We start from the raw sequence: 72,089 nt of genomic DNA on the forward strand, positions 1-72,089 counted from the left end.
TGTTAAGAGTTTTGTCAAGCTCAATGTTCATGATCATACAAGATGTCAATGTCGTTGTTTGTTGTTCCATTTTTTATGTTTCAACAAAAAAGAAAACATGAAAGTCTCCTTGCATGGAGGAGTTTGCACAATCTTCCCCAATTTTTATAATACGAGGGAACGTGCCATTCCCACGGTAGCGTGCAATTTTCAATGCGTTCGTTAACTGCGTTGTCAGTGTCAAATATCAAAAAATGATAATGCTTACTCACCACGCGATTGAATGTCTATCGCCAGTGGACTTCCTTGCATCAACAATATTGGGCATCTCCTGCACTTAACCCGCTACAAGAGATGACACCACAGAGAGGATACCCTTCAAGAAGTTTTTTTGCTATGTGAGGACACCACATTTTGTATACATATCAATCAAACCACCACCAAGCATGAAATTGTACTCCCAACAAACGTTGACTAGCGATCATATCGTGAATTCTAATATCTATGGTTGCGTATGTGATTGCATCTGCTGACCCGCATGCCTTCTAGATTCATGTGTAGGCATAGTTGATTGCATCTGGATAGAGACCCTTTCTGCGATCTTGTGGTGGCGTTCCGCATAGGAAGGTCCTCGGGCGCTTTTCGTGCGTTCTGAAGATCACCATATGTGACGTACACATAGTCCCAAGCAAAGCCAAGCACAACTTCTTTCATGTAACGCTCATTGGCCTTGCTCTTGTTGCGCACATCCCATAGTGAGTGCATTAAAGGATTCCACACTGCAGATAGAAAGATGAAAATAGCCTAGAGCTTTCTGGGCTTGCTCCTGCAATGCATATCCCGCTACCAATGCATTGAAAGAGACGCCATTCTCATCATTTAATGCATTTGACAAGCAACATTTTGGGCAAAATGGTCATGAAGAACATGCCCATGTCATATTGCATCTTTGAAATTAATTTCAGAGCTTCCTCACCTGCCCTTGCTTGACATAACTGGATATAAAAGCACTCCAAGAGACTTCGGTTGGTGAGAAACCGACACTTTTCTGAAGCGCAACACACGTGTCATAATTATCGACCAAGATTGTGCCAAGCACGACATCTTTTTCCAACAACCTCTGAACAACAATAAAAAGCTCATTTTTTGTCTCATATTAGCCTCTTGCATAGAGACACATGCCTGCAATGTGGACACGTTGGTGATATCATATGGAGAGAGGCCCACATCGGCATCTTGTGTACAAACTTATGCCTTCAAGATGCACGCATATGTGATTGCATCTGGAAAGAGTCCCTCACTTCAGATCCGCTGGAAAACATCAACCACGTCATTACCAAGCACGGTAATTTTTTATGACAGCTACTATTAAAGAGAATTTTCAAGCCCATATTGACATCTTGCTACAGCCACAAGCCTTCAAGATGCATATGTGTGTGATTCCATCCGGAGAGAGGCCCCCACTTTGCATCCGCTGAAAACAACCGAGAACTTTCTAGCCCTGCTCCTGTTGCGTGTATCCCGCAATCAATGCACTCCAAGAGACGGCATTTGGGAGAGAGATCCCACAACCAGTGCATTCCCATACTTTGCATCCCTTGAAAATAGCCTAGAGCTTTTTGGAGCTGCTTCTCTTGTGCACATCCCGCAATCAGTGCATTCCAAGAGACAATATTTTGGTTAGGAAGCTCCTCAAGCACTTTTTGTGCTTTCTCAAGCTCATCACATTTGGCATACATCTCGACCAACACAGTCCCAAGAATGACATCTTTTCTCAACAGCCTCTAGAGCCACTCTTCTTATGCACATCCCGCAATCAATGTTGGCAGACAGGAAGCTCATCAAGCACTTTTTGTGCTTTCTCAAGCGCACCACATTTGGCATACGTATTGACCAAGATAGTGCCAAACACGACATCTTTTTTCAATAGCCTCTTATTAACAATATAATTGTGAATTTTTGTGGCAATATCAGCATCTTTCGTAGAGCCACATGCCTTCAAGATGCATGCGTAGATGATTGCATTTGGAGGGAGGGCCTCGCTTCGCATACATATCGACCAAGGCAGTGCCAAGCACGACACCTCTTTTCAAGAGCCTTTGACTAACAATATAGTTGTGAATTCGTGTGCCCATATTAGTATCTTGCATAGAGCCACATCCTTCAAGATGCATGCATAGGTGATTCCATTTGCAGAGAAGCCCTTGAGCCCTCGCTTCACATATATATGGACCAAGACAGTACTGCTCTTGTCGCGCACCTTCCTCAATCAGTGCATTCCAAGAGGCCACATCTGCTGAAAACAGACAAGAGCTTTCTAGCCATGACACTGGGGAAAATCTTACAATCAGTGCATTCCAAGAGTCCATACTCCGCACAAGAAGCTCCTCGAGAACTTGTGAGAGCCACATACCCAAAACATAAGCATGGCCTTCAAGACGAAAGTATAGGTGATTGAGTTTATGGAGATACACTTGCTTTGCATCCGCTAAAAACAGTCTCGAGCTTTCTGGCCCTGCTCTTATTGCGCACGTCCCGCAATCAGTGCACTTCAAGAGGCGACATTTAGCATTCATATTGACCAAGACAATGCCAAGGACGACATCTTTCTTTAACAGACTCTAACTAACAATATAATTGTGAATAATTTGCCCATATCAGCATCTTGCATAGAGCCACATGCCTTCAAGATGAATACGTAGGTGATTGCATGTGGCGAAAACAAACTAGAGCTTTCTCCTATGGGCAAAATCCCACAATCAGTACATTCCAAGAGTCCACACTCCGGATAGGAAGCTGAAAATAACCTAGAGCTTTCAGGCACTGCTCATGTTGTGTGTATCCTATGACCGATGCATTCCAATGCTTTGCATCCGTTGAAAACAGCCTAGAGCTTTCTCTCTTGCACTCACACACACAAAGAAAGAACACAAAAGAGAATGTGAAAACAATACGAAGATGAAAACATCAAGGATATGGTCATATCGTATCATGGGTAATATGAAAGGGTTAATAGATGAGTTAATGGCATTCAATCTTGGATGACCAAATAGGCTACGAATTGTTCTTTGGAATTGTAGTTTTGTGCTTACCATAATATATATATTTTTTCTAGTGATTGGGCTTAATTGTGTGTACAAATCCTCTTGGTTCATAGCAAGATAACTACGCTTACATCAAAAGAAATCATGCCACCTAGTGTCCCACTAGGATTTGATTCCCTCCTAGTAGCTATTTAAAAAGAAATATAAGAAAAGTATAAAAAATACATAGAATATATATATATTGGAGTTTACCCTAGATATAGGATCTAGCTAGGGTGTGAGATGATAATGAGATAGTAGAAATAAAGAATCAATGATTTTTGCCCCAAGTTAAAGAGGCGGAGCTATTGAGCTTTTCTCATAGTATTTTCTGATGGTAAAGTAAGGATAGGTTACCCTTGAGAAAAATAATAGGATGAGATAGAAGGCTTATTATTATACTTAAATATGCATATGTACATTATAGGAAAGATAATTATGTATCTAAAAAGTTACAAGATAGATCTTGTAGCATGTGTTCCCACTATGTACGTGTCACAGCACGACATCCACCCCCTCTTAACCTGCACATCCTCCGGTATGTGCCACATTATTTCTTTGTAAGATCAGCCCTCTTGTACATCTTCCTTGCTTTCTTCTTCACTGGATGATTCCAAATCTTCATCTTCACTTTGATCTTTACCTGTGGTTTGCTCTTCTTCCTCATCAACATCTTCTGGATCATTGTCTCCTCTTCTCTTAAACATTTTGATCCTTTTTCCTGCAATGGAAATCTTTCCTTCTGTACCATCTAGTTCAGACAAGCTGTAAGTAGCATTTTCATGCACATGCTTTACAACATACGGTCCAAACCATCTTTTTGAAAACTTACGCATGACTGTGTGCTGGTTATCAAGGCTACTATCATACACCAAAACCCAGTCACCTTTGTCAATTGCTTTGCTCCTGAGTCGATGTCGCTTATCAAAGTATTCCTTTTTTTCAACCTTGCATTTTTGAGTCGTTCTTTTGCAGCTTCAATGTCTCCAGGTCTTCTCTCTAGCTGCCTTATACGCAGTGCAAGGAGATCTTCCCTGCTAAGCCCCTCTTGCCAAGGTAGTACATTCCATGTGGGAATTGTATCTTCAATCGGCATCACTAGCTTTTGACCATACATTAGCTCCGCAAGCATGTAGCCAGTTACTGAGCTATGTGTTGTACGATCAGACCATAAATCATATGGTAACAATTTTGGCCACTCACCAACTCTTCCTTCGCAAGCCTTGGCCAAAGCTTTAATGATAGGAGGATGCCCTCTTTCACTCTTTCCATTGCCTTCAGGGTTGTAAGCTGTAGTAAGAGAAAGCTTGATTCCTAATCTAGAAAAGAACTCCCTTGCTTCTTCGGCATCCAGTTCACCTCTATCTGCAGTGATTTTTCCCACACAACCATAACGGCAAATCACCTCATCAAGAAGGAATTTGCACGCAGCTTCTGTGGTTTTAGCTCTTAATGCTCTTCCTTCAACCTGGTTAGTTAGGTCCTCTCGTGCAAGAACCAAGTATCTCATCTGCCAAAGTCCTAGAGGCATTGTGACTAGATCCACAACCCATTTATAGTGCATGGCTAGTGGATATGTAGGGTGCAATCCATCACGATATCGAACATTTGAATACATTTGACAAGTTACACATGACTCTACAAACTGAGATACATCTTTATACATACCCTTCCACCAGTATTTTTCTTTCAACTTGGAGAAGGTTGCCCACACACCCCTGTGTCCAGCCCATAGACTCTCATGAAACTCTTGCATGAGCTTTACTTGAGTCTCTTTTTTGCATATAACCCGTTGTGGTGTAGCACCCTTTTGTTTACGATGCTTCCACAAGTAACCATCCCTCAAAAAGTACCCATATGCTTTCCTGCGTATCCTCTTGAATTCTTGTTCAGACCAATCATCCTGTTTTGTTAGAGTACTCAAGTAGCTTCCAATAAAAAGCCAATCACCTTCATAAAGCTCTTTCAAGAATGATTCAAGTAGATTAGTCATGCAGACATTGTTACCTTTGACATGAGAGATAGAATAGAACTTTGTGCCTACATCATCTCCCTCGTCAATCATTTGTGACTCATCTTCATACCTTGCCCTTGATAGCATATCTGCCACTGTATTGTCTTTACCTGCAATGTGCTTAAACTCAAGATTTAAGGACTTAATGTAGGCAATCCACCGCAACATAGCAATGTCTGGTGTTGAGCAGCTTGTAATCATCCCAAGAAGTGGTAGACAATCTGTTTCTACAACCACACATGCACCAATTAGGTACTCTTTCCCACTTTTCAAGGCTGTAACCATACCCCATAACTCTCTCTTTATCTGTGGATAGTTTCTTTGGCGAGCACTTAGCACCTTTGCTCCAAATCTTACCACATACCTATGTCCTTCTTTGTCATCTTGCCCTATTGCCCATCCAATCCCTGTAGGACTGGTGTCTACTGTCACAGTTACTGGCCTTTGACACTCATAGTCTACCTTTCTCAAAGTTGTTGCTGACTTGAGCAACTCCTTTAGCTTTTTCATGGATTTTACATGTGCTTCTGTGCATTTAAACTTCTGATTCTTTCTAAGCAGCTGATAAAGAGGATCAGCTACATGTGCATAATGTGGAATCCAAATAACATAGAAGACACATGCTCCCAGAAACCTTCTAACCTCAATGATGCTAGTGCACGTTTCTTTCATTCTTTGGATGGCATCTACCTTTGTTGGACAAGGTTTCCTACCATATGGCCTGCACATGTGCCCCACAATAAGCACTTCATTGACACCAAACATAGACTTTTTCCCTGACAATGTAAGATTCACTTCTTCCAACCTAGACAAAATTTTATCACAATCATTTATGTGATTTATCACAAACCTGCAACATCCCTTGAGATCCAAAGCTTCATCTTTGTCACTTCGTTCACATCCTTTGATAGGCAAATCATCAATGAAAGGCATTGTGATTTGAGGAATAAAGTCACCTAAGACCTTATTCATCCCATTCATCATATGTGCAACCGAGTTGGTTGCTCCCTGTGGCAAGGTACACATCCTTACCAAACCCAAAGGTGTCCTCATGGTTTTCAAGTCTCTGCTTTCGATTGCAAGCTCAAATTGATCATACCCTGAGTAGAGATCCCCCATTGAGTAGATTTCCCTCCCTGCAAATGCCTCTGCAAACTCATCCACAATTAGACCTGTACCTACATTTCTAATTGTCACCTTGTTCACTGGTTGCATATCTTGGATGAAGCGTAGAGAACCATTCTTCTTCGGAACCGTGAACCACCTGTTTGAGTATGGAGCACAAGAAGGCTCCAAGATTCCCATTTTGATTTTCTCATTCAGTAGCTCTACTAACTTTGGCAAATGAGCCTTTGGAACCGGAATAGGCCGCAGATTCCAAGGCACATGAGGTATTGTGAAAATTACCATAGGAGCTACAATAGAAGGATCAACACATCCTATCTCATGTGGCTCAAATGCAAAAGCCTTACCATGCTTTGAAAGCATTTCTTTGAAGCACTTTGTCTCCTCCTGTGTTAGAAACTCCTCGCGACCAATCTGCAAGTCTTGGAAAGACTCCGTTGTGAAGGTATGCCCAATCTTTTTAGGATTCCTCAAACTTGGTTGTAAAGAAGCCTGCTCAATCTTTTCCCTGTTGTTGGGTGGTAAGGGTGAAGCTACTGGTTTCACCTTCTTTGCTACACTCTTGTATTTAGTTTCAACATGGACTTCTGGGCCAACTGTTTGGCTTTCTTTAAAGGCTTCTATTACTTGATACATTTCCATACAAACTTCCACAACTTCATTTTCAAGATGCAAATTAGACCCCATTATAGCATCAAGCTCACCCATAGTATCTACAAAAGAAACTTGTTCACACAAACCCAAAACATTTTCAGTAGGCTCTAGCAACCCACTCTTTTTCATGCCTATTTGTACATTATGCACATATTGCCTCTCACATCTCTTCAAATTTTCAAGTTTTGTAAAACATACTGATCCATTCTTTGTTACCAAGGAGCTTGTTGAAAACGCTTCACCTATTTTTGGATCAGGCGAGACCCTTTTTCTTTCTGTACCACTGCAATCCCGCTTTACAATGGTACTTGGCCAAAACCCATCATTTCTCAATGATCATGAAACTCTTTGCTCACCTTTGGTAGAGGATGTTCTCTGAGGTTGTCACGATTTCTTTCATGGTTCACACAAACTGTGAGAAATTGGACAGCTCATTTACCATCTTTGCTACGTATCCTAGCATATGCTGAACCATCATCCATTACCTTTGTTTCCATTCGAACTCCCACAATGTAGGGCTGTCCAAGGATGAGATGATATGAAGATGTATCCTGTACAAAGAAGTTTTGGTTAATCTTTATATCACCTATTGTTACCTTCACACCTGGACATGCTGCATACAATTCACCGGATGAATTGTTTGCCACTTTTACCATCCAGCCATGATCTGTGTCCATCGGCCATTTGCACTTGTTGTAGAGACTCTTTGACATTATGTTTATTTCTGAACCATGGTCAATCAAGGCAACAAATGGCTCTTCAAGATCACCTACCTTGACCAAAGTTTCTGTAGTAGCCCTTGCCCAATGACTTCGTGAATAGTAACTCCTAGGAATATCTTCAACTTCTTCATCATCATTTGAGAAATACACTTGCTTCACTCTCCCACTAGATTGGTAGCATCCTACCACATCTCCATCATTCTCCTTATTTTGCAATTGCATCCCTTGTGTCTTTGAGGTTTCCCCTTCAACCTGTGGAGGAGAAACTTCAACAAGGGTTTGCCTCTTCCTCTTGATGATGTCAATGATCTCCTCATGGAATTCACGCTTTGCAATGCCAAGAACTTCTCCCAGAGTAAACTCAATCTTGCTATTTAAGATCCTTTCCTCCAAGACTTTCTTTAAATCTGTAGCAACCTCAATATCAGATTGTAGTTTATAAGTTGGGCCTTTTGTCTTACCTTTCGTTGGCTCTTTCTTCTTTCCTGTTGTAGACTCCTCCATGAGTACTTCAGGTGGAGATGCTCCTTGTGTTGAGGGTGTTTGAGAAGGCATTGAGTCGCTTCTTCCCCCACTTCTAGAAGCTCTTTTTGATGGTCCTTCATCATCATTCTCATGTCTGCACTTCTCTTCTACAATTGCCTCATTTTGTTGGCATTTTGTAATGTAGGCATGCACTAACAATGAGTCCACTGGATCATTCCATCCTGTTTCTAGATGTATGCAATCACCTGCTTCATGTAGAATCTCTTTTGTAAGCTTTCCCTTTTTAGCTGATTGCATGACATTTGGCCAAATTTGACCATGATGGTTACTCACCTCTTCATCACAAAAATGTTCAATTTTTACTCCAAAAGTAGCTGCCTCAACTGAAGAGGTGGCATGCTTAGTTTCCATATCTTCAACTAAGGTTTGCATTCCCCCCTTCCCAAACTTAGTTCTCAAGGGTAGACCTGTCTCTCTTAAGTGGATTTTACCATCCTTAAAAAAGACAACATCTTTTGACAAAGCATCACTAAAATCATCACAATCCCTTCTTACATGATCTGTACTATCACACCAAATACATCTATTAAAAAACCCTTCTTTGGGCTGTTGTCTTTGCCTAGGAAGTGGCCCTGATGGTTGGCCTTTTTCTTCAAGCTTTGCAAACTTCACCTTCAAGTCACGCATTCCCTTCACAAGCTCATCTAGCATGGACTCATCAAACTTAGGAGCGATAAAAGTAGCCTTTACCATTTTGTCAGAAGTTGAGGTGGAAGGACTTGTAGTGTTTACTACCATCTTGTCCCTTCTTCTTTGTCGTTTGGCAAGCAGTGAGACAACACCTTCAACCTCATTCCAGTCGGTCTTTAGTCCTTGCTCAACATCTTTATCTTCAAGAAGAAGCTCCAAATTTTCTTGAAAATCTTTACCTGCAGCTTGTAAGAAAAGATTTGTCTTCTCTGCATCTAGTGTGGCCCTTTCTGTCCTGGTGAGTTGTGCATAGCGCCGCTCAAATTCCCTAAGTAGCTCTGTTATTGATAGTCCTTGCTTTGGCTTGACTACCCATTCTAAGAATGTCCTTTTGGTCACTCTTTTAGAGTTCTCCATGAAATATTCCTCCTTTAAAGCTACTTTGAGTTCTTCCCAATTTCTCCCATGCCCATGTTTAATTACCCTAACATGCTCTCTAATTTCTCGAGCAACAACTAGCTCAAAGCGTTGAATCATCTCACCTTCTGACACGCTGTGCAGCTCCATCTCCTTCACATACTCGCGAAAGTACTTGGTTACATCTTTGCCATTGAACTGATCCATTCTGTTGACGGCTGCTTGTATGGCCTTCGTTGCTAAAATCTCCCTTCTTTCAGTAGCATGTTGTTGTTGCATGAACATTGCAAATCCTTGAAACATTTGCATTGTTGTTGGGTCAAAATGCATACCCTGTTGCTCAACATGATCACCCATGGTTACCCACAAACTCTCACCCTAGCAGATTCGCGTCGAGTTCACCAAAAATATATCGAGAAATTTGCGGTCTTGCTAGGAAAGCACCGGGCTTATGGCTGTGAGAGTTTGTGAGAGAACTCAACAAAAACTATATGAAGGAGTTAAACCATAGATGCCATGAAGACTAGGGTTTGGAAAGAAGTGCAATCAAACAAGACTCGCTCTTTCTCTCTTGCACTCACACACACAAAGAAAGAACACAAAAGAGAATGTGAAAACAATACGAAGATGAAAACATCAAGGCTATGGTCATATCATATCATGGGTAATATGAAAGGGTTAATAGATGAGTTAATGGCATTCAATCTTGGCTGACCAAATAGGCTACGAATTGTTCTTTGGGATTGTAGTTTTGTGCTTACCATAATATATATATTTTGTCTAGTGATTGGGATTAATTGTGTGTACAAATCCTCTTGGTTCATAGCAAGATAACTACGCTTACATCAAAAGAAAAATTATAGTCTATGAGAGGTAGTATGATGGGATCCTGTGATAGAAGTATTTCATTGAGCCTTTCAGGGCCGAAGAGAAACACTATATGTTGTTGAAAGTGTATTTTACGGCTAATCCATACGTTAATTCTAATAGATCGTACAGAGTGAAAGCGATAGAAATGATCATCATGTGGGTTATTCATCTAGGATAGTATGTGAGAAATGTAGATATGAGAGAAGTGAAGAGATGAGAAGTTTCCCTCCCAAGCCCTATTCTTGCCCGTAGGCAATAAAAATACTGCGGGGAGAGATGTACATGTAGCAAAGAGAACCTAGAATTTCCAGAGAGGATGAATTATTAAGAATGAGAGAGATAGGTTTGCTTAAGGAGATGAGATTAGATACATATATATATGTTGGATTAGAGATGAAAAAGAAAACAACAAGAAATCAAAAAAACATCAATGTAGAACACATCTTACTTGACAAACCCTTCGGCACCATTATTGATGGAGAGAGAAGAAGAGTGGATAATTACACTTTAATTGATACACCAAGTCCATGCCCTTCTTTGATTAGAGTTGATCTTCCAAGGATAGCATGCAAGGATGGCTAGTCTTCCTCTAGGAGAAAGTGTAGGCTTAGGCTTATGTTAATGGCTAAGTACAATTAGGCATTACTACTCACTCCCTCAAGAATTCCTCTCATCAATGGCTTGAATGCTTGAGTTCCTTTTCAAGGAAGAAGAGGTCCCCTTTTATAGGTGAAGGGAACCCCCAAGGGTTTACACAAGAAGAGAGGAGCCAGTGTGAATAGGAATTGGAAAAGTTGGAAATGAGTTGTCCCTGCATGATGTGTGCAGACTGGGGTCCATTATTTTGATCATATCTCCTCAACCGTGGCTCTAAATAAAAAAGTAAAAATATGGGCAGAAACTTCAGCTCATTAGCTACAATTTTCATTTTAAAATCATTTTCCAATTCGGATTGGAACCTTGTGTAAAAAATTCATCAAAATAGGGTCCATTTCTGGCAGCAAAAGTCTTCCCGTGGTCCCCTTAGCTTAGACTTTCATTTAATTCCAAAGGACACCTCATGCCATATGAAAGCATGACATTGCTCCTTGACAAAGTTTTGTAATCATGCTTGCAATAATGCATTAAAATAAGTGTATCTTTGAAATCATGCCACCTAGTGTCCCACTAGGATTTGATTCCCTCCTAGTAGCTATTTAAAAAGAAATATAAGAAAAGTATAAAAAATACATAGAATATATATATATTGGAGTTTACCCTAGATATAGGATCTAGCTACAGTGTGAGATGATAATGAGATAGTAGAAATAAAGAATCAATGCTTTTTGCCCCAAGTTAAAGAGGCGGAGCTATTGAGCTTTTCCCATAGTATTTTCTGATGGTAAAGTAAGGATAGGTTACCCTTGAGAAAAACAATAGGATGAGATAGAAGGCGTATTATTATACTTAAATATGCATATGTACATTATAGGAAAGATAATTATGTATCTAAAAAATTACAAGATAGATCTTGTAGCATGCGTTCCCACTATGTACGTGTCACAGCACGACAACGCCAAACCATGTAACTTCTCGTCGTTAATTCTCTCACCCATGTCAACAGCTTGCATAAGGCCACTGGCCTTATGCAAGCTTGCACCTTGAAGGCCACTGGCCTTCAAGGTGCAAGCATAGGTGAATGCATTTGTAGAGAAGCGTTTCGTTTGCATCTGCTTCCTGTTGTGTGTATCCTGCAACCAATGCATTCCAATGCTTTGCTTCTGCTAAAAACAGCCTAGATCTTTCTGGTCCTGCTCTTGTTGTGCACATCCCACAATCAGTGCATTCAAAGAGGCGACATTCCTTGCAAGAATCTCCTCAAGCATTTTTTATGCTTTCTCAAGCGCACCACATTTGGCATACATATCGACCAAGGCATTTTCCAAGCACGACATCTTTTTTCATCAACAGCCAGTGACTAACAATATCAATCTCAATTTTTGTGTCCATATGAGCATCTTGTTCAGAGCAATATGCCTTCAAGATGCACGCGTTTGCAATTGCATTTGGTGTAAATAGACTAAGTCTTCTCCTGTGGAAAATATTGCAATTAGTGAATCCCAAGATTCCACACTATGCGTAGGAAGTGGAAAACATTCTAGAGCTTTTTGGACCTGCTCCTATTGTGCATATCCCGCAACCAATGCTTTGCATCTGTTGAAAACTGCAGCCTAGAGATTTTTGGCACTGCTCTTCTTGCGCACATCCCACAATCAATGCATTCCAAGAGAGAATATTCAAGACAAGAAGCTGCTCAAGCACTTTTTGTGCTTTCTCAAGCACATCACATTTGGCATACATCTCGACCAAGACACTGCCAAGCACGACAGCCTCTGGAGCTGCTCTTGTTGCACACATCCCACAACCAGTGCCGGACAGAAAGCTCATCAAGCACTTTTTGTGCTTTCTCAAGCGCACCACATTTGACATACATATTGACCAAGATAGTGCCAAGCACGACATCTTTTTTCAACAGCCTCTAACTAACAATGTAGTTGTGAATTTTTGTGCCCATATCAGCATCTTGCGTAGAGCCACATGCCTTCAAGGTGCATGCATAGGTGATTGTAGCTAGAGAGAGGCCCTCGCTTTGCATACATATCAACCAAGACAGAGCCAAGCACGAAATCTCTTTTCAAGAGAATCTGACGAACAATATAATTGTGATTTTTTGTGCCCATATCAGCATCTTGCATAGAGCCACATGCCTTCAAGATGTATGCATAGGTGATTGAATCTGGAGAGAAGACCTCTCTTCGCATAGATATCAACCAAGACAGTGTCAAGCATGACACCTCTTATCAAGAGCCTCTGACTAACAACATAGTTGTGAATTCGTGTGCCCATATCAGCATCTTGCGTAGAGACACAATCTTCAAGATGCATGCATAGGTGATTCCATCTGAAGAGAGGCCCTCGCTTCACTTGGCACTCAAGCCTCCAAGACAGTGTCAAGCACAACAGCTTTTTTCAACAGCCTCTAGCGGCCGGGCTGCGACCTCTCTTCGCATACATATCAACCTAGACAGTGCCAAGCACGATACCTCTTATCAAGAACCTCTGACTAACAACATAGTTGTGAATTCGTGTGCCCATATCAGCATCTTGCGTAGAGCCACAATTTTCAAGATGCATGCATAGGTGATTCCATCTGAAGAGAGGCCCTCGCTTCACGTGGCACTCAAGCCTCCAAGACAATGCCAAGCACAACAGTTTTTTTCAACATCCTCTAGTGGCCGGGCTGCATTCCTGCCTTGGCTTTACAAAGCTATAGAGAGCCCTCTTTTCAAGAGCGTATGAGTAACAACATAGTTGTTAATTTTTTGTGCCCACATCAACATCTTGCATAGAGCCACAGTCTTCAAGATGCATGCATAAGTGATTCCATCTAAAGAGAGGCCACCCTCGTTGAGCCCTCGCTTCACTGGTTGTTTTCAAAACTTGGCCCTTCAAGACAGTGCGAAGCAGAACAACTTTTTTCAACAGCCTCTAACGCCGGCTGGGTTGCATTCCTGCCTTGGCTTTAGAAAGCTATAGAGACTCGAGAGCCCTGCATCTCCCTGCAAGCTTGTAAAAATAGCCAAGAGTCCATGCTCCGGTCCTTCTCCCTTTGCATATCGTTGTCCTAGGTGCATCTATAAAACGATGGAGCCCGTGTGAAAGTCTGCCACGTTGGCTCGCCCTTGATGGGCATATCCTCCTATAAGTGCAGTCCAAGAAACTACATTTGGGGAGAAACCCTCCCACCGCATTCGTTGAAAACACCCCTTAGCTTCCTGGCCCTGCCCCTATCGGGCATATCTTGTAATCAGTGCATTCCAAGAGCTTCATTCCGGACAGAAAGCTGGTCAAGAACTTGTGCTTTCAAAAGTACACCACACTTGGCATACATGTCAAGCAAAGCCTTGCCAAGCACGACATCTTTTTGTAACAGCTCCTGCCTAACAATCTCATCATGACTCTGCTTGCCCATGATAGCGTTTTGCATAATGCCACATGCCTTCAAAACACAAGCATAGGTGACCGCATCCGGAGAGAAGCCCTCACTTTGCATCCGATAAAAACAGCCAAGCACTTCCTAGCCCCGATCTTGTTGGGCATATCCTACAATCAATGCATTCGAAGAGACTGCATCCCGGACATAAAGCTCGTCAAGAACTTGTTGTGATTTGGAAAGTACACTACACTTGGCATACATGTCGACCAAAGCATTACCAAGCACGACAGTTTTTGGCAACAGCCCCCGACTAACAAGCTCATCACGAATTTGTTTTCCTGTGTCGACGTCTTTCAAAGTGCCACATGCCTTCAAAATGCAAGCATAGGTGACTGCATCTAGAAAGAAGCCCTCTCTTCGCATCCGCTAAAAACATCCCAATGCTTCTTGGCCCTGCCCCTGTTGGGCATAACCTCCAATCAATGCATTCCAAGAGACCGCATCTCGATCAGGAAGTTCGTCAAGAACTTGTTGAGCTTTCAAAAGTATGCCAAGGGCATACATGTCAACCAAAGCATTGCCAAGCATGACAGTTGTTTTCATCAGTCCCTGATTGACAATCTCATCGTAAATTTGTTTGCCCATATCAATGTCTCGCATAATGCCACATGCCTTCAAAATGCAAGCATAGGTGACTGCATCTAGAGAGAAACCCTCACTTCGCATACAATGGAAACAATTCAAAGCTTCCTGGCCCTAGCCTTGTTGGGCATATCCTGCAATTAATGGAGTCCAAGAGATATCTCGGTTGGGAAGCTCGTCCAGAACTTGTTATGCTTTCCGAAGTACACCACAATTAGCATACATGTATACTAGCGCATTGCCAAGCATGACATTCTTCTCCAACAACCTCTGACTGCATCCAGAGAGAGGCCCTCGCTTCGCAAGCGATAAAAACAGCCCAGAGCTTCGTGACCCTGCCCATGTCCTGCAATAACTGCAATCCATCCGACGACATCCCGGACTAGAAGCTCATCAACAACTTCTTGTTCCCTGACAAGTAAACCGCACTTAACATACATACTGGCCAACAAGCTCTGTAACTTGCGAACTGCATGTGGAGAAGATCGGGTAGCTTTTGACGACGTAGTTTTTTTTAGAGCTTGTCAACGCTGAGGTTTTTGGTTTTCTAAAAGAAACCCTTAGTGTTGTGTTGGGTTAGGGAGACTCCTTTCATTTCACATCCTGACATGTCTTTACTTCTCTTGAATTCTATTGTTTTCACTGCATGATGGAGACTTACCTTTCATTTCACATCGTGACATGTCTTTACTTGTCTTGAATTCTATTGTTTTAGAATGCTACAATGAAGCTTCACCTTGCATAGATTTTAGTAAATTTCACACACATGTTTTTTTTTGCATTCTATTGTTTTAGAATGCTAAAGTGAAGCTTCACTTTGCATAATTCTAATAAATTATCTTCACACATATATAGTAATTAGTTCTTTTTATTTCACCTTTTATTTCACAACTTCATATGGCTTTACATTTATTGAATTTTATAGCTTGATTCTAGTCAGTGTAAACGTTCAAGAAAGTCTTTTTTATTAAGCGACTCTTTTTTATTAAGCAACTGCTGATCGAGTTTCTTCCTCACAAAGAAGAAAATCAAAAATACTAGCAAAAATTTTGAGTGGACGACTTTCTCACATATTCCATCGGTTTTTCTTCCGTTACCATGGTTTGCAGTTAGCTAGTCTCGATTTTTAATCGGCTCAAGACTAAGCTGAGGCAATCCTTTCCCAAACACTGATACCAATTTAATTCAACTTAACAATTTTATCACTTTCATATTGTTTTTGAAAGCCGTCGTGACCCTTTCACTTGTTTTATAGAAAGAGGAGCCACGTGGGCTAACGACATGCCAAGAATTTGGAATTGCCCACTACGCTAACAAAGTAACCAAAACAATTAGTGGCGAGCGACGCTCAAAGTATTAAAATACGACAGGTGACTTACATCAACACGTAGAGCCTTCCCTTGGCAATGCAAATCCATTCTTGAAATAGAAATGCGACTTCATGCACAAGGGAGAACGAAGCAAACTAAGTTGCTGTAGACACAGCGATACACAATAGTCGTATGCTCAAATCATTCTCTCATTAAAACTTATGTTCGCAATTACAAAATTACCTATATACTTGGCCAATGGTTAAAAGATTTTATGCAAACATGGCTTAATAAACTGACAATCTAAGTGCAAAGAGAGGAAGTAAATACATTTCGAAGCTCATAGCCCCAAACTGATCATTAATGGCTTGAATATAAATTCATAAAAATAAAATTTACAAGGGTCGGCTTTACCTGAATCATCCTCAATATGCATAAGTACAATCTCCGACATGCATAGTTGTATGGAGGCCTTCATACTCATCGTCATTGATTGGGTTGACGAAGGCTTTGCTTTCAGCTTTTCCGATGATGCTGATCATTTCTAATAGAGAACTTTTCATTTCTTTAGTTGAGTATGCCACAAACCTGGCTCTCATGTCTGTAACTGTTGGCCCAAAATTCCGAATCCTGAGCTCAATTTACTCGGTGTAGAAAGCCTCCTTAAAAGTTTGCATGAAGCAGGAGGACTAACAAATGCTCATGGCATCAAACCCAAATAATACATCCATGGATGGTGGGATTTAGACTTCGGGGGTATGGTCACTACTTCCTCAAGTGATGCTTCCTACAAAAATTTGGAAGAGAAGTACAAGTAGCTCCAATTTGAGCTACGGACAGAGAAGCTTCAAAGAAAGGAGTTTGTCACTAGCTTCTTAAAACAGCAGGTTGCGATGTAGAATGAAGTAGACTCTCGAAAGTCTAAAATAGAGAGATTAAAAGCCAAGCTAGCAACCAGTAAAGTGGCAAAAGAACCAATGCATATGGTTGGCCAGAAGCTTCGATCATGAAAAATCCTAATTTCTTTGCAGTGGCACCTCAGATTTACCAGAATCGAGACAACTACAGATCCCATCAAAACAAAGGAAAAGCAATGGCACTGAAGAAACAGAAAAACCAAATTTCATGAAAACCGAAGAAGACTTTTTGAAGAAAGCAATTGAGCAAGAAGAAAAGGAGACTTGGGGAGAGACGATGGACTGGGAGAACAAGATCATCCAGTGTCAATGTGGCCAGGCTAAAGCATGCTAATATCCAAGAGGACCAGCACCAAAGGAGATTGCCCTACCCTCTGATCAAACACGAGGTACTTCACTTCAAGCAAAGGCAAGGATCTCTCCATCCTCATAGGATTAAAATACAAGTCGCCAATCTCACGAATAAACATTTATACATTGCATGCATGTGCTCTTCAAGAATCCGTAAGGGCCAATATTATGCATGCACATAACAAGGGCGTCCTGAGCTCCTGGAATAAAAAGTTATAAATTCTTTGGTGGTTCAAATAAGTAGCAAAAGACCCCAATGTTCAAGTCTGGGGAGTGTTCTCAGAGCACAAGCACAAAAAAAAATACTGACTGAAACCTTGCCATTCAATTATACGAAAGCCCTGCACAGATTGTCTAGTTCCCAAAAGAGCCACTTACACCTTCAAGGCGTGACGTGAGAAGGTGATGACACAAGGCAAGCAATTCGTTAGCCTGAATTTGAGTCAAAAGGGCTTCAGCAGACCATAGTTTTTCAACCTTTGCGTACACCTTGGAAGAAAAATCGGTACCCATTTTCAGGTCATGCATATCGATGGCAGTCTCGCAGCAAAACACAAAACACCTAAAAACCTACCCACCTTAACACAAAATGCCTAAAACCAACTACCCCATTGCTTTACTCAAGACATTGCTGTCGGGACATGAACGTCACAAGGTTCTTACAAGCACAAAGTTTCTGTCCAACCTCGGTAAAACCTTGAGGTCATCATGTCAAGGACAAAAAATAAGTCAGTTTGGCCATTTGATTGTCAATTTCTTCTAAATCTCAACATCCAACTTAAATACAGCTGTATGTAATTAGCCATGCAAGGTAAAATCCCTATTGGATTTCAGAAATCATCTCAAGATAGGTTGAAGCATAGCTTTATTCTTCGATTAGCTACAAAATCTTGAAATTCCAAGCATTTTACTCTACTTCCACATCACTGCATCTCCATCGAAGCTTTGCACGAAGACTTAGACAAAGAGATCCAGAGACTCAATCACGAGACCTTAAGTGAAATTGAAATCATGTGCCGTCGAAGTCATCTGGGCAGTAAAAAAACATATAAAATACTGCACTAGGTACCATCGTCATCATCTGAACAGAAATCAAAAGCCACATTGCCATCCATAAGAAAAAGTGATTGCTCTTGTTCGAAACATTTTGAAAAGACAAGACGCATGTGAGCAATGAAATGAGCACGTTTAGGACAAAAATAAAAGACGTTCAAATTCTTTGCTTTTCATTGCTTGGGCAAACATGCCATTCATCAAAATAGAAGATCCACCAAGAGTGACGTGCTTACACAATCAAAAGAAGGTTGAGTTGAATGAGAGCTCTCAACAGCACAACAATTTCCTGGTGTTCCGCTTTGAGGTAAAAAGGTTACATAAGACAAGGTCATGTAACAATCCATTTGTGCCAAAAAAGACCACTAAAACCGTCAGCTGCCCATTGCTAAGAGTGTGTAACCTCTTGGAGGGGACTGCCTGTGTTCCGGAAGGGTGAGTATAGCACAATATTGACCAAATACAAGGACATCCCCACTAACGTCGTACATACACGGACACAAGCATACATTGATACAAAGATCTGCATACCGAGTTTCTAGAGATGCAAGGCAGACTCAGCCATAATTAAGCCTAGCAGTTAAAGAATCCCCACCGTCCCCTCATCCAAGTAGGCTGCTCTCTCTGCTGTCTGACTAAAGCAATGCATCTAATCCTGACTGTATACTCAAAAAAAAAGACACTAAAGCTCGACCATGCTCTATAGAAAACCACTGCCGCTTCCTTGGATCCCAGTAAAACTAAGAGATCCGTCTCCCCTCCCATATCCATAACCGCCAATATGAAGCCTCCTCGAAATGGAAAATAGGGGTCTACACTCTCGTCCCTTTCCCTTGGCACCAATGACTTTGACCTGATGCCCAGTGGAAGCTGCTAATATGGGACCCAGGACCCTTGATCTGCTAATCAGATAGCATGCACACATGGCCAGATCAGTCAAGCCACTCTAAAAAGTAATTGGAGGCGCTTAGCTAGGATGTGAGTCCCCTCCTCAAAGAAAGCCCAACAACCCACATGCTCTCCCATAGTACCAGCACCTCTAAGTGTTGAAGTTTATGCATCTCAAGTGAATCCCCAATGTGATCCTATTTATTTCCTTTGTCATTTTAGGTATTTGTTTTACTTATTTGACGTGGGTCTGGGTCCGACAATTCAGAAGAGGGGTATTTTAAATCCCCTAATAGTAGTATATAAACACACTTGCCCCATTGTATAATCATCTAATTCATTGTCAAGATGGTTGGTTCAAGCAATCTCTCTCTCTCTCTCTCTCTCTCTTCCTTCTTCTTCTTCTTCTTCTCATGGGTCTCTCACTGTTTTTAGGGTTTCGTCACTTCTTCTTTGTTGTTTTTAGGGTTTTCGAAATTGCTTTTTGGCTGTTTTTAGGGTTTCGTCTCTGTTTTTTTTGTTGATTTTAGGGTTTTGAAACTGTTTTTAGGGTTTCGTCACCGTTTCTTACTGTTTTTTAGGGTTTCTTCACTGTTTTTTCTTGTTTTTTAGGGTTTCAAATCTGTGTTTTGCTGTTTTTTTAAGGTTTCACAAGCGTTTCTTGCTGTTTTTTAGGGTTTCTTGTATTTTTTTGTTGTTTTAGACTCTCTCTCTCTCTCTCTCTCTCTCTCTCTCTCTCTCAAGCATTGGAGAAGTGCCGACGACTTTCCCACCGTGTAAGAAGACGCATCCCTCGCCGACCGCCCACAAAGCCTCTTTCATGAGGACAAGAAAGAGGATGTCGGCAATAGAGAAGGAAATGAGAGAATGGAGAAACGAAGTGGAAGAGTGGAGGAAAGAGAGGAGCAATATTCTTCAAAGATGGACCAAAGAAAGAGATGAATGTGTAGCAAGATCGCTTCGCTCGAGGAGAAAGTGGTAATCCAAGATTCCATCATCCGAAATTTAAAAGCAAAAAGTGGCAGCTCCAAGAAGGCGAAATTCAGCCATCCACGATGGAAGAATTGAATACCATGAGAGAAGAAATACGGGTTATCAAGGAAGGTGAGGAGAAGAAGTCATGGACCGTGGTCATCTCCGCAACAAAAAAGAAAGTAGAGGAGGTCGAAAAATGGATTGAGGTTGCCAAGAAAGGAAAAGGTAAGGAAGCTCCTTGTACACCCACTCTTATTAAGATGACCATCGAAAAGGAACAAAGGAGGAGGATGTTGGCTCTACATGTGAGGGTAACCGGCCTCAAGGACATAAACAATGTGGAAAAAGAGGTCACAAGCCTCACATCCATGATGGGGGTGGACAAGCCTTCACACACAAAGGCATGAAGAGTGGGCAGGAAGAGTGATGGCCCGAGAGAATCTTCAAAAGGGAGAGCTCTCATACTACACTTCCCCTCCTTGGAAGAGAAGAAGGAATTCTTGAGAAAGAGGCCTACTCTCAAGAAGACAGGTATTTTCCTCAGTGATGATCTCACTTTCTCACAGCTTGCACATATGAGAGAGGTAATGCGAGAGATTACGGCAGCAAGGGAGAAGGGAAAGATTGCCTTTTACAGAGATGGTCGGGTAGTGATTGTAGAGCGGCGCTCTACATGACGGTGTGAGACCTATGGGACCACACTAAAGATGGCTACTTGGAATTGTAATGGATCAGAGACTGACTCGGTTTATACAGAGGAGATCTATAGCCGTCTATGCACAGCCGGTCCTGGCCTCTCAGTGGAGGAGTGCACCACTTTACTCATTGAGACACTGCATGGTGCAGCATCAGAGGCATGCCCACACACTCAGTCGGGTCGGTGCCCAAACCTGTCCATGGCTGTAATTGCAGGTTTTTGACCCAATTTCACTAGCATAACGGCGCAAATATCCCTGTAGGTCAAAAATAGTAAATACACATCAAGGCCACTTTCCCTCGTGGTATGGAAGCTTTCTAGTGAGCTGTAGATCAATTTCAGCATGCTGTAATTTTCTGTTTTGCCACTGTTAGGTGCCTACTGCCCTGTACACGCATCCCAAGGCCTTTCCGAGGCTCCCCTGGCGATTCCTTGCAGTTTAGGTGCGAAACCCTAAACCTGCAAAAAAACACAGCAGGCTGTAATTCTCTGTTTTGGACCGTTTCGAGCGGAGCCAGCACGCCTACGCGTGCCTCAGGTGCTCTTGCACGCAATGGGACAGTTCCCCTGTAAATCGGACGAGTTTTCAAGCGAGAAAACTCTCCGTTCTCGTATTCCTTCGCGGTGGAACTGTGGGGATTAGCAATTAGCTAATCCGGTTCCTGTACAAAAGGCTCTTGCCTTGGCCAACGTGCATAAAACCCCCAAAATTATACATGGTCATCTGAGAAGCCCAACTAGTGGGGAATTACCATATGTGCAAAGGGGAGAGAGATGCGCGAGTGCAAATCATCGCACTACATAGAGCAAGGGAGAAGGCAAGCTTTCCATTAAAGCTGTGAGCACCTGCACCCACTACTAACACACACACTAGCACTTCATGAACAAAATTAACCTCCTCTCTCAAATTGGGCGCCCCCTCTGCATGCAGATCTGGCAGAATGATCTGGAGCCGCCATGAGTCCCTTATGCCTCTTTTGAGTTAATTTCCTAGTACCCACCAACTTATAAGTGTCGCGAGGGGCCTAAATGACTTTGAACTGAGCTTAGACACCCTTTTACTGCTCGAATTCCAATGCCGATTAGTCCAACCAACTCGTGGTGACCTGCCCTTCCCAGCTGCGGGTGAAACTCTCAGTCGGCCGTTTCACACTGGCCACGCAATGTCCGGTCATTTGCAACTTTAAAAAGAGGATCTTAAAAATTAAACAAAAATCATCGAAAAGAAACCAACAACTCAAGTTAGCAATTGCCACGTCCTCGTGACACTTTTAATATCCTTCGGACCGATCGATGGAAGCGTATGGTGAAGGCCATTGTCGGGGTCAACAAGCTATGTCATGGATAGACGGAGGACAACAGTCTGGAGTCGTATTCTTCTCTCTCTCTCTCAGTCTCAACACCTTCATTCATAGTGTCGTTCACTTTGTTTGTGATCATTTACACTCTCTCACTAAAGGAACGGAAGGCTCTCCCTTCCGTAAGTAAAAGGAACCCTTGAGCATAGTTCGGAGCACTCATCTTTAGCAAAGTTCAACATTCACTTCCGCTGCATCTTACATTGGTATCAGAGCTTTGGCAGTGTTCTATATCACTCAAGGAAAGAACCACAAGAAATTTTTTGCTTGTTGTGGTTGCACGTAACCCAAGTCCACTTGGGCGTGTCGATTCCTAATCGTGTTTTTGAAGAGTGACAGGTAACCCAAGAAAGAAGGGCTTGTCCGACCTCCCCTTGTTCCTCTTTTCACTCATTGAGAGTGGACCGTGCACTTAGCGGCCAGCCAATCGATGTGAGGTGGGAAAAGCAACCTTGGTGTGAGCGCAAGGCCACCAAGGGTGCGCCCGCAGGAAAGAGTAGAGCTAAGGTAAGAGAAAAGCCTTCTCTAACACAGATTGCAAGCTAAAGAAAGACCTCAAGAACCTCAAGAGCTCAAGAACCTCAAGGACTCAAGAACCTCAAGAACCCAAGAACCACAAGAACCCAAGTTCCTCGTGGAGTCAAGTACCCAAGATCTCAGTGTATGGTCATCAACCGAAGTGGAATGGATACTTTGCGTGGAGGTGATGAGCCTGGAGGTGGCAAAGAAGAATTTTTCCCACCAGGAGGTTTTTCCGACCCCTCCCCTTCCCCATCTACGCCACGGTTTGCACCAAATCCGATGGAGGCCTTGGTCAAGTCAATGATGGACATGATGCAACAACAAGAAGCGCAACGCGCCGCCTTGGATCGCGAGCGTGATCAAGTGCGCTTAGCGGCCAAAGAAAGAAGGACAATCTTGGATCGCGAGCGCGAAGAAAGAAAGGCAACCTTGGATCGCAAGCACGAAGAAAGACGAGCGGCCTTGGAGCTAGAGCGTGAGGCGCAGAGAGACCAACCCATGCAAGAGTTGGTCCTACAAGTACTCACCTCGAAGCCCGAGCCGGTCAAACATATTGGTAGTTCATCAAGTAGCACAAGCAGAGATTCGGACTCCAACAACCCCGTCACTAAGAAGTTCACGTTCAGTAAGTATGACGGTAAGATGGATGCTACTAATATTCACTCTTGGTTGCATCAATTTAATGCTTACTTTGGGACAACTAAGAATACAAGAAATTGCAAGGTTTTAACGGCAGCCATGTACCTTGCCGGTGATGCCATTAATTGGTACCACGCATGGCAAGAGGCACAGTTGACTGCGCACCTAGAGGAAGTCGAAGAAGGTATGCTAGGTACCTATCCTTCAATTGGGCTGACTTCCAAGACAAGCTCAAGGCACGATTTATGCCACCTCAGTACCTAGCACAGTTGAAAGACGATTGGTGTAACAAACTGCTGACGTGTCAAAGCCTAAAGAATGGAGCCAACTTACAGATGCCGGCCGAGGGGCCTAAACCCTTAGAAGAACAAGTAACAGAAGAAGAAGTCCTACCAACTTATGGGGACCCCGTCCAATAGGGCCCCAAGTGACATAAAGGATTCAAATAAAGCAGGATCCGCACACAAACACAAACTGATGACGTGGCAGATTTTTCGAAAATTGCATTGTCATGATGATGTGGCAAGCTGTACGGAATTCCGCGTTTTGTGCTGATTGATGACATGGCAGGCTGTGCGGATTTCCGTGATTTACGTTGACAGCTTTTGGTATTGCTTTTTGGACCAAAAGCTTTTGAGTTTTGAAGGCTTTTCACTGTAACTGCTTTTCAGGCCAAGGGCCCTTAAGTATGAGGTTAAGGCTCATTCTCTGGCATGCTTCCTGGCGAAGGTGCAGAGTTTGGAGTACCGGCTTGTACTGTGTTGATGCAATATAAAGAAATACCGAAAGGGACGCCAAGGTTTGGGGCTAATACTCTCTGAGGTGGAATTCAACCACTCCGTGTCGCGTGTCGTCTTTCTCTCTAGTTCAGTTGTTATTGAAGTGATAAAAGTCTATTCGGTCTGCTCTTTTCTATTGGCACGTGGTGCCCGTCTTGTGACAGTGGTATCAGAGCATCAGGTTGGAGGGCGAAGATACCTCAAAATAAAAATTCCAATAGCTCTGGCTACGTCGAAGATACCTCAAAATAAAAATTCCAATAGCTCTGTCTGCTCTTTTGTAGGACCAATATGCCACTCCCACCCTTACTTCATCGCGCATCGGGCGCGCTCCCATCTTCACCGCTCATGTCTTACAGGGCATAAGCCATTAAGATCACTTGCAAGAGAAGGATCTAAGATTTGTTTCGAGCTGCTGTTTTTCTCAGAGGCGCTGCCATGCACATGTTGATAGCTACCAAGCAGCATACTCCAAGTACTTGGCAAGCTTTCAGGAAAATTTTTGCCCGAAGTTATATGGTTTCTGACATCTTCCTTCGGAGTGCAACTTCTGGCAGAGTGGGGTATCCTGAAATGCTTGCCATGGAAACCCTAGAAGATTATATCTTGAAATTTCTCGACATCTCTCAGTAGATGTCTCTTCTCGAGTTGATAACCTTGGAGGTTCGATGCGACTGCTATCTTGGGACTACCATCGCTGCCAAAGAAACACTGTCTGTCCAAGAGCTGATGGACCATGCTGTGCTCGGCTACGACCTTACAGAATGAACCTAACCCTAACTTTTGGTGCAAGTTCCAGGATGGAAAGTCAGTCGACTTTTCGAGCTCGACTGATGTCGAGATTGCTTTTTAAGTTTGAAATCTGTTTTGAACCTGTTTTGGTGCTGATTTGAAATGTTTGACTCTGGTTTTAATACTGGTTTCATTGATTGGTGATTTTACTCCCGGGTGGAGAAGTGAGAAATACTGTTTTGGTATTGTTTGAACCTCGGAACGACGCAGGCCGATGCCTGGGGAGCATTTGGTTGTATGCTTGTAGAATAATTGTTGTTGTGACTCCCAACCCGGACCTGGATGGTTATGCAGGAGGAGTATTAAGAAGTCTGAGCAGTGGTTACTCTCAGCACCTCCAAACAACGCAGGCTGCGGTCTAGGGGCCGTTTGGTTGTAAAAGGCCTCTATATCTCCCAGCCCGGACCTTTTTAGGTTATGCAGGAGGAGTGATAAGGGAGTCGTTGAATATCTCCCGGCCCAAACCTTATTAGGTTATGCGGGAGGAGTGTTCATCGGCAACTTTATGTTTCTATGCCTTGTAACATGCATATGTGAGCATTTGTGTTGCATTGTGATGTGGCAATTACTGAATATTCCTAATTGGATGAGATTGCCTCGGTATGTAATTTTTTAGCGCATCAAGACACCCGTGGAAGATCAGTACGGTTTGGGTGTGATGGCTAATTTTACTACGCCGCAATATCAAGAGTTCCGATCTGGACGAAAGGAGAAGCTAACTCCTTGATCAAAAGAGCCGAAAGGAGAAGATAACTCCTTGATCAAAAGAGTAGAAAGGAGAAGCTAACTCCTTGATAAAAAGAGCAAACTGATTGTCCCTCAGAATGTCCCTCGAAATGACCCTCGGAAACTTTTGAGCTAACTTGAGTTGTTTTGCAGATATGCTGTAATCATGGACAATTACTCTCTTTTAAGAAGGGGAGATGTAACAAACTGCTGACGTGTCAAAGCCTAAAGAATGGAGCCAACTTACAAATGCCGGCTGAGGGACCTAAACCCTAAGAAGAACAAGTAACAGAAGGACTTCACCAACTTATGGGGACCTCGTCCGATGGGGCCCCAAGTGACAAAGGATTCAAATAAAGCAGGACCCGCACACACACAAACTGATGATGTGGCAGATTTCTCGAAAATTGTGCTATCATGATGACGTGGCAAGCTGTACGGAATTCCACGTTTTGCGCTGGCTGATGACATGGCAGGCTGTACGGATTTTCGTGATTTACGTTGGCAGCTTTTGGCATTGCTTTTTGGACCAGAAGCTTTTGAGTTTTGAAGGCTTTTCACTGTAAGTGCTTTTCAGGCCAAGGGCCTTTAAATATGAGGTTAGGGCTCATTCTCTGGCATGCTTCCTGGCGAAGGTGCAGAGTTTGGAGTACCGGATTGTACTGTGTTGATGCAATATAAAGAAATACCGAAAGGGGCGCCAAGGTTTGGGGCCAATACTCTCTGGGGTGGAATTCCGCCACTCCGTGTCGCGTGTCGAGTGTCATCTCTCTCTCTCTCAGTTCAGTTGTTATTGAAGTGCTAAAAGTCTATTCGGTCTATTCTTTTCTATTGGCACGTGGTGCCCGTCTTGTAACAATTGGCACGATCTCAAGCAAAATGGTATGCCAGTTATGTCTTTCTCTAATCATGTTTTGCAGCTCGGCACCCAATTACGCAAATCGGATGATGAGCGCAAAGACGCATTTCTTTCTGGATTGGACAAGTATATCAAGTATGATGTCGAAGTACTCGATCCAGTAGATCTCAACAAGGCGGTAGCGATTGCTCTCGCGCAAGAGATGAAGCACAATAAGGGAAAGCATAAGGAGAACAAGTCTTCTCAAAGTACCTCTCAGACTCCTCAGAACCCACAGAACGGTAAGAACGGTAAGAATGGTAAGAACGGTAATTCTTCTAGCCAATCTTCCTCTAGTCCTTCGAAAAAGAACTCACACAATGAAGCTAAGGGTACACGAACACACTTGCTAAACCTAAGCTCACCCCAGATGAAAAAGTTGCACAAGGAATCATAGGAGGATACATAACGGCAGAAGAACAAGTCCTTTATTCTAAGGAAGGTCGTTGTTATCAATGTCACGTCAAGGGTCATATAAAGAGCACATATCCTAAGAACCCATCCAACGAACCTAAAGAGCCCACAGAACCCAGATCCTCTATTAATGCCATAAATGAGAACACTCGTGTGTGCCAAGTTTCTCATGATCCTCTCATTGATGAGTCTCTCATGAAGTGTTATGGTCATGTGAATGGTCAACACATGGTGGTCTTGTTTGATTCTGGTAGTATGCATGATGTGATTGGTGACTCTCTTGTCGAAAGAGTCCCCCTTGGAGGTTCGCAAGACATCTCCTCTCGAGGTGTCGGGCTTCGCTCCCGGTATGGACACTCTCATTACACGAGAGTGCCTTGATGTGTTGTTCCCTGTTCAGCAAGCGTCCTTCCGCAGAAAATTTGTAGTGTCTCCTCTTTCAGAATGTGATATGATTTTGGGCATTAGATGGTTTCATGAGCATAACCCTCTCATTGATTGGGCGGACAATACTCTCACTCTAAATGCCAAAAGTGACTCTCTCGTCATCATTCGTGGTGAGGAAGTTGTTCATTCTTTACCTCTCATTTCTAATGTGCAGGCGAAGCTTCAAAAGAAACAGGAAAAGAAGACTCTCTCAGACTTTTCTTCTCCAAAGCACGACACATGTTTTGCATGATACAGATGTGATTATTCACAAGGATGATGATTTGCATGATAAAGATGTGATTGTTCACAAGGATGATGGTTTAGATGATGGTTTTTCTAGTGAAGCTAACCTCATTGCAGATACGATCAATCACGCAGAACCGATCTTGGCTCTTGAGTCAAGGTCCAAGGAACCCACTCAGGAAGTATTGTGTTCGCATGATTAGTCAACACGCATTGTTCGAGTATTTCATTCGTGACGATTTCCCTTTGTGTTCCCTTTTTACAGGCATGCCCTATTGTACGATGCACATGATTCACTCACGGATGAGCACGGATGCATGCGGATCACTCTCGAAAAGACAAAAAGTTTGCATTCAAGGAATTCACATTCCATGTCTCTTCCTTGGCTTGACACAGTCTAAGAAAGAGCACAAGAAAGATTGACCATCAAGCATCGGCATTTCCGTTGTGATTTGCCACAGTTGATAGGCTTAGGTCGGAAAGACAAGTTCCGATTCCATTTTTTGTGTGTGTTTGGTGAACGGTTTGGCACTCCATCACTTTGTTCATCTACATTGCATGCACAGTCTTTTAGGAAGAATAGTATTTCTACATGGAATGGGTATGTTCATGATTTTGTGTTGGAATTGGTTTCAGGAATTTTCCTCCTCGAAGATTCTTGAAGGTGGATACGTCCATAGACGCAATTGGACCATTGAAGAAGCCACAGATCCCTTTGTGTCGCTTTCGGCGCAGCCCAAAGAAGCAAGCATTGCAAACTTTATGAAGTTCAAGTATCGTACGACCCACGCATCGGAGTGGGCCGGCGAAGAGTCCTTCCCAGGATGTTGGCGATCTCCCTCAACGCCATACAATTCGGTACTAGTACCTCACTTAGAAAAGGAGGGGATGTCACGTGCACATCTAACCCTATGTGCATGTGGGCAAGCTACTTCAGGTCCAGGGTTCAGGTCAGCTTAGGAAGTGTTCAAAAAACCTTTGTGAACCTGTGCGCAAGCCGTGCATGTCCAGACACTTAGAATAGTTGTATATCCTTTGGTTGCACACAGCATGATCATCAACATTACAGTCAGTACCCATCATGAGCATTTTACCGTGCACAGAACCCATTTTCCCTATTTTATCCATTTTTCACTTATTATTAATAAGTGATTTTGTTGGGAATCTGGGTAGGGCAAATTTGCTACGCTCTATAAAAGAAAGCTAGCGCTAGCACTTTCTGGCAAAAGAGGTAGCAGGAGTTCACCAACTTACAGTGCACCTTCTGAGCAAGACCGGCAGGTGACCTAGAGTTTCCAGCCAACAGCAGAGTAAGACCAGCGCTTTGGCAACAGATCAAGCCTAGCGTTTTTCTACAACAGTTTCAACCCTGGAGTTTTTGTCGATCCTAGATTCACCCTGACGTTTTTGCATCTTGCATCAACGTTTTGCAGATTCCCGGAGACAAGTCAGCCCCTAGCATCAGCGTTTTCAGTTTTTAGCACTTAGACAAAGCAAATCTCACCCCTAACCTCGCAGATCTCATCGACCCGCAGCAAATCCTCGCCGCACGGTCAGATCAGCCAGCATTTTCAGATTCAGCCCGCTGTCCGCAGATTTCAGCATCTGCGTTTTCAGCGAATCGTCGTCGCGTCGTCACCATCGCCATCCTCGCCGACACAATGTCAGAATTCAGCAGTTAGCAGATTTGCAGATTTCAGCCCCTAGCGTTTTCAGATTTCAGCCCGTTTCGTCGTCGTCGACATCGTCGGCAAGTCCATTGCATCTAGACCATTATACCAGATTTGTGCAATCAATAGCATAGACCTCTCTTGCCATTGAGAGGGGGGCCCTTGGAGGAGGCTTTGACAACAGTCTGGTGTCGTATTCTTCTCTCTCTCTCTCTCTCTCAGTCTCAGCACCTTCATTCACAGTGTCATTCACTTTGTTTGTGATCATTTGCACTCTCCCACTAAAGGAATGGAAGGCTCTCCCTTCCGTAAGTGAAAGGAACCAATATCTTTAAGTATCACGGGATGCCTTAGTCAATTGCAGTGATAGAGATCCATTGTAAGGTGCAATGGAAGTGATTGTTGAATTTTGCTCAAGATGAGTGCTCCGAAATGTGCTCACGAATATCTTGACCATGTGTCCTAGCTTTATCTTCTTCCTAATAAAAATGAAATGGGCCTGCTTACTGAACCTACAAATGATAGTCCAAATCCCATCATTGCATGTTTGCGTTCTTGGAAGATCAAAGATAAAGTCCATCGCTATGCTTTCAAGTTTCCCATGGCCTATCAGGGATCGACAATGGCTGCAACAATCCCAATTGCTTTTGCTTGTCAAATTTGACTTTTTGGCATACCAAGTATGATCTCACAAATGTGTCAACATCTTGACGTAAAGTTGGCCAATAGAAGAATGCCTCAACCCCTTTCGTTGTGGCATCAATTCCACGATGCTCAGCATATAATGGAGCACGACTTTCCATGAAAACCTTTGGTCGTAACTGTTTAGTAACGCATAACTTTCCATGCATCATGAGAAAGTCATTCTTAAGCATATAGTGTTCATTATCCTTGCAAAATCTTAATCTTCAACATATTGTCTCCTCATTTTGTCTGCCCCTAGCAGATAGCGTTTCCAACTGGTGAGAGCGTGAATTACAGCCAACAATTCTTTCTCATAAACTTGCAAGTTCCTTTCGGTCTTCAAAAGAATTCTGCTCTCATATACGACTACTCCACCATTCTGCATTAGAACTGCACCAAGGCTATGGCCACATGCATCACACTGAACCACAAAAGGTTTCGAAAGATTTGGCAAAATGATTACCGGATTCGAAGTCAGCTTTTCTTTCAGAATTTCCTCGGTTGTCCACTTGAAAGTAACTCCTTTCCCTTGCAATGCATGGAGTGGGGAAGCAATCTTAGCAAAATTTCAAATGAACCTCCTGTAGTAGAAACATAAGCATAGAAAGCTTTGAATGTCATGTACGGACATCAAGTCTAGCCATGACCTAATTGCTTCCACTTTGGCAGGATCCATGCGTACCCCATCCTTGTTAGAGTTACACCACCATTGCTTCGCCATTTTGTACGGCTAGTGATTGTCTCGGGCTGGCCACCAATTGCACACCACGTAGCTTGCATAGGCAGACACTTAAGCACGTGTCCGGCCGATCATTTTTGAGCCTGGCTGGGTGTACACACATGTGACATTTTTAGCCGTTTTTGGGCTTTTATGTTTTTTGCACTAGTTACACAATTTTGCCCTACCTCAATCCAACATTCTTTAAAAGGAATGCTTGGGGTCTTGTATTCAGACATTATTGAGAGCATTTGTGCTTCTAGAGTTCTCTTCTCTCTCTCTCTCTCTCTCTCTCTCTCTCTCTCTCTCTCTCTCTCTCTCTCTCTCTCTCTCTCTCTCTCTCTCTCTCTCTCTCTCTCTCTCTCTCGCCTTTTCGGCGCACGTGGCTCTCACCCTCTCCGTTGCTCACTCTCACATGGTATCAATCACCAACACGTGGGAGCATCTGCGATCTCTCTACTGAATGCCATCGCTAGCTTTTCTGCATCAATTCATCGTGGAAAAGTTACCAAGTTGCCTCGCGTTTTTGCATCACCTAGCGTTTTCTGAAACCCTTGCGTTTTTTTGCATCTTGCTGGCTTATCTGAATCTCCTATTGAAGGCGCTCCCTCCCTGCAACAAGATCACACCAAACCAGCAGCAAATCTGCCTTGCGTCTTCTTGGCCAGATCGGCGTTTTTTGGGACAGCTTGTGTTTTTTGTGCCTTGCTGCGTTTTTTACTTGCTGCAGCGTTTTCAGCAAAAGGCTGAGCATTAGCACCTACGGGAGAGACCTACGCTGCCTGGCACCTGTAGATCTTGTTACTTACTGTTTTTTCTCTGTTTTCAGCCCTCTGATGGCTGCGAACTGGGAGAATCCCTTCATCTGAACCTCTAAGACGCTCCTGTACTGATCGGTGGCGTAGAGGCACGCTGAAATCTCCGTTACAGCAACGTTTTCAGCCCCCTTTGCAATGTTTTTTTTGGGCGAACAGCAAGCTGATTTTTTGCCTGGTGCGGTTGATCACTCCCTTGCTCATTAGAACACCATCCGGTCAGATCTGGACGTACCTCTTTTCCCACCTAGACAAGATTCTCTCTTCCCTACGACAAATCGAGGGGCACTCCACATTCAGAGCCGGAGGTGGTGTTGCTGCAGAAGGAGCTTTGATCGCTCAAGGAGGTAACAAGAAAGGCAAAGGTAAGAAGAAGAAGAAGAACAAGGACATCGAATGTTACCACTACCACAAGAAAGGGCACAAAGAATCAGAATGCAGAAAGAAGCAGCGAGAAGAGGCCAACAAGGAGAATCAGAAAGTCTCGACTGTAGTTGTAGAATCTCACGAGATGGCGAGAACCGCTCTTGTCGCGACGACGGACCACGCTCTTGCTACATCGCAATCACGTTTTGCGTTGTCGACAGTGGAGCTACCACTCACATGACTCGCCAACAATCATGGTTTAGCTCTTTCAACGAGACTCATGGGCAGACCATCACTATGGGTGACAACCACGAGATTCCAATGTCTTAACACAAGCCAGATTACCCTCTTCCGTTCTACCTCAAACCCAAAGTTCAGTTCAGTGGAGGCGCTCTATGTTTCGGACATGGCCTTCAACCTCCTCTCTGTGTCGAGTTTGGACTCTCAGAGAGCTGACATACACTTTGGGAGTGGCACGGTTGGCAATCAGTCCCGGAATTCTGCAATGACACGTGGCAGCAGCGTAAGGACACCCCCCCAGATTGCGGCGCAAAACACGGAAGCCTATACGGCCTGATGATGTGGCAACTGCGTACGACAGATTGTACGGATGCTTTTTCCTACGCTGTAGGCTGGAAATTTTTACGCAAAGGCTTTTTAGAAGTTGGTTTAATTTCCCAAGAAGCAGAGGTCTTGCTTTATTTTCAGCCTATTTTTTTAAAAGTATGGCAGCTTTTGGGGCTCTGCTTTTAGCAACCCTTGTAAACCTATAAATTAGTGGCTTGGGCTCCCACTTCTCAAAGCATCTGTACGCAAAGTCTAAGAGTGAGACCCTCCCACTCCCTTGTACTTTGAGCAACAGATTTAATAAAAAAAGAAATACCGAAAGGGGCGCCAGTCTTCGGAGCCAATATCTCTTGGCACGGAACTCCGTCGAGCCGGTGTCGAATCTAATTGTGAACAGTTTTGAAGTGAATTCCTATCGTGTCGTGGTTGATTCTTGACTTGGAGTGTCCAAGTTTATTACAGTGGTATCAGATTTCTCTTTTACCGGGAAATTTGATCTTTTTTACGCGGCACGTATGGATTCAAGCAAAGGACAGTCGACTTCCTCTACATCCGGAGATGCGGGAAGAGATCACGAAGAAGATTCACACGAGGAGTACGGCTCGCCTCGGCCTACTCAAGCGAAGATTGAAGAGATGAAGCATCGACAATTGGTTGACGATGCGACAAAGATGATGATCAACATTGCGAAGGATCCCAAATTTGCAAAAATGTTTATGCAGACATCCTTTGACGAAGTGCACTCTCAGTGGCGGAAGGCCGAAAACCCACCCCTCAAACCGGCACTCAAGAAACCTCCTCCGAGGAGAATGTTTACAGAGCAAGAATTAGAAGAGGTGGTCGATACGCAGATTACATTGCTTTTTGACACAACCAACAAAGCCAAAAAGCACGACAAAAAGCAAAAGAAAGGAACTGACTTCCCGGGTTATTTTGGTCGTCAATCTGCTTTTGCCTCGGCAAGAAAGCAGAAAAAGCATATCAGATTTGAAGGAGTATCCAATTCTTCTTCTTCTTCTTCTTCTTCTTCTTCTTCTTCTTCTTCTTCTTCTGATTCTTCTGACAGTTCTTCTAGCTCTTCTCACTCGAGCGAAGAAGACAGAAAAGGGAAAAAGCGAAATAAAAAGCAAAGCTTCGGCAAGGGCAAGAAAAAGGCAAAGAAGCCTAAGTTTCGCCCAGTTTCTGACAATTCTACAGAGGACTCGTCTTCGAATAGTTCGGACTCCGAGGATCACAGATTTTATGCAAAGAAAAAGAATTTCTATTAAGCCAACCAGTATGACTTTTTGGAGGATAAAAGCAAGAAAGTTCGAGAATTTAAAGAAGGTGGACAATCAATTCAATTTGACACGTTTTCTGGATTTCGAGATGCTTCGAGGGCTTTGGCCTTCATACAGCAATTTGATATAACTTTCTCTGGAGGGCATTACTAAGAGAACTCCAAGATTCGGAGGGCTACCTCTTACTTCAAGGGAAATACTCGAGCTTGGTGGTCCACTCTTCTATTGAGCAAGAAAGCGCCAATTAAATGGTTGAAATTTGAGAGACTTTTTATTTCTTCTTGGTTGACTCGAGAGTACGAACGCGACATACAAACTGCTTAGAACCATCTTCGGATGAACAAGAAAGATACCTTGGACGCATATTGCGAGAGATTTTGGAGCTCTTTTCTACCCGCTTCTTCATTTAAGAAGATCTCGTTTAAAGAACAGATTGAGCGGTTTACCTTGGGACTTCCTACGGAGATCCGAGATCATTGCTTAGAGCAAAAGTTAGATTCTATTCAAGAACTGATGAGTCATGCAAAACAGGGTTTTTCCATACACTCACGCAGTTTGACTTACCCCACAGGTGAGATCATGACACAGAAAACAGAACACACTTCTAAAAATGAAAGTAGAAAGAAGAAGAGCCCCCACGATCAGAAAGATAAGGATGCACGACCCCGGCTCACTCCTCGGGATAGAGCCAACTACATTAAAGAGGGGAAGTGTTTTGGATCCGGGAAACAAGGACACATCTCCACGAAGTGCCCTAAAAAGGCATAGAAAGAACAAAATGAAGATAGGCCAGAGAGTTCAAAAGCAGCTGAGGAACGTGGACGGAAAGGCAAGATGAAAGTAGGATTGGTTCCAGATTGCATGGGTACTGACCCAAGCACGATTGATGAGAGTACAGAACTTTGCCGAGCTTGGGGCAAAGTGAAAGATCCTTTGATGGAGGAGCCAAGGCCAACTTCATTTCACTTGAATTGGCGACGCGGCTTGAGATTACACCCAATCAGATGGGGCCATAAGCAGAGGCAGTTCTAGCGGTACCCGGCAGGGACGTAGCCATTACACCTGTCATTGGCAAACTTTGGTTGCATTGTCAGGGGTATTTGGGGCACGAGGACTTCTACATAATGCCCTTGGAAGGTTGTGATGTCCTCTTGGGAGTTCCTTGGTACCATAAGAACAACGCCGTGGTCGATTATCAGGCAAAGAAAGCGACTTTGACTACAGAAAAGGGCCGAACCATTGTACTTGATGTGAAACTTAAGGGCGAGTCTGTCCCTATTGTATCGGCTTTGGCCATTTCAAAATTAATGAAACCCAGTCTGTTTGTTTACTTGATCTTTTTGAAAGAGTTGAATGATGATCATAGGACAAATATGTCTCATCTAGAAAAAGAACGTCAAGATTTTCTCCACACTCATGGCGATTGCTTTTCTCAGGGCTTGCTAGGCGAGTTGCCACCAGCTCGTCCTGAGGATCATACCATTGATTTGATACTTGGAAGCACACCACCGAACCGGCCACCTTACCGTGTGAGCCGAGCTCAGAATGAAGAAATTATGAACTCGTGAAAGACCTCTTGGAAAAAGGGTCTTATCCAGTCGAGTACTTCACCTTACCGCTCTCCGGTGTTGTAGGTTTTGAAGAAAGACGGATCTTGGAGAATGTGCATTGACTATACAGCTCTCAACAAAATCACCATCAAGAACAGATTTCCGATTCCCAGAATCAATGATATTCTAGACCGCCTAACAGGGATCCTCTTGTTTCAACAGGATCGATTTGAAGAGCGGATATCATCAGATCCAAATCGTGCCACGAGATGTCTACAAGGCAGCTTTTCGGACGACTTTAGGTTTATTTGAGTTTTTGGTGATGCCTTTTGGCCTAACCAATGCTCCAACGACATTTAACAAAATGATGTACAGAATTTTTCGAGAGTAGAGACTATTTGTTGGCACTTTCTTTGACGGCATCATTGTTTTTTCCAAGGATGAGGAAGAACATAGAGAACATCTACTACAGGTCTTTCAGGCATTACGAGATCACAAGTTGGTGATTAATGCAAAGAAAAGTGAATTTTTCCTACCCGAGATACACATTTTGGGACACATGGTCTCAGCAGCAGGAGTGCAGATGGACCCGGCCAGAGACTATCCAAAATTCGCCCGATTTGAAGAATGTCCATGAAGTTAGAAGCTTCTTGGGCTTATGTTCTTACTACCGGCGGTTCATTAGAAAGTTTGCAGAGGTTGCTTCCCCTTTGCATATCTTCACATAGAAAGGAGTCGCTTTCTCGTGGGGACCCACAGGGGTGACTGCCTTTCAAACATTGAAAGAAAAATTGACTACGGGACCAGTCTTGGCTTTGCCGGATTTGCAAAAGTCATTTGAAGTATATTGTGATGCTTGTGGTCGTAGTCTGGGTGCGGTCTTAATGCAAGAAGGCCATGTCATTGCCTACGGGAGCCGATTGTTCTCAAGACGAGAATTGACACCACAGATATATGAGAAAAAGCTTTTGGCGGTTATCCATGCTCTTACACTCAGTGGCAACATTACCTACTCGAAGCCGACTTTAGAGTCTTTACAGAACACCAGAGTTTACGCTACTTCTTGTCACAGAAGCAGCTATCAGAAAAGTAGGTGCGGTGGGTGAACAACTTGTCACAGTTTCACTTCAAAATTGTCCATGTGCAGGGACAGAAGAATTGGTGGCAGATGCTTTATCTCGGAAGCTGTTGGTTCTGGCTATTTCCACAATACATCATAGGAGCTTCGAGGATATGGTCGATCAGTATGCCACAGATACAAATTTTACAGATATATTCACTCGGATACGTAATGGGGAGATAGTAGCGCGATATTCCATTCGAGATGGCTACTTGATTAAGAAAACCATGTTGTGCGTTACACAATCGTTAAGGGAAAAGGTTTTAATCGAATGCCATTGTCCACCTTTTACGGGTCACCGCGGCATTGCTACCACCTTGAAAGGTGTGGAGAGATACTTCTTTAGGCCAAGACTCAAGAAGAAAGACGTGGACGATTTTGTACGCAGTTGCTTGGTATGCCAGAAGGTCAAGTTTGACAGGCATAAAGCACACGAATTGTTACAACCTTTACCCATACCCACCCGCCCCTTGGAAAGTATTGCAATGGATTTCATTTTTTATCTCCCAAGAACACAGAGTAGGCACGATGGTATCTGGACTGTTACTGACAGATTTAGCAAGCAAGCTCATTTCATTCCAACGAAGAAAACAATCAAGCCGGATCACTTAGCGAGACTGTTTGTGGCCCATATCTTCAAAATACATGGCATGCTGAGACGATTGTCTCTAACAGAGACCCCAGATTCACGAGTTTGTTTTGGAAGGCTATTTGGGAGAACATTGACACGCAGTTGCAGTTCTCGTCATCGTTCCACCCGCAAACTGACGAGCAATCAGAGATTGCTAATTCAGTGGTACTAGATTTATTAAAGTCTTACATCTCGAATCAAAAGACTCAATGGGAAAAGTATTTACCTTCGGTGGAATTTGCCTACAATAACACGATACACTCTTCGACGGGGAAGGCGCCATTTGAGATTATTGAAGGTGCTACGAAGGTTTCACCCTTTCTACGCACGAAAGATAAGATTTTTGAAGCCGACGAGTACACACGCGACTTGGACACGGCTTTTGCCAAGGTCCGGGAGGCTTTGCAGAAATCTTAAGAAAGACACAAAAAGGCAGCGGATCGACATCGTCGCGATTTGAAATTAAAGGAGAACGATTGGGTGCTCTTAAGTTTTGAGAAGGCACGCCTGAGAAAGAAAAAGAGAAAGGAACGGCTTTTTCCAAAGCTTAGCATGAGATACTATGGACCTTTCCAGATTTCCGAAAAGATAAATGATATTGTAACAAACTGCTGACGTTCAAAGCCTAAAGAATGGAGCCAACTTACAGATGTGGCTGAGGGGCCTAAACCCTAAGAAGAAGAAGTAACAGAAGAAGTCCTACCAACTTATGGGGACCCGTTCGATGGGGCCCCAAGTGACATAAAGGAAGAAAATAAAGCAAGATCCGGACACACGCAAAAACTGATGACGTGGCAGATTTTCCCAAAAATTGCACTGTCATGATGACGTGGCAAGCTGTACGGAATTCCACGTTTTGCGCTGGCTAATGACGTGGCAGGCTGTACGGATTTCCGTGATTTACGCTGGCAGCTTTTTGGCTTTGCTTTTGGACCAGAAGCTTTTGAGTTCTAAAGGCTTTTGACTGTAACTGCTTTTCAAGCCATGGGCCTTTAAATATGAAGTTAGGGCTCATTCTCTGGCATGCTTCCTGGAGAAGGTGCAGAGTCTGGAGTATCGGCTTGTACTATGTTGATGCAATACAAAGAAATACCGAAAGGGGCACCAAGGTTTGGGGCCAATACTCTCTGGGGTGGAATTCTGCCACTCCGTGTCGCGTGGTCTCTCTCTCTCTCTCTCTCTCTCTCTCTCTCTCTCTCTCTCTCTCTCTCTCTCTCTCTCTCTCTCTCTCAGTTCAGTTGTTATTTGAAGTGCTTAAAGTTGTTCAGTCTATTCTTTTCTATTGGCACGTGGTGCCCGTCTTGTGGGAGTGATATCAGAGCATCAGGCGTGTGCTTTTCTGAAAGCATATCGGTCCCACAAAAGAGCAGACAGAGCTTTATTAGAGGAATATTCGTCGTCGAACCCGGACTTATTAGCCACTCCCACCCTTACTTCATCGCGCATCGGGCGCGCTCATGTCTTACAAGGCATAAGCCAATTAAGATCACTTGCAAGAGAAGGATCCAGATTTGTTTCAAGTCACTTTTTTCTCAGAAGCAGTGCCATGCAGATGTTGATGTCTACAGCTACCAAGCAGCATACTCTAAGTACTTGGCAAGCTTTCAAGAAAAAAAAAATTATCCGAAGTTATATGGTTTCTGACATCTTCCTTCGAAGTGCAACTTCTAGCAGAGTGGGGTATCCTGAAATGCTTGCCATGGAAACCCTAGCAGATTATAACTTGAAATTTCTCGACATCTCTCAGTAGATGTCTCTTCATGAGCAGATGACCTTGGAGGTTCGGTGTGATTACTATCTCTTGGGACTACCATCGCCGCCAAAGAAACATCGTCTGTCCAAGAGTTGATGGACCATGCTGTGCGCTCGGCTACGACCTCATGGAAGAACCTAACCCCAATTTTTGGTGCAGGTTTCAAGATGGAAAGTCAATCGACTTTTCGAGCTCGATTGATGACGAGATTGCTTTTTAAGTTCGAGTTTTGTTTGATCTTATTTGGAGATCTTGTTTGGAATTTGTTTGAAATGGATGGTATCTGTTTTGAACCTGTTTTGGTGCCGATTTGAATTGTTTGACTCTGGTTTGAAACTGGTTTCAATGATTGGTGATTTTACTCCCGGGTGGAGAAGTGAGAAATACTGTTTTGGTATTGTTTGAACCTCGGAGCGACGCAAGCCGATGCTTGGGGAGAGTTTCGTTGTATGTTTGAGAACCTCGGAACGACGCAGGCCGATGCCTGGGGAGCGTTCGATTGTATGCTACAAAACCTCCGAGCGACGCAGGCCGATGCCTGGGGAGCGTTTTGTCACAAAGTGATGACGTGGCGGACAGCAGAAACCCTAATTTCTGCCAGAAACCCTAAAATTCCTGCAAACCCTAATTTTTGCCAAAAACCCTAAATTCCGGAAATCGCGGAGGCGGATTATTATTAAAAAAAAAAAAAAAATTTTTTTTTTTTTGGAAAATGATGAGCGACGCGAATTTTGCTTTTGCTTTTTTTTATAAAAAAAAAAGAGAAAAGACTCTCTAAGAGAGAGAGAGAACTGATGCTTTTGATTTTAAAAGCTTTTGGGGCTCTGCTTTTGGGCATCCCTTGTAACCTTTAAATTAGTGGTGAGGGCCTCACTTCTCAGAGCATCTGGACGCAGAGTCTGAGAGTGAAACCCTAACCGCTCTCTTGTACTTTGATGATTGATTAATACAAAAAGAAATACCGAAAGGGGCGCCAGTCTTTGGGGCCAATATCTCTAGGCACGGAACTCCGCCGGGCCAGTGCAAATCTATTGTGATCTGTGAATTGTTTTGAAGTGGTTATTTGGTGCTGTCGCGGTTGATTCTTGACTTGGAGTGTCCAAGTTTGTTACAGTGGTATCAGAGCACGGCCGATTTCTCTTCTACGGGAAATCCGATCCCCGAATTTATTTTTTTTCCGCGGCACCTATGGCTTCAGGCAATGATCAGTCGACTCCCTCTGCATCTGGAGATGCGGGCTGGGATCACAACGAAGATTCAGACAGAGAGTATGGCCCGCCTCGGCCTACTCAGGCGAAGCAAACAGAGATGGAGCGTCGTCAATTGATTGGCGATGCAACAAAGATGATGCTCAATTTTGCCAAGGACCCGAAGATGGCAAAATATATGAATCATACCTCTTTGGAAGAGGTACAGACAGAGTGGCAGAGAACCACAACACCACTCCCGAAACCCGCTCTCAAGAAACCTTCTGCCTCCAAGAAATATACGGAGAAGGAATTGGAGAACGTGGTTGATGCACGGATTGCTCAGCTTTTTGACGCGCAAACGAAAGCCAAAAAGCACGGAAAAAAGCAGAAGAAAGGCACTGACTTCCCGGGATATTTGGGTCGTCAATCGACATTCGATAAAGCAAAGAAACTGAAGAAGCGTGTCAAGTTTGCAGGCCTACCCAGTTCTTCTTCTTCTTCTGACAGTTCTTCTAGCTCCTCGGATTCAAGCGAAGAAGACAGACAAGGTCAAAAGCGAAGCAAGAAGCAACGCTTTGGAAAGGGCAAGCAAAAGGCAAAGAAGGCTAAATCTCGCCCAGTGAGTGACACTTCTACAGAGGACTCGTCTACGGACAGTTCAGACTCTAACAACGGAAACTTTTATGCGAACAAGAGGAATTTTTACAAAGCCAACCAGTATGACTTTCTCGAAGATAAAAGCAAGAAAGTTCGAGAGTTTAAGGAAGGTGGCCAAGCACTTAAGTTTGATACTTTTTCGGGATACTCCGATGCTTCGAAGGCTTTGTCTTTTATACAGCAGTTTGACATCGCTTTCGCGGGAGGACGCTATTCAGAGCACTCCAAGATTCGAAGAGCTGCCTCTTATTTTAAGGGGAATGCTCGCACTTGGTGGTCCACGCTTCTATTAAGCAAGACTGTGCCGGTTACATGGCTGAAATTCAAGAGGCTTTTTATTTCTTCTTGGTTGACTCAAGAGTTTGAGCGAGATATACGAGCTGCTTGGAACCATCTCCGGATGACCAAGAGCGATACAGTGAATTCTTACTGTGAAAGATTCTGGAACTCTTTTCTACCTGCCTCTTCATTCAAGAAGATCTCGTTCAGAGAACAAATTGAGCGGTTTACATTGGGTCTACCTACTGAGATCCGAGACCACTGCTTGGAACAGAAGTCAGCTTCTATTCAGGAGTTGATGAGTCATGCGAAGCGGGGCTTTGCAATTCACTCTGGCAGTCTGACCTACCCCACAGATGAGGTCATGACACAACGAACCGGACAAACTTCTGGGAATGAAAGTAGAATGAAAAAGAGCAACCCAGAGAAAAAAAAGGATGCACGACCCAAGCTTACTCCCGAGGAGAGAGCTCGCTTCATCAGAGAGGGGAAGTGCTTTGGATGCGGGGAACATGGACATATTTCCGCAAAGTGCCCTGATAAGGCACAGAAAGAACACAAAGATAAAAACGACGACAGGTCTGAGAGTTCGAGAGCAGTTGAGGAATGTGGCAGAAAAGGCAGATAGAAAAGCAGAACTGGTACCACATGGCGTGGGACTTGCACCGAATCAAATGAATGAAAGTACAAACTTTGCCGTTTTTTTTTGGGGCAAAGTGAAGGATCAGGAAGCTCTTTTGAAGGAGCCAAGGCCAACTTCTTTTCACTTGGAATTGGCGGCTCGATTTGGAACTACGCCCGACAGACTGACGCCATAGGCAGAGGTAGTTCGACTGGTACCCGGATGGGATGTTGCCATTACACCGAGCATTGGCAAACTTCGTTTGCAATGACAGGGGTGTTCAGGGCACGTGAGTGACGTTCTACTCGGGATCCCTTGGTACCACAAGAACTACGCCGTGGTTGACTACCGGGCCGAGAAAGCGACTTTGATAAATGAAGGGCTTAGAGATTGTACTTGATGAACTTAAGTTTTCTTACTCATTCTTTTGGGAGAACTGAACGATGGATAAAAGTTGAATATGTTTTGACCTGAAGAAAAGAACGCCAAGATTTTTTTCTCCACGCTCATGCCGATTGCTTTTGAGAGGGCCTGAAGATCATACCATTGATCTGATATCTGGAAGCACGCCACCGAATCGGCCACCTTATCGTGTGAGCCGAGTACAGAATGAAAAGATTATGAACTCAGTGAAAGACCTCTTGGAAAAGGGTCTTGTCCAGCCTAGTACTTCACCGTATTGCTCTCCAGTGTTGTTGATTTTGAAGAAAGACAGATCTTGGAGAATGTGCATCGATTATAGCACTCTCAACGAAATCACCATCAAGAACAGATTTCCGATTCCTAGGATCGATGATATACTCGACAGGTTACACGGATCCTCGTGCTTTAGCAGGATTGACTTGAAGAGTGGATATCATCAGATCAGGATAGCGCAAGGAGATGTCTACAAGACAGCTTTTCGGACGACTTTTGGGTTATTTGAGTTTTTGGTGATGCCTTTTGGCTTAACCAATGCTCCTGCGACATTTAACCGGATGATGGACAGGATTTTTCAAGAGTACAGACTATTTGTTGGCACTTTCTTTGACGACATCATTGTTTTCTCCAAGAATGAGGCAGAACACAGAGATCATCTGCTTCAAGTCTTTCAGGCATTACGAGATCACAAGTTAGTAATTAATGCAAAGAAAAGTGAATTTTTCCTACCAGAGATACACTTTTTGGGACACATTGTGTCAGCAGCAGGAGTGCAAATGGATCCGGCCAAGATAGAGACTATCCGTGATTGGCCCGACTTGAGGAATGTCCATGAAGTTAGAAGCTTCTTAGGACTATGTTCGTACTACAAGCGGTTCATACGAAAGTTTGCAGAGGTTGCTTCCCCTTTGCATATCTTGACACAGAAAGGAGTACCTTTTTCGTGGGGACCCACAGAGGTGACTGCCTTTCAGACATTGAAAGAGAAATTGACTACGAGACCTATTTTGACTTTGCCGGACTTGCAGAAGTCATTCGAAGTATATTGTGATGCTTGTGGTCGTAGTCTGGGTGCGGTCTTGATGCAAGAAGGCCATGTCATAGCTTACGAGAGCAGTTTGTTCTCTAGGCCGGAGATGACAGCACAGATCTATGGGAAAGAGATTTTGGCGGTTATCCATGCTCTTACTCAGTGGCGGCATTACCTACTTGGAGCGGATTTTACTGTCTTTACAAACCATCAGAGTTTGCGCTACTTCTTGTCACAGAAGCAGCTTTCGGAAAAGCAGATGCGGTGGGTGAACATCTTGTCACAGTTCCACTTCCAGATTGTCCATGTGCAGGGACAGAAGAATGTGGTGGCAGATGCTTTGTCTCGGAAATCGTTGGTTCTGGCTATTTCCGCGATACATCATAGGAGCTTCGAGGATATGGTTGATCAGTATGCCACAGATACAGATTTTGCAGATATTTTTACACGGATACGGGATGGGGAGACAGTAGCGGGATACTCCCTTCGGGAAGGCTACTTGATGAAAAAGACTATGTTGTGCGTTACACAGCCGTTGAGGGAAAAGGTTATGACTGAATGCCACTGTCCACCTTTTACGGGTCACCGCGGCATTGCTACCACCATGAAAGGGGTAGAGAGATATTTCTTTTGGCCGAGACTCAAGAAAGATGTGGAAGAGTTTGTGCGCAGTTGCTTGGTATGCCAGAAGGTCAAGTTTGACAGGCATAAAGCACAGGGATTGTTACAGCCTTTACCCATACCCACCCGCCCCTGGGAAAGTATAGCGATGGATTTCATTTTTGATCTCCCGAGAACACAGAGTGGTCACGATGGTATCTGGACTGTTATTGACAGATTTAGCAAACAGGCTCATTTCATTCCAGTGAAGAAAACAGTCAAGCCGGATCACTTAGCGAGACTGTTTGTGGCCCAGATTTTCAGATTACATGGCATGCCTGAGACAATTGTCTCCGACAGAGACCCCAGATTTACGAGTTTGTTTTGGAAGGCAATTTGGGAGAACATTAGCACGCGGTTGCAGTTCTCGTCATCGTTCCACCCGCAGACTGATGGGCAATCCGAGATTGCCAATTCAGTGGTTCTAGATTTATTGAAGTCTTATATCTCAGATCAGAAGACTCAATGGGAAAGATATTTACCTTTGGGGAATTTGCTTACAATAACACGATACACTCGTCGACAGGGAAGGCGCCATTTGAGATTGTTGAAGGTGCTGCAAAGGTTCCACCCTTCCTGAGCACGAAAGATAAGATCTTTGAAGCGGATGAATATACGCGAGATCTGGATACGGCTTTTGCCAAGGTTCGTGAGACTTTGCAGAAGTCTCAAGAACGACAGAAAAAGGCAGCGGATCGCCATCGTCGCGACATGAAATTGAAGGAGGATGATTGGGTGCTCTTACGTTTTGAGAAGGCACGCCTACGAAAGAACAAGGGAAAGGAGAGGCTTTTTCCAAAGCTTAGTATGCGATACTACGGCCCTTTCCAGATTACTGAAAAGATAAATGAAGTCTCCTTCCGATTGAAACTGCCAGATACTTGGAGGATTCACAATGCATTTCATGTGAATCTCTTGAAACCTTTTAAAGGTGATGTGCCTGATGATGGGGAGCCTGATGAGCAACCCGAAGTGGAAGAAAACGAGGAGATCCTTGTTCCTGAACAGATTTTGGCACATAATGATACGAAGAAAGGTAAAGTCCGAAGGCGGTTCTTGGTTAAGTTCAAGAACTTTCCTGCATTTGATGCGAAGTGGATGGAGGAGGAGGACCTAGCAGATACTCCTCGGATTGTGAAACTTTACCTCGATGTTTTGGTTTATAGCATAGTCTACTCCAAACGGAACCCAGAAACTCAGCTTGGCCGAAGATCTGGTGCAGTGGGATGCACAAGAGGGGAGTCGCTCCACTCCTTTGTCAACAGATGCCTCGATTTTGATACTAAAGTCACTGATGTCTCTTTGAGCTTCAGGGATACTGAGAGCTGACAGTATTCTGCTGGATGACTTTATGAAATGGAATTCCTGATTATGATACTGATTTGTTCTTGACTTCTTGTGAGTACAGGAACTGATAGACGAAATGACTGCAGCATTTTGGTCTACTTGATCTCGAATAGACATGGTTGCAATAGGGGTTAGTCAATCGGACATCGATGAGGTCCCGATTGGACCTAGATGTGATTGCTAGCTACATTGCCGATAAATCATGGTCTAAGATCCGAATGAATGTTGAATGTCATGTGATGTCCTGTGATGTCTGGTGATGTCCTGTGATGTCGTGTGATGTGACTGTCGATTTTGTACATGTGCTAGATGTGCGTTCCTAGTACGTAGGTACTAACAGTCAGTGTCTGCTAAGACGGTTTATGGCTTTTGTCGGTTTTGCAGGCGTAATCGCGGTCGATTACAATGCTTTCAAGAGGGGGGTATGTCACAAAGTGATGACGTGGCGGACAGCAGAAACCCTAATTTCTGCCAGAAACCCTAAAATTCCTGCAAACCCTAATTTTTGCCAAAAACCCTAAATTCCGGAAATCGCGGAGGCGGATTATTATTAAAAAAAAAAAAAAAATTTTTTTTTTTTGGAAAATGATGAGCGACGCGAATTTTGCTTTTGCTTTTTTTTAAAAAAAAAAAAGAGAAAAGACTCTCTAAGAGAGAGAGAGAACTGATGCTTTTGATTTTAAAAGCTTTTGGGGCTCTGCTTTTGGGCATCCCTTGTAACCTTTAAATTAGTGGTGAGGGCCTCACTTCTCAGAGCATCTGGACGCAGAGTCTGAGAGTGAAACCCTAACCGCTCTCTTGTACTTTGATGATTGATTAATACAAAATGAAATACCGAAAGGGGCGCCAGTCTTTGGGGCCAATATCTCTAGGCACGGAACTCCGCCGGGCCAGTGCAAATCTATTGTGATCTGTGAATTGTTTTGAAGTGGTTATTTGGTGCTGTCGCGGTTGATTCTTGACTTGGAGTGTCCAAGTTTGTTACACGTTTGGTTGTATGCTTGAACCTCCAAGCGACGCAGACTGTGGTCTGGGGAGCGTTTGGTTGTACAGTCCTTTGAGCTCATGGCCCGGACCTTTTTAGGTTATTTATGGGGGGAGTGACGAGGTAGTCGTTGCGTAGCTTCATACCGCAAACTGTTTGTCTCGGGGGAGTGCTCAGCGGCGCTGTTTGTTGTATCTTGTAACATACATATGTAAGCATTTGTGTTGCATTGTGATGTGCCAATTATTGAATATTCCTAATTGGATGAGATTGCTTGGGTATGTAATTTTAGTGCATCAAGACACCCGTGGAAGATCAGTACGGTCTGGGTGTGAGAGCTAATTTTACTACGCCGGAATATCAAGAGTTCCGATCTGGACGAAAGGAGAAGCTAACTCCTTGATCAAAACAGCCGAAAGGAGAAGCTAACTCCTCGATCAAAACAGCCGAAAAGAGAAGCTAACTCCTTGATCAAAAGAGCAAAAAGGAGAAGCTAACTCCTTGATCAAAAGAGCCGAAAGGAGAAGCTAACTCCTTAATAAAAAGAGCAAATTGATTGTCCCTCAGAATGTCCCTCGGAAATTTTTGAGCTAACTTGAGTTGTTTTGCAGATTTGATGTAATCGTGAACGATTACTCTCTTTCAAGAAGGGGAGATGTAACAAACTGCTGACGTGTCAAAGCCTAAAGAATGGAGCCAACTTACAGATGTGGCCGAGGAGCCTAAACCCTAAGAAGAACAAGTAACAAAAGAAGTCCTACCAACTTATGGGGACCCCGTTCGATGGAGCCCCAAGTGACATAAAGGAAGAAAATAAAGCAAGATCCGGACACACACAAAAATTGATGACGTGGCAGATTTTTCGAAATTTGCGTTGTCATGATGATGTGGCAAGCTGTACGGAATTCCGCGTTTTGCGCTGGCTGATGACGTGGCAGGCTGTACGGATTTCCGTGATTTACGTTGGCAGCTTTTTGGCTTTGCTTTTGGACCAGAAGCTTTTCAGTTTTAAAGGCTTTTGACTGTAACTGCTTTTCAGGCCAAGCGCCTTTAAATATGAGATTAGGGCTCTTTCTCTGGCATGCTTCCTGGAGAAGGTGCAGAGTCTAGAGTACCAGCTTGTACCGTGTTGACGCAATATAAAGAAATATCGAAAGGGGCGCCAAGGTTTGGGGCCAATACTCTCTGGGTGGAATTCCGCCACTCCGTGTCGCGTGTTCTCTCTCTCTCTCTCAGTTCAGTTGTTATTTAAAGTGCTTAAAGTTGTTCAGTCTGTTCTTTTCTATTGGCACGTGGTGTCCGTCTTCTGACAGATGTCTCCTTTCGATTGAAGTTGCCCGATACTTGGAGGATTCACAATGCTTTTCATGTGAGTCTCCTGAAGCCTTTTAAAGGCGATGTGCCCGATGATGGGGAGCCTGATGAGCAACCCGAAGTGGAGGAAAACGAGGAGATACCCGTTCCAGAACAGATTTTGGCACATACAGAAAGAAAGGTGAAAGGTAAAATGATAAGGCGGTTCTTGGTTAAATTCAAGAACTATCCTGCATCGGATGCGAAGTGGATGGAGCAGGAGGACCTGGCAGATACTCCTCAGATTGTGAACCTTTACCGTGAAGCTTTTGGTTTAGCTTAGTCTATTCCAAAATTGAACCCCGAACTCAGCTGGGCGGAATTTGGTGCAATGGGTATGCTCAAGAGGGGAGTCGCTCCACTCCTTTGTCAACAAATTGCCCCGATTTTGATATTAAAGTCACAGATGTCTCTTTTAAGTTTCAGAGATACTGTGAGCTGACAGTATTTTGCTATATGACTTTATGAACTAGAATTCCCGATAATATGATATTGATTTGTTCTTGACTTGTTTAAGTGCAAGAACTGATAGACGAAATGACTACAACATTTCGGTCTAAAAGATCTCGATAGACGTGATTGCTAAATGGATTAGTTAATCGGGCATCTATGAGGTCCCGAATGGATCTAGATGCGATTGCTAAACACGTTGCCGATTAATCATGGTCTGAGATCCGAATGAATTTTTGAATGTGATTTGTCAAGTGATGTCGTGTGATGTGACTGTCGATTGGTAAGTGCGTCAGTACTAATAGTCAGTGTCTGCTAAGACAGTTTATGGCCTCTATCTGTTTTGCAGGCGTAATCGAGGGTGATTACAATGCTTTCAAGAGGGGGGGTATGTCACAAACTGGTGACGTGGCATGGTGGATGTAGTACACATACGCGGTGCATTGCTGAATTGGCAGGCAGTCCCGGAATTCTACAGTGACACGTGGCAACAGCGTACGGACACTCTGCAGATTGCGGCGCAAAACGCGTAAGCCTATACGGCCTGATGACGTGGCAGCTGCGTACGACAGATCGTACGGATGCTTTTTCCTACGCTACAGGCTGGAAATTTTTACGCAAAGGCTTTTTAAAGGTTGTTTTAAGTTCCCAAGAAGCTTGTGAGAGGTCTTGCTTTATTTTCAGCCTATTTTTAAAAACTATGGCAGCTTTTGGGGCTCTGCTTTTAGCAGCCCTTGTAAACCTATAAATTAGTGGCTTGGGCTCCCACTTCTCAGAGCATCTGGACGCAAAGTCTGAGAGTGAGACCCTCCCACTCCCTTGTACTTTGAGCAACAGATTTAATACAAAAAGAAATATCGAAAGGGGTGCCAGTCTTTGGGGCCAATATCTCTTGGCATGGAACTCCGTCGGCGGGCCGGTGTCGAATCTAATTGTGAACTGTTTTGAAGTGAATTCTTGTCGTGTCGCGGTTGATTCTTGACTTGGAGTGTCCAAGTTTGTTACAGTACTCGCTGAGCACTCATCCTAAGTTGTCACCATAAATCAATTCCGATACACAATACATTGGGAGCATTGCGCAGGAGGACCCTCGAACGTTGTACTTTGTGAAGCATCATTAAGAAAGAAATACTGAAAGGGGCGCCACTCTTTGGATCCAATGCATTTGGAAGCAGAACTCCGCCGCTTCGTGTCAACTCTCTCTCTCTCTCTCTCTCTCTCTCTCTCTCTCTCTCTCTCTCTCTGTGTTAGGTGCAGCGGAATGAATGTTGTATTTTCTCAAGATTAGTGATCTTTATTGCTCAAGGTTCCTTTTAGTTCTTAGGGAAAGAGAGAGCTTTCCGTCTTGTAGAGTGTTGCGGTCACGAACAAAGTGAGTGGATATTGTGCGTGCAAGTGAATGAGAGAGAGAAGAGATACGACACCCGAGAGGTTGTAAAACCCTCCTCCGAAGGCCCCACTCTCGTCGGCTAGAGTGGTCTACTTTGATTGCACAAATGCGTACAATGCGAATGCAATGGGACTATGCCGATGACGACAACGGCGACTTGACAGCTGAAATCTGTGATCTTCTAATCGCTGAATTTCGGGACTGTTTCGGTGGCTGAAAATGACTGTTTTGGCTGCGTTTCCTTGGGCTAAAGATGGGGGAACTTTTGCAACCGATCTGGGATGTATCTGCTAACTTGCTGAAGGCTGAAAATGCTGTGTATCTGCGGCAGGTTGGGGCTGAAAGTCAAAACGCTGCAGCAAGGCAAAAACGACAGCAAAAACGCTAGCTTGGCTGAAATTGCCGATGTCAAAACGCTGATTCTGCTGATGCTTTGCAATCCCAAAAACGCTGGGCTTCGGGGGCTGCTTGAAGGGGTCACAAACGCCACGAAATGGGCTGATCTGGCGATGGCTGATTCTGGACAAAAACGCCAAGAGGAGTGGGAGGTATGGCGATGGGGGGTCATGAGGGGGGGAACTGCTAAGAAGTTGCCTGTTGAGCGGGAAGCTCCTGCTGCCTCTTCTGCCAGAAAGTGTGAACTTTGGTTTGCTTATATATTAACTTAGCAAAATTGCCCTACCTACTTTTGTAGGAAAGTCACTTAAAAATAATAAGTGAAAATCCCAATAAATAGGAAAATAGGCTAAATGCACTGGAAAAATCCCCTAACTGATGCTAATGGATTCTGATGGGATTTCTGATGATCATGCTGTGTGCAACCGGAGGATATGCATCTATTGCTAAGTGACTGGGCATGCACGGTCTACGAATAGACTCACAAAAGTGCCAAATCACTGCTAATCTAAATTGACTGAACCCTGCTGTGGTGTAGCTTGTCCACGGACACATAGGGTCGGGATGTGTCACGTGACATCCCCTCCTTTTCAAAGTGAGGTACTGGTACCGAATTGTATGGCGTCGAGGGAGATCGCCAACAGCATCCGGAATCCTGAAAGGGACTCTTCGCCGGCCCACTGTGATGTGTGGGTTGTGCGGTACTTGAACTTCATAAAGGTCTGCAACGCTTGCTTCTCTGGGCCGCGCCGAAAGTGACTCAAAGTCTTCTGTGGCTCCTTCGATGCTTCAACTATGTCTAGAGACCTACTTCTTTCGTCTTCAAGAATGGCCATGGCTGAAAATTCCTGAAACCATCTCCAACACAAAACCATGAATATACCCATTCCATGTAAAGTGAAGTAAAAAAACTTGTCTGTGCTAAAGATTGTGTATGCAATGTAGATGAACATAGAGACGGAGTGACAACCCGTTCATCAAACACATGCAAACAATGCGTTCGAATCTTTTCGGTTTGATCGAAATCAATGAACTGTGGCAAATCACAATGGAAATGCCCATGCTTGGTGCTCATACAATCATGTGCTCTTTGGGAAACTGTGTCATGCCAGGGAAGAGACATGGAATGTGACTTCTTGACATACAAACTTTTTAGCTTTTCATGAAAAATCCGCATACATTCATGCTCATTCATGAGAGAAACGTGCTCAACATCCAATATGTCATGCCTAGGAAAAGGGATCACATAACAATGTTGACTAAAATACAAGAAACCTTCACGAATGAAACACTCGAACAATGCGTGCGTATCAATCATGCGAACACGTAATACCATAGTTACAGGGGACGGGGGGGACGGGCCCTAGGGCCGGGGAACGGCCGTAACCGGGCTGGGAACGGCTGGGAACGCCGAGGGACGGACGGAAAACGGGACGGACGGGCGAGTCGCAGGGGGGACGGCCGGGGCCGGACCGGGGTCGGACGGACCGGACAGGGACGGCAGGGGTCGGCAGGGGTCGGATTCAAAAAAGTGACCGTTTTTGACCGTTTGCAACGGCTCTATGCAGCCCCAACTGCCATATTTTTTAAGCCTTGGCCCTTGGGAGGCTATAAAAGGCTCCCTTGGGCCTCTTAATACTCATAGTCTCAATGCTCAATGCTCATTCCATTTCCCTCAAGCTCAAGGCTCAAGCTCATTCCATTTCCCTCAAGCTCAAGGCTCAAGTTTGAACTTTGAAGCTCTCCTCTCCCTCTTCTACCCACTTTGAAGCTCTCTCTCTCCACACAAGCTCTCCTCTAACCCTTCTAACTTCTAAGCTCTACTCTCTCGAGTCTCTCCACCATCATGTCATCTCAAGCCAACTCCACTTCTCAAGCCGCTTCTTCTCGAAGGAGGCCCGCCGTGCAAACGTGGTCGTGGTGGGATGAAGTCGACTTTAGCTCGCGTGGCAAAGGTGGCGGTGCAAGACCATGGACGTGCAAGCTATGTCCATACAAGAGATCGGGTGGTTCAAACAAAGTGCGAGCCCATCTTCTTCATGAACCCGGTCACGAGGTGAAGTTTTGCCCTCATGTAGCTCCCGAGAAGAGGTTGGATCTTCTTGAGAAACTCACGGTGTATGAGGTTGCGGAAGCGGCCAAGAGGGGCCATTTTGTTGCCGTTGATCCCTCCGCCACGGCGACACCGCGAGAGCAAAGGGAAGCCAACCTTGACGACATCTCTCGAACCTTCAAGAGCCATGGATCTACACCGTCCTCTTCCCTTCCGCATCGCCAAACCACTCTCAACGAAAATTGGAATCCTAAATTGAAGGAAGAGGTAGATAGGTCGGTTGCCCGATTCTTCTTCCACGACCACATTGCCTTCCATGCTTCGCGGTGAGTTTCCCTTGGCATATGCACATTGCAATCTTCCATTTTGTATTCATAATGGGTTATAATTTCTCAACTCTCCAAACTGACGCAACATGCTCTATTTTGTGTGGATAGGTCTCCATACTTTCGAACCATGGTTACGAAAATAGGGGAATATGGCTCCTCTTATGTGCCACCTTCATCGGAGAGGCTTCGCACCACCCTCCTTGACAAAGAGAAGCTTGCCGTGGAGCAAGCGGCCCAAGCAACAAAGGATTTGTGGGAGACCAATGGCGTCTCTCTTCTTGTAGATGGATGGAGCGACACCCGCAAGCGGTCCATCCACGGGGTGGTGGCCTACTCTCGGGGGGAGATGTACTTTGTGGAGTCACATGATGCATCCGATAGTGGCAAGGCCGCCGAGATGCTTGCTGCGGAGTGGACAAGCACCATAGAGATCAGCGGCCCGGAGAATGTCCTTTGTATGGTTGCAGATGGAGAGGCGTCAAATAGGGCAGCCGGAGCTATCATTGAGGGCATGTATCCCAGCATCCATGTCACATTTTGCATGGCGCATTGCCTCAATAACCTCCTCAAGGACATAGGGAACTTGTCATGGATTTCACCCACCATTGGTGACGCCTCTCGAATTGTCTCCTTTGTGCTCAACCATCAAAAAGTGCGCCATGAATTCTCAAAGAGGAGCCACTTGTCTTTGCTCAAATATTCAGAGACAAGATTTGCATTCAATTGGCTTATGCTAGGCCGCTTGTCTACATGTGGCGGAGCCTTAAGGGACCTCTTTCTCAGTGATGAGTTCCAGGCCATGCCGGAGTCTACATCAGCAGTAGGATTGAAATGCCGAGAATGGGCCGACAACGCCGCTTGGTGGGAGGAGGTGAAGACTCTTGACGCCATGGTCAAGCCTATTCTACACCTACTTCGAGTGGTGGATGGCTTGCAGCCATGCATTGGCAAAGTCTACGAAGCCATGGATCGGATGATAGAGGCACTTGAGAAGCTTGTGCCTGACCCTGTTCAGTATGCGGAGATTCATGGCTTGTGTGAGTCGAGGTGGAATGGATACTACTCTCCACTTCATGCGGCAGCTTATGTGCTTGACCCTGAGTTTCAAGGAAGGCGTCAAGAGACCGACAAGGAGGTGAGCAAAGGATGGCGGCTTGCATTGGAGCGCCTTGAGCCTAGCAGTGACATTAGGCGCAAGATTAGAGACGAGCTACTCAACTACAGGCAAAAGAAGGGCTCCTATGGATGTGTAGATGCACAACTTGATCGCAACAAGATTGGCTCGGTTTTGTGGTGGGAGGACTATGGAGGAGATGGCCCACATTTGCAGCGCTTGGCTGTTCGTGTCCTTAGCCAAGCATGTACCACTAGTTGCTTGGAGCAACTATGGAGTGTGTACAGCCACATTGCCTCTAAGAAGAGGAATCGCCTTGGCGTTCAGAGGGCCAATGATTTGGTGTTTGTGAGCGCTAACTTGCGCATGCTTGCCAAGCGCGTCACACACAAGGCAGATCCTTTCACTGAGTGGGAGATGGCACAAGAGAATCCATCTATGGCCGATACTCTTTTGGAGGAGCTAGAGGAGGATTTCGAGCCTCAATGCGAGCCTCCCGAGCCGGAGCCCTCATATGTTGCTGACGACCTCGACTACGACGACGATGTGGAGATTCAGCAGGCGAGCACTTCTTGAGTTTGATGATCATTGATCACTCGACTCTCGAGTCTAGACTCTTGAGTCTACGACTCTACCTACTACATAGCCCTTTGTACTTTTTGTTATCCTTGAGGCCTCAGGCTTGTCCTAAGTCCTTTAGGCTTTTTGACTCTTGAGCCCTTGTGGCATGCACTTCTCATTTTGTATCCATCGATCATCGATGTTTTATTAGCACATTTCAGCCTATATGACTCGTGTTCTTTGGTCTATTTAGTGTAAATTTATGGTCAAAGTGATGCTCTATGTGTGTAGGTCAAAAAATGCAAAAAAAACTCTCTTTTTTTTTTTGCCGTTCCGACCCCCGTCCCTGTTTCCTGACTTTTGCCGTTCCCGACCCCGTTCCCGACCCCGACCCGCCGTCCCATGTAACTATGCGTAATACTTCCTGTGATGGTTCTTTGGACCAAGGCTCGAGAGCCAAGATCGCTTCTTCCTGAATGATCGAATGGTCCTGTGGAGGTTCTTTGGACGTGGACTCGAAAGCCAAGATCGATTCTTCGTGATTGATCGAATCTACGAGGTTAGCTTTGCTAGAAAAAGCATCCACTAACACTTCATCCTTGTGAACAATCACATCATCTTCATGCAACTCATCATGCTTGTGAGAAATCACATCTTGATCATGCAAATCATCATGCTTGTCCTTGTCATCCAGATCATCATGCTTGCCATTCAAATCATCATGCTTATCATCATCAATCAAATCATCATGCAAATCATTGTGCTTATCATTGTCAATCAAAACATCATGCAAGTCATTGTCAATCAAATCATCATCATGCTTCACACAATTATGCAAATCCTGTGTCATGCTTTGGAGAAGAAGAGATTGCGAGAGTCTCCTTTTTCCGATCATGTTGAATCTGTGCCTGCACTTGAGAAAAGAGTCGCAACATCTCTTGCCTTTCTGCTTTGTTCTCGCGATACAATTCTGCCATTCTTTCTGTGTATTCACGCTCTATGGTTGCCATGTCTTCTTCGTAGGCTTTCCTTTCTGCTTCTCTTTCTTGGTCCAACTCCTCCATAGGAGTTAGTTCAATCTTTGTCGTAGATGGGAAAGGGTCGGCAAAACCTCCTCGTGGGGAAAATTCTTCTTCGCCTCTCTCATGCTCATCACTTCAAAGCGAAGTATCCATTCCGCTTCGAGTGATGACCATTCTGCAATTGTGGGTTCTTGTGGGTTCGTATGGGTCTTGGGTTCTTAAGTCCACGCGGAACTTGGATTCTTGAGGTTCTTGAGGTCCTTGATTCGTGAGAATCTTGGGTTCTTGAGGTTTTCTTTCGCTTGCAAATCGCATTGGAAAAGGATCTTCTCTTCACCCGAATTCTACTCCTTTCTGCGGGCGCACCCCTAGGCGGCCTTGCGCTCACACCAGGGTTGCTTTTTCCCACCTCACGTAGATTGGCCGGCCGCTAAGTGCACGGTCCGCTCTCAATGAGTGAAAAGAGACACAAGGGGAGGCTGGACAAGCCCTTCTTTCTTGGGATTCCTGTCACTCTTCAACAAAACACGATTAGAAATCGCCATGCCCAAGTAAACTTGGGTTCGTGCGATCGCAACAAGCAAAAAAAAATTCTTGTGGTTCTTTCCTTGAGTAATGCAGAACACTTCCAAAGCTCTGATACCAATGTTAGGTGCAGCGAAATGAATGTTGTATTTTCTCAAGATTAGTGATCTTTATTGCTCAAGGTTCCTTTTAGTTCTTAGGGAAAGAGAGCTTTCCGTCTTGTAGAGTGTTGTGGTCACGAACAAAGTGAGTGGATATTGTGCATGCAAGTGAATGAGAGAGAGAAGAGATACGACACCCGCGAGGTTGTAAAACCCTCCTCCGAAGGCCCCACTCTCGTCGGCGAGAGTGGTCTACTTTGATTGCACAAATGCGTACAATGCGAATGCAATGGATTGATGCAATGGGACTATGCCGATGACGACGACGGCAACTTGACGGCTGAAATCTGAGATCTTCTAATCGCTGAATTTCGGGACTGTTTCGGTGGCTGAAAATGACTGTTTTGGCTGCGTTTCCTTGGGCTAAAGATGGGGGAGCTTCTGCAACCGATCTGGGATGTATCTGCTAACTTGCTGAAGGCTGAAAATGCTGTGTATCTGCGGTAGGTTGGGGCTGAAAGTCAAAACGCTGTAGCAAGGCAAAAACGCCAGCAAAAACGCTAGCTTGGCTGAAATTGCCGATGTCAAAACGCTGATTCTGCTGATGCTTTGAAATCCCAAAAACGCTGGGCTTCGGGGGCTGCCTGAAGGGGTCACAAACGCCACGAAATGGGATGATCTGGCAATGGCTGATTCTGGACAAAAACACCAAGAGGAGTGGGAGGTATGGCGATGGGGGGTCATGAGGGGGGGTACTGCTGAGAAGTTACTTGTTGAGCGGGAAGCTCCTGCTGCCTCTTCTGCCAGAAAGTGTGAACTTTGGTTTGCTTATATATTAACTTAGAAAAATTGCCCTACCTACTTTTGTAGGAAAGTCACTTAAAAATAATAAGTGAAAATCCCAATAAATAGGAAAATAGGCTAAATGCACTGGAAAAATCCCCTAACTGATGCTAATGGATTCTGATAGGATTTCTGATCATCATGTTGTGTGCAACCGGAGGATATGCATCTATTGCTAAGTGACTGGGCATGCACAGTCTACGAATAGACTCACAAAAGTGCCAGATCACTGCTAATCTAAACTGACTGAACCCTGCTGTGGCGTAGCTTGTCCACGGACACATAGGGTTGGGATGTGTCACGTGACTCACTCTCTCTCTCTCTCTCTCTCTCTCTCTCTCTCTCTCTCTCTCTCTCTCTCTCTCTCTCTCTCAAGTTGTTTGCAATTTTCTCATGTGTTGCTGTAGATTTCTCCCTTGGAGTGTCCAAGCCTATTAAGTGGTATCAATGCTCAGATGATTCTTCTTCTACGCAGGATCCGATGTCACGTGACACGTCCAACCCTATGTGCCCATGGACAAGCTACAACATGACAAGGGTTTAATTCAATCCAGTCAGTCTAGCTTAGGAAGTGTTCTAGCACTTTTGTGAGTCTGTTAGCAGACCGTGCATGCCCAGGCACTTAGAGTAGATGCATATCCTTTGGTTGCACACAGCATGATCATCAACATTACCATCATAATCCATCAAGAGCATTTTCCAGTGCACAGGACCTATTTTCCCTATTTTTGACATTTTTCACTTATTAATTTTAAGTGACTTTTGTTGGGAACTAGGTAGGGCAATTTTGCTAATGAAGTATATAAGCAACCTAGCGCTAGCACTATCTGGCAGGAGAGGAGAAGGTGCATCAGGCAATTCACTTGCAACAGGCTTCTCTCTCCCCCTCTCAAGCAAGAACCAACCCCCATAGCCTGGCATTTTCAGTAACAAACTCCAACGTTTCCAACCCACACCCCTGGCGTTTTTCAGCATCCATTCTCATCGCCAACAGCCCTAATCAGCGACGCTTGCAAGACTCAGCAGATTCAACGTTCTCAACATTAAGCTTCAATGTTTTTCTCAACAGTAAAACCAGCATTTTCTCAGCCGTAAAACGAGCGTTTTCCTTCAGCAATAAACAGCAGCAAGCAGCGTTTTTTGCAACGATTAAAAGGGCAGCAGGTGGCGTTTTTGAAGCAGCAGAAATTCAGTGAAAAAGACTTAGCCAGATCAGCGTTTTCTATCAGCATCATGTACAGCAGAAGATAGAGATTCAAGTCGTCGCCGTCATCGTCATATCCGCTCATTGCATAATAGCTTTCCAAGTTTGCATCAGTGTCTTGTACTAGATTGTGCAATCAATAGCATAGAGACCTCTCGCCATCGAGAGAGGGGCCTTCGGAGGAGGGTTTGACAACTCCCCGGTGTCGTATTCTTTTCTCTCTCTATCTCTCAGTCTCAGCACCTTCATTCACAGTGTTCATCACTATGTTTGTGATCACTTGCACTCTCTCGGTAAAGAACGAAAGGCTCTCCCTTCCCTAAGTAAAAAGGAACCTTGAGCCTAGTTCGGAGCACTCATCTTGAGCAAAGTTCAACACTCATTCCGCTGCACCTTACATCCAATCTCTTTTCCCAAAACACACATGGGTTCTAGCAGTGAATCTGACACAGAACACTGTTCCACCGATTACCCGTCTTCAGGGAGATGAAGAGCACTCCAATCCTAGCGAAGAAGCACAGGAAAACCCAACGGGAGCCGACCTCCTTCCGTAAAATCGGGAGAAGATCATGGCCCGCTTCTGATGGGAGATCTCGACAGATGGCATACCAACGTCAACTACATGTCGACACAAGTGCCAAACGGATGATCAAGCTCCAAGGACCCGAGATACATAAAGTATCTTAAGAATCATTGACAAGGTTTAGTCACAATGGCAAGATGTTGTTCGTTCACCTCTCAAGTCACTAAGAAGAAGACAGCAAAGCCGAGTGCAGAAACTCAGAACTGTACTCGCAGGAAGAGTTTGACGACACTCTTGAAAAGAGGAAAGAGAATCAACCAGTTGATAAAGCCCACAAAGCATTCTCGGAAGAAGAGCAATTCAAAGGGATATCCTTGCTACCTAGGCCGGAAATCCACTTTCGAGGAGGCTAGTAAATCCAAGAAAAGTGTTCATTTCGAGGGTGACCCCAGCTCTCCGTCTTCACCTTCTTCTTCAAACAATTCCAAGAGTTCTTCTGCCTCTGATTCCAGCAAAGAGGAAAAGAAGCGGAGGAAGACAAAAAAAAGTAAGAAAAACACATCTCAGAGGAAGTCTTAGCAGTTTGGATACAGAGTCCCGGACCGTCAAAGCTTGTGGCATTCCATCACTCAGACTAAGTTGTCAACAAATGAGGTGGGCAAATCTACTTTCTTTGTTTCGTTTACAAATTGTTCATGTTCAGGCCAAACAGATCTGGGGAGAACAGATAATCATTTGAAGAGGCTCAAGTTTCATACTGAGGTCCCAAGTTAAGCCAATGCACCATCAACCACTGCATAAAGGGAAATTTGATTAGCAAAGCCTCTAGATTGACACGAAAAAACCAATTTTAAGAAGGCAATAAAGTCAAAGCCTAACAAGATTGAAATGAAAAAAGTCACCCCCTTTAGATAAGCCAAAGCTTTGTGAGAGAAAATAGGGTAGGTTAGGGTCAAAGAAAGACCACCAATTGTACAACTGTGTGTGTGTGTGTGTGTGTGTGTGTGTGAAGCCTAAAAACACTGGCAATCTTCAATTGGATACATGCATAAAACTAAGAGCAAGGGGTCCTACGTATAGTAGACTCCCACATCTATGCGACCTACACAGATAACCCATGACCCAATAAAATGGGGGTGCCCTCATAAATATGCCACATCAACATAAAATTGAGACCTGACCTCTAAATAACAGAGGAGTAAAGGTCTTGCCTCTTGCCAACTAACCAAGTGGGCACATACATGGCTGTAAAGGCATAATACAGGTACGTACTACGTCTAGCTTGCATTAACCGGGATAAAACGACCCTTACTCCCTAATCTACTCCTGGGAGATACATGAGCCCCCACCAGACAAGAAGTGCAACTCTAACAAAGTTACTTAATACATGTACCAAAATTAGAATTGCATACCACCAATGAAAGCAATGTGTGGTTGGCTACATGTGCACTACTTTCAAAAAGATGCCTAAATGAATCTAGTATAAGCCTAGACACACCCTCCTTAAAGGGAAGTGAAGGTATAGACACATGTCACTCGAAAATATAATTCTCAGCTCCGTGCCAATATGGGTCTTCCGCGTGAGAGCATTGCCATCATTGTAGCTTTGCATATCTGTTAGCTGTATCCACTTAATGAGAGAAAGGCTGTCTCATTTCTTGAGCACGAACCGATACGTATATAAAAACCAAGAGACTGCCACATGTATATGCTCAAATTTAAAGACAAGAAACGGAGTCAAGGCAGTTTTTCCATAGGGAACAGTGTTGTCAGGATGGCAAACCTGCAAGAAGAAAATGGGAGGGCATCCATGGACTGCGATGACATGAAAATGGCGTAGTTGTACTTGGCGAGCTGAAAATGGGCACGTGAGAAGAGAGACACAAAATCCTGCGCAAGCTGATTGAAAGCGGGAAAGAAGCAGCAATCAGGAATATTCGTCGTTTGCTTTGAATGAGAGAGAGAGAGAGAGAGAGAGAGAGGGAGGTAAGCAAGTAAACCTGGAAGGTCGGAGATGGGTAGAAAGGGGACTTGCAGAAGGTCGACTGGGACGCGTGGAGGAGGAGGAAACTGCTCTGTATAATCTGCATACCCTAGAAGCGCATGTCCTTGTTGCGCCTCCCATCTCTGATAGTCTCCAACTTCAAATTTCAGACTTCATTTCTCGAGTGGTGCTGCCCTCAAGTTTCAAACCAACCAGTGTATTTTCAATGCGTCCAGGATTAAGTGGAGGGGTTGAACGTCACACATTATAAGGAGTATGAGCCTCCTGAAAACGGCCACGGGAGGGGACCCCCCACCTAAACACGCTAGCCTCACTCTACGCACTCGTGCCCGTGGGGACTCCACGCAAGGTTCCCCAGGGCACGCTATGACCCTCCGTGAGTGCGGCGGAGCCTGAGGCTACGTGGGGCTAGGGACCCGGAACGCAAGACCCGCGAAACGCAACACAGCCGTCGACCCATGGAACGCAACCACGCCCGAGCCGGGCCCACCTGAGCCGGTCCCGTCCGAGCCAGGCCCCCTGGAAGACAACACCTCGACCCGAGCCGGTCTCGTCCGAGCCGGGCCCACCTGAGCCGGTCCCGTCCGAGCCAGGCCCCCTGGAAGACAACACCTCGACCCGAGTCGGTCCCGTCTGAGCCGGGACCACCTGAGCCGGTCCCGTCCGAGCCAGGCCCCTTGAAGACAAGCACCTCGACCCGAGCCGGTCCCGTCCGAGCCGGGCCCTCCTGAGCCGGTCCCGTCCGAGCCAGGCCCCTTGAAGACAAAAGCACCTTGCCCCGAGCCGGTCCCGTCTGAGCCGGGCCCTTTTCTCCGCAAGCTTCCGCAAACGCGCCCACCACGCTTCTCCGCATTGACGGCCCAAAACCCCGGGTCGTCACACTTGGTATCAGAGCCACTCCCACATGGCGGCCCCAACCACCGGGTCGTCACACTTGGTATCAGAGCCACTCCCACATGGCGGGGTCGTCACACTTGGTATCAGAGCTTCAGGAAGAGAGCTCCAGTCCACCTCCACATGATGCGCCCAACCCGCGGGCCGTCACCTCTTCTGCAAACACACTGGAAAGATGCAAGCCAGACAGGGCTCTTTATATCAAAAACAAAAAAAGAGAAAACGCGACGGACCAAGCCAACTGAGTTCGTCGTGCCCCGGCCACGTTTGTGGCCCATGCTGAGCTGAAGACCCACTCAAGTCTACAAGAGACCACAGGGCACCGTGCTAGCCCTCCAAATGACGTCCACACAGGGACAAACAGGGATCAGTTTGAAGATTGAAGAATCAGCCAAAGCCTTCATGGTGTCATGACGACCAAAGCTACTTTGACCCAAAGACTGCATCTAACCAAGTAACCTTGCCCGATTCAAGATTCAAGATTGGAAACCAAAGCTGGTGTCAGCCTAAGTCTACAACGTGTGTCAAAATGACGGTAAGTTTCCTTGCAAATTCGCAAGGGTTGCATTGCGACGGACTTCCTTCACATTCGGCTTTCAAGAAGCCTCCGCGCGGGCCAACGCAGCAGGTGGCTCCGCGCACACCGGGTTACCTTTTGGGGAATACTCAAGTATGGGGAATTCTACTTGCGTATTCAAAGCATCCATTTTTCAGCCTTTTGCCAAAAACCACAAAAATACACACACATCATTCCAAAAATGACAAAAACAAAGCATGTTTTCTACTTGCATTTTCGGGTACAGTTTTCACGCACTTTGCACTTATATGCACCCCTTCGCCTTTGGCCTCATGCATAGCCAAGCACTCTTTTCCCTTCGTTCGACGAGGACGTCGAACTCTCTTCAACCGGGGGTGTGTATAAGGGGTATGAGCCTCCCGAAAACGGCCACGGGAGGGGACCCCCCACCTAGACACGCTAGCCTCACTCCACGCACTCGTGCACCGTGGGGACTCCACGCAAGGTTCCCCAGGGCACGCTATGACCCTCCGTGAGTGCGGCGGAGCCTGAGGCTACGTGGGGCTAGGGACCCGGAACACAAGACCCACGAAACGCAACACGGCCGTCGACCCATGGAACGCAACCACGCCCGAGCCGGTCCCGTCCGAGCCGGGCCCCTTTGAAGGCAACTGACCCGAGCCGGTCCCGTCTGAGCCGGGCCCACCTGAGCCGGTCCCGTCCGAGCCAAGCCCCCTGGAAGACAACACCTCGACCCGAGTCGGTCCCGTCCGAGCCGGGCCCACCTGAGCCGGTCCCGTCCGAGCCAGGCCCCCTGGAAGACAACACCTCGACCCGAGCCGGTCCCGTCCGAGCCGGGCCCACCTGAGCCGGTCCCGTCCGAGCCAGGCCCCTTGAAGACAAGCACCTTGACCCGAGCCGGTCCCGTCCGAGCCAGGCCCTCCTGAGCCGGTCCTGTCCGAGCCAGGCCCCTTGAAGACAAAAGCACCTTGCCCCGAGCCGGGCCCTTTTCTCCGCAAGCTTCCGCAAAGGCGCCCACCACGCTTCTCCGCATTGACGGCCCAAAACCCCAGGTCGTCACACTTGGTATCAGAGCCACTCCCACATGGCGGCCCCAACCACCGGGTCGTCACACTTGGTATCAGAGCCACTCCAACATGGCGGCCCAACCTCCGGGTCGTCACACACATTATCCTTTTCATCCTTGTATGAGAAGGTGAAAACCATGTTTGAGAAAGAAAATTCTACAAAGAATTGAACTTTTCAGCTTGTCTCAAACCTACTCGCAAGAATTTGAGGCGGTTTTTTGGCATGTCCAAAGCTTTCTCTTTTCGCCAACTAAAATAGGAAAAAAAGTTGAATTATATTTTTAAGCATTTTTTGATAGGCAAAAAATGTTGATTGGTTGAAATAAGATAGTGGGCATTCATTTAGATGGAGAGTGTGTAAATCCAATGATGGACTTTAAAAGTGTCTTGGAGTTTTGAAATATGAAGTGAATGCTTATCGACCAATGAAATGATTTTGGACTGAAAACATGAAAGTTTGAAACATTGAGCTAAACTTTTACTGGAAGTAAACTTTTGTCCAAAGGAGTAATATTGGTCTCGTGTAGAGAGAGTTGACATTTTAAAAAAAGATGATTTATTTTTAAGCTTTAAGAGATTTTATAGCTAAGTATAGCTAAGTCTAGAGATTTTATAGCTAAGTCTAGAGCTGATGGGATGTAGAACTTTTAAAGTAAGGTCTCCAACTAAGACCCTAGAGTTTGTTTTTTGAAGATGAAGTTTTCGGGAGACAAAGAAATGTAGATCATGATCCATGTTAAAATGTAAGACAAGAAATTTCATTTGATCAAAAGTTGAGTACTCAAGTAGGGATGATATCTATACTCTAAAATTTTCAAGGGAGATAATGTGTATACAAGAAGAGGCTCTCCTACACTGCCTCAATGTTCGGTCTCACATTTAAGGTAGCAAGAGCTAAACCAAATGATTGGTATGATATAGATTGTGCGTAAGGAAAAAGGCTCAAGCATATAAATGGTTGAATACAATCTGCTCTCTCAACAAGGAACATGCTTTTTTAATTTGGGGAGAGAGGGAGATAGACATCAATGACATATGATTTCAGGTCACAACCTCAATTTTGCGACACATCCTTGAGTTTAACATAATGACCAAAACTCTTGCAAAAATAAACAATTGAGTGATCTTATTTTGCTTTCATTTCCTATCACATTTAAAGGTGCAAATGAAGTGAGAGTGTACATGAAAAAATAGTGTGCACCTTATTGTACTAAGCTACTTATGCATTATTGTATTAAATGATGATGTAAAGCATTAGTATGCTTGTGCACAAAACATAGATAGAGATGCAAGCAAGGCATCTAGAGAGCAACATAGATAGAATAGTCAATCACATTCTTAATATTAAAAGAAATCCAACTCATCTCTTTGAAATTGGAAGCTTTCCTCGTACATTGGAAAGTATGAGCCCTGATCTTTTCATAACTCTACTCTGAGGTATGAAAAGTTCTAAAATTACATAGTGTTGCAGATATGGGCCTTTATCTTTGAAAGCTTGCTAGCTTACCCAGTTTGTACTTTTGACTTGGTAGCACTTTTGTCAACTCTAAGTAGACCAAGGGAAAGATGTCCTTCTTATTATATAGGCGGTTATGATGTGCACTACTACCATGCCTTGCTAATAAGAAAGATGCAAGGATATAAGCAAGTAAGAGAATGGAGCAGAGACATTGAATACAATTGTGTTCCTATCATCGAAACCAATTTTAGAACCCACTCCATTTTCAAAAAAAGGTTTTTTTTACATTGACTCTCTTAGCTTTCATCTCATCACACCATGCTAACTTATCTCATCTCTATGATCAGGCTTGGTAGCATTTCTAGATCAAAGTAGACCAAAAGGAGGACTCTCTCTCTCTCTCTCTCTCTCTCTCTCTCTCTCTCTCTCTATATATATATATATATATATATATATATATACACACACACACACACATGCCCACCCCCGTAGAATTAGAGGACTCCCAAGTTTGTTGAACAAGGGCTAGCACCTCATGAAAAATAATGTCTATGAGAAGCTCCAAATCTTGGTATCAAAGAATGCTTTACAACATCTATTAAAAGGTCATGTCATGCATTACTTTAAAAAATGTGATAGACTATACATGTAGGAAGAGAATATTGGCAGTGTTCCTCTTGGAAGACAAGATAGCCCTATGAGAATAGAGACGATGTTTCCTTGGCCGCAGCAACACGCGGGTCACATACTAGTTCTAATAAATTCTATACACACACACACACATATATTAATTAGTTCTTTTTATTTCACCTTTCATTTCACAACTTCACATGGCTTTACATTTCTTGCATTTATAGCTTGATTCCAATCACGGTTAACGTTCGAGAAAGTATTGAGGCGGTCCGGGGCGGGCAACAAGAAGAGTGGCCTCTAAGCACCCTTCTAGGCTCCCGTGCTGCTCAATTGGGTTGGGGTTGGAAAAAAAAACAAACACACACACAAACCCGCAACCTAACCCTACACAAATTTGGGGCACCACCTAGTTTTGGATGCGAACTAGGACGCGTAAAGAGAGAGAGAGAGAGAGAGAGAGAGAGAGAGAGAGAGAGAGAGAGAGAGAGAGAGTGCTCGGGCTGCTTTGAAATGTATCGGCAGTGATCAAGCAAACACAATTATATATGTAAGAAAGAGAGAGAAGGGGGAGGGGATGCTTGTTGCATTAATACCTTCTTACAAATTTGTCACGACCAATCAAAGTGAGATTAGTATTTGTTCAACATAGCTTGAGTAAATTACACCACAACACATCACAAGAAAAGCCACCCCAATCACTGTCTTAAGGCTAGGGGAGTCCTCTCCACCCTGTTGCCCTCTTACAGCATGTGGAATTTATGGTTGAATTGATGACAACACCCAGAGACAAGCTATCAAGAACTTTAAAAAAACACCAAGACACTTACACATCATTGTTGTCCATTACTTTATGTTGGAAGAGAACAAAATATCCAAGCTTAGTCCAAATCCACCCTCCTTGATTCAGCAAATGTTGGGCTTACACTAGTAGGAGAAATGATAGATTTTCTACTCTCAATTGGATGATCACTCTCTCTTACATTGGCATAGAGTTCCCTTGCTAATCACCCCTAATACAACACATGCATATGCATAAGACAATGAGCTTCCACTCGAGAGCTCCTTCTAGAGAGGTTGAGCTTGGCTTCTCAAGCTATAGCATAGTGCTCTTGCTTATGGCTTCCCCTTTTGTGCTAGCTACACCCTCCTTTTATAGCAATTTGAGGGCTAGGGTTACTCCTCTAACCATGGTTGGGTTAGAGTTTCAGCACTTATCTAATTTCTTTTGCTTGGAATTATCAAGAAGTTGGTGGGGATAGATGAAGAAGAGAGAGAGGAGAGAAGTGGAGGTGATAGGACTTTTCATAGTAGGTTAGTGTTAGTAAATTAGTAGAGTTAGTATTTTTACTGATTTACAAATGGAATTGGATATTTACAATGGGAGTATCCAAGTAGGATACAAATAAGGAAGAAAAAACTCTTAATAGGTAAGAAAATATGGATTTCTTACAATGTTGATGCTCCAGGTGTCTTGAGTAGGGTCAATTTTGACGTTTCTTGACGGTCCACTAGCTTTGACGATACGTTTTTTCTCCACTCTTGACCTTTCTTGGGAGCCAAGGTAAGTGAACATGAATAATCAATCACCATGATGCTGTCTTTCAAGAGAAGAGGCTGAATTTTGTGGTTTTTTTATAGATATGGGTAATATGGATGAGGAAAAATGAGACTAGGTGGTCAATTTTGGAATGGAAGTGTGTGTAGGAGACATGAGTTCACCATAGTTTCTCTTATTCTTCAAGGTTGAGAAGGAGGTGAGTAGGGTGCAGAGAGGAGTGGTGAGAGAGGTGGGGATGATGAGTGGAGAAGTGTGTGTGAAAGAGGAAAATGATAAAGTGGAAGAGGGAGTGTGGCTGCATGGCATGGGCAAACTGGGGTCCACCAATAAAATCATAGCTCACAACTCGTGGCTCAAAAAACTATGAAAAAATTTGAGGCAAAAGTTTAGCCCACAAGCTACAACTTTTGTTTGTATCACTTTTTCAAATTCGGAGAGCAAGTGACCTTTAAAAATTCAGCAAAACCGACTCTCTTTTTCCACTGCACAAAGTCCTTGTGGGGTCCTTCTTTGGATGATTCTTTTGAATGCCTCCAAGAGTGAGCCCTCCATAGTGCATGCATGCATGCCACATACCCTTGATCTTATTTGGTAGGTCTATAATTGAAGATATTGTTGAGATCATGATATAAATGAATAGTACAATTAAGAAAATCAAATATTGAGGGGTCTAAAAATATATGTACATGCCAAATATAAATAATATAGGTGGAAAAAATATAAAGGGGTCAAAATAAATCTCTCTCATTATAAGTCTACCATAAAAAGATGAATATTTTTGGTGTTCAAATTTATCAGAGTAATAGAGAATAGATGTAGAAAGGAAAAAAATCACAATAGTGAAAAAAATATACACATAAATAAAACTAGTTTTTTGGATTTTTTGTTGGATGGAGTTACACCAAAAATAAGAGAAGCTTGCATAAAATTATTTCTTTATGGAATAAAAAGTATGGTAAGAAAAATTATGGTAATGGTGAGTCAATGTACATAGCATAAATAACACACACTTAAGTATAAATATTTAAATAAATACCAAAATAATTATAAAAATTTCTTATATTTAGGCCCTATATACAATGAAATATTTACACACAAAGAGGCCATAATATACCTTTTTTTATATATTTGTTTTAATTTTTTGGCTCAACTAGCCCAGTGACTAGCTAATTGAGGGTTTTTAAGAAAATATGAGAAAAGTCCCCTAACTCACACACGCCTATGTACAATGAAATGGTAGGGATAGCCACAGTGTTTGGTTGATTTTGGTAGGGTGAGGTAGCTCACTATGGCAATTATGGAAAGCCAAAAAACGGCTATCAGTATCTTTAATTAAGCGAGTGTTAATCGAGTTTCCTCCTCACAAAGAAGAAAACCAAAAATTCTAGCAGAAATTTCAAGATCTTCAAAATTTTTTGGACGACTTTCTCACATATTTCATCGGTTTTCTTTCATTTACCATGGTTTGCAGCTAGCTAGTCTCGATTTTCAATCGGCTCAAGACTAAGCTGAGGCAATCCTTTCCCAAACACTGATACCAGCTTAATTCAACCTAACAATTTTATCACTTTCTTATTGTTTTTGAAAGCCGTTGTGACTCTTTCACTTTTTTTATATAAAAAATCTTAGAAATGTAGAGCTTTTAAAGTAGGATCTAGACTCTCAACTCCTAAACTTGACACCTTTTTTTCTTGTCAAGGGCTATTTTGCCTTTCCAAAAAGGTGCTTCAAAAAAACCTCTTGTCATTTGACATTCTAGAATCTCGAAATTGTATGCCATTTTTTGTGTTTATACCCTTGAATTTATGTTACATATGGAAAATTATGTAAGTTGATCGCATTACACAAAGCATATGAAAGGGGGCTTCGAAAATTGCCTATCAAAATAAATTTCTACTATGGACAGGCCTAGTGATTTTATCACTTGTTTGATTTGAACACGTTTTGGATACCTTTTTTTGAGCCTTGAGCGGCCCCACACTAAAGTGATAAAAATGTTGGTATTCACACTTTTCATTGCGCCAACCAAGGAAGACAATGTGCAAGAGGAAATTTCATCGCGATGGAAAAATGCACCAAATGGAGAGAAGCTCGAATGAAGGTTTTACATGTTGCTCACCGCCATGCCCGCTCTTGGCACCCAGTGCACTCCGTAGGGACGGGGGGTTGGGGGGGGGGGGGGGGGCTTTACATAAAAACTATCACGTGGAAAAAACGACAAGGCTGGTCACTTGCAATTTATCTTGAGCCTTTGTGCATTATGTTGCAAGCATCTCTCTGTTGTTGGCAGATGTTAGCAAAATCTAATGATGCAATAGCTAATTGTTTATAGCTCGTTGGCCCCATGACTCTCAACTGCACACTAGCACGACCAGCAAATTACACCAAGTGGAAACTAAACTCTAGTCGAAGGCAGAAAAGAGGCAGCTACAGTTTGCCACCATGAACTGAGGATGATCCATGCAAGTTCTCGATCCCTTGTGATAGCTGACATAGCTGGCCTTTGTTGAAGCACTCTAGTAGTGCCAAAAAAGCCAATCAAGAAGTGCCAACAATAGCGAAGGGATTTTTTATTTTTTATTTTGGTTTATTTTTTTGGCTTGCATGAGAATCTTGTCAAATCTTGCCCTACCTAAGTATGACTCAAGTTCTTGTGGTCAAAGCTCTTTTGAATATCAAATAACTATATCGTCTTGATCCCTCCTACTTTGATCTTTGCATTCATCATCATCATCATGCTCTCTCTGAATCCTCCCTTTAACAACGATCCCTTCGACATTCATCCCCTATGTCATGGTCTCTTAGTTGTTCATACCTTCTTTCATGTCGATCATGTACACTATGATCTTCATCATCATATCGGCCATGTATATTGTGCTCTCTCTCTGAATTTCTCATTGATTGAGGCACTCCTAGAGGTTCCCCAACAGTGCATGTTGTCTTGCTATAGTACCTTTACATTATGGGGTATTGAATTACATAAGAAAAGTTTTGGATGATTTACCATTTAGAAATTCAAAACAGCCATTTGTGAGGAGCAAGAAGAGGAAAATATCCAATTTTAACTTGAATGAAACTATTGTAAATATATTATAGTTTCTTTTGCAAAAATTCCCATTAAGAATTGTCACGAAGGGACATGTATATTTTTTGCAGACAATATTTCTAAGCACTATCATTTGCCAGTCATGATGAGTTTTCATCTCATTGCGGTATGAGATAACCTTTAAAATAAGAAGCGGTCATTGCAACCTAGGGTAAGATGTCCTTAGTTTGCAAGTGTTTCCATTGTTTTGGACTTTTTCCTTACTAAGTGGCAAATTCTTAAAGACACCACTTTTCAAATTTATCTGATTGGAAGGCTTGCCTTGAAACTTTGCATTCTAGTCTGTTTCTTGGTTGTAGCCTAGAGTGTATGGAAAAAGTGTGTCTTATCAAGGGGTAAAGGAAAATCACCACTTGAAAGTTGTGAAACAATACTTTTAACTTACAATATATATGACTTGAATTTATTTTCCACTAAAACAAACCTTAAAAGGTATGAATGAGAAAGAAAGGAGGAGACTATCTTTAGGATATGTAAGCCAAAGGCACAAGAGAGACTATAATTGTTGTGTGTGCCTCTGCTATAATTGTTGTGAGTGGTCACTTCAATAAGAGTGACCTTCATTGGAATGATCAAGCAGTGTCCTAAGTTGAAGGCCAAAGAGGCTAAGAATAAAGAGGGTGGCTCCAATGCAAATGTTGGTTCCACTACAAATGCAGCTATTGTTGAGTCTTCTGTGAAAGGAGACTATGATATTGATGTTGATGCAGAATGGGATTTTAGTGCAGAGTGCACTTATGATCATGTTTTCCATGATGCATGCATGTCAGTTGCTGCAGATTCACATGTGTGGTATTTTGATAGTCGTGCCTCAAAGAACATTACCTCACATCATGACTTGTTCACCTCTCTTGAGTCTATCCCTCATGGGAATTCAGTCACTTGTGCCAACAATGTCTCTATCTCGGTTCAACGAGTTGGAAAGATTGTGCTTACTGCTACAAATGGTAGTTCTTTCACACTTGTTGATGCACTCTATGTACCTGGGATCAAGAAGAATCTTTTGTCTGTATCTGCACTTGCTAGACTTGGTCTTGTAGTCAAATTTGTGGATGACAGATATACAGTACATGATCCCAGTTTTGGTGATGAAATTGTTGCATCTAGCATTTTCTGCCCTGGGGTGTATAAGCTCACTTTGTATGAAAAGTGTGGGCAAAATTTTGCAAATGCAGTTGTGGATTCAAAGGCTATTTCATATGCAAAACTTTGGCATGCACATTTTGGTCATCTGAATTTTGCCAGTTTGCTGCGTTTGCAGAAATTTGATATGGTTGCTTCTTTGCCGCCTCTTGAAGCACCTTTCAAACATGTTTGTGAAGGCTGTATTTTGGGTAAGATGGAGCGCTCTAAGTTTCCAAAGGATGGTTTGGTTAGGGCCACATGCAGGTTGTAGCTTGTGCATAGTGATGTTTGTGGACCCATGCAAACTCCGTCCTTGGGCAATTACCTTTACTTTGTGACTTTTATTGATGATTACTCCAGGCATGCATGGGTATATCCGCTTAAAGCAAAGTCCGAAGTGTTTATGTGCTTCAAACAATTTTTGGCTATGGCTGAAAATTTCTCGAAATGTACTATGGGCACCCTCGTTTTGATCAAGGGGGGAGTATATGTCTCATGAATTTAATGCATTTCTGGCTAGTCATGGGATAAAACACCAATGTACAATGCCTTATATGCCTCATCAAAATGGTGTTGCTGAGAGGAAAAATAGGTCACTTACAAAAATGGCACGATGTATGGTCAAAAGTCAAGCTTTTCCACATTCTTTTTGGCCTGAGGCCCACTTATGTACTTCAAATGTGTCCTACGCAAGCTTTGCAGTCTATGACTCCATTTGAAGCATGGCATGATAGAAAGCCTTCTATTGAGCACATGCGTGTTTTTGGGTGTTTGGCATATGCTTTGGTGCCACAAACACAACATAGAAAATTGGATGATAAGGCTGTCAAATGTATTTTGTTGGTTATAGTGCTGAAAGCAAAGGTTACAGGTTGTATCATCCACAAAAAAAGTGTATTCCAGTTTCACAGGATATTGTGTTTGTGGAAGATTCTATTCAGGGCTTGTTGTCATGTACTAGAGACGATAATGTAAGCTCAAAGGACATTTATGACACTTTGTTGCCTCTTTTTAGTGGTGGAAGTTTGCATGTAGATTCCAATGAGGCAAATGTACAGCCTATGGGGGTTTCTAAAAATGTTACAAATCAGTCTATTACTGATGCAGATGTACATTATGTACTTGATGAGGATAGGGCTAAAAATGAGCAGGTTAGAGGTATGACAAAATGGCTATTGCATACATTACGTGACAGTAAATTGGATGCACCTTTGTCTAGTCGCACTCGTTCAGGCTCTCACCATGCATATTATGCCTCAGATTGTTATGCTTTGACTATGTCTAGCTTACATGATGTTGAGGAACCTCTATCTTTTGATGAAGCACAAAATTTAGAAAATTGGATGGCTGCCATGCAATTAGAATATGATGCACTTATGGAAAATGACACGTGGACTTTATGTGATTTGCCTCTTGGCAAAAAGGCCATTGGTATGAAGTGGGTTTACAAGTTGAAACGCAAGCCGAATGGTGAGATTGATCGCTATAAGGCTTGACTTGTTGCAAATGGTTATACACAACAAAAAGGCATAAACTACGAAGAGACTTTTGCTCCCACTTGTCGTATGACTACTGTGCATTTTCTATGTGCATTGGCATCTCATTTTGGTTGGGATGTACATCAATCAAACATTGTTATTGCTTTTTTGAATGGTGACATATTTGAGGAATTTTATGTAACACAACCTCGTGGTTTTGTCAAGAAAGGACAAGAGGATAAGGTGTGCAAATGTAACAAAGCTTTGTATGGGTTGAAGCAATCTCCTCATGCTTGGTATGAGAAGGCTGACACTCATTTGGTGCAACGAGGCTTTTATTAACAGTCCAACAGAAAGCACATTGTATGT

General features: G+C 43.9%; 1 protein-coding gene across 3 annotated transcripts; it reads right to left on the bottom strand.

Annotated features, from left to right (window-relative positions):
* Window positions 1–17,826: 17,826 nt before the first annotated feature.
* On the bottom strand, window positions 17,827–60,081 carry LOC147465331 (uncharacterized). Of its 3 annotated transcripts, none has more exons than XM_086519392.1 (4): window positions 59,858–60,081; window positions 59,641–59,756; window positions 58,616–58,650; window positions 17,827–18,265 (listed from the first exon to the last, which is right to left on the bottom strand). In XM_086519392.1, the coding sequence occupies exons 1-3, from the start codon at window positions 59,980–59,982 to the stop codon at window positions 58,628–58,630; spliced, it is 264 nt and encodes an 87-aa protein (XP_086375518.1). In that variant the 5' UTR covers window positions 59,983–60,081; the 3' UTR covers window positions 17,827–18,265; window positions 58,616–58,627. The 3 variants fall into 3 exon arrangements, with proteins under 3 accessions (XP_086375518.1, XP_086375512.1, XP_086375526.1); XM_086519386.1 differs by having other exon boundaries at window positions 17,827–18,317; XM_086519400.1 differs by lacking the exon at window positions 58,616–58,650 and having other exon boundaries at window positions 17,827–18,317; window positions 59,858–60,077.
* Between the last annotated feature and the right edge of the window lie 12,008 nt (window positions 60,082–72,089).

Source organism: Adiantum capillus-veneris, chromosome 1 (genome assembly GCF_014529385.1).
Source record: "Adiantum capillus-veneris isolate H3 chromosome 1, ASM1452938v2, whole genome shotgun sequence".
In the NCBI taxonomy this organism is placed as follows: domain Eukaryota; kingdom Viridiplantae; phylum Streptophyta; class Polypodiopsida; order Polypodiales; family Pteridaceae; genus Adiantum; species Adiantum capillus-veneris.

Coding starts and splice junctions, on each gene's coding strand:
- LOC147465331 (XM_086519392.1), bottom strand. CDS start 59,982: ATGGGAGGCGCAACAAGGACATGCGCTTCTAGGGTATGCAGATTATAC. Junction 59,757..59,857: donor ACCCATCTCCGACCTTCCAG/GTTTACTTGCTT, acceptor GCTTTCAATCAG/CTTGCGCAGGATTTTGTGTC. Junction 58,651..59,640: donor CTCCCATTTTCTTCTTGCAG/GTTTGCCATCCT, acceptor CCCTTTATGCAG/TGGTTGATGGTGCATTGGCT.